This window comes from Macrotis lagotis, chromosome 3 (genome assembly GCF_037893015.1).
Source record: "Macrotis lagotis isolate mMagLag1 chromosome 3, bilby.v1.9.chrom.fasta, whole genome shotgun sequence".
Lineage (NCBI taxonomy): Eukaryota > Metazoa > Chordata > Mammalia > Peramelemorphia > Peramelidae > Macrotis > Macrotis lagotis.
The window spans coordinates 283,330,858-283,391,687 of NC_133660.1; the positions used below are offsets into that span (position 1 = coordinate 283,330,858).

General features: G+C 50.3%; 5 protein-coding genes across 19 annotated transcripts in view; 1 reads left to right on the top strand and 4 right to left on the bottom strand.

Annotated features, from left to right (window-relative positions):
* FRMD8 (FERM domain containing 8) overlaps positions 1–2,404 on the bottom strand; it is a 17,591-nt gene extending 15,187 nt beyond the window's left edge. The window contains exons 1-2 of one of the 2 annotated variants that reach the window (XM_074231082.1): positions 2,156–2,404; positions 1–319 (exon numbers count right to left, since the gene is read on the bottom strand). The exon at positions 1–319 is cut by the window's left edge and continues 103 nt beyond it. The gene's annotated coding sequence lies outside the window, so the exon portion shown is untranslated. The remainder of the gene's footprint in view (positions 320–2,155) is intronic. The other variant, XM_074231083.1, reaches the window with a different exon arrangement.
* Positions 2,405–4,479: 2,075 nt separating this feature from the next.
* SLC25A45 (solute carrier family 25 member 45) lies at positions 4,480–22,349 on the top strand. Of its 2 annotated transcripts, XM_074231085.1 has the most exons (7): positions 4,480–5,226; positions 5,680–5,784; positions 6,416–6,459; positions 6,760–6,831; positions 7,573–7,758; positions 19,895–20,153; positions 20,355–22,349. In XM_074231085.1, exons 3-7 carry the CDS (start codon positions 6,430–6,432, stop codon positions 20,621–20,623), a joined length of 816 nt encoding a protein of 271 aa, XP_074087186.1. In that variant the 5' UTR covers positions 4,480–5,226; positions 5,680–5,784; positions 6,416–6,429; the 3' UTR covers positions 20,624–22,349. The 2 variants fall into 2 exon arrangements, with proteins under 2 accessions (XP_074087186.1, XP_074087185.1); XM_074231084.1 differs by lacking the exon at positions 5,680–5,784 and having other exon boundaries at positions 20,355–22,347.
* Positions 21,462–25,449, bottom strand: TIGD3 (tigger transposable element derived 3). The gene has a single exon (XM_074231081.1). It carries the CDS (start codon positions 25,262–25,264, stop codon positions 23,846–23,848), a length of 1,419 nt encoding a protein of 472 aa, XP_074087182.1. The 5' UTR covers positions 25,265–25,449; the 3' UTR covers positions 21,462–23,845.
* Positions 25,450–27,727: 2,278 nt separating this feature from the next.
* Positions 27,728–36,997, bottom strand: DPF2 (double PHD fingers 2). Of its 12 annotated transcripts, none has more exons than XM_074231087.1 (13): positions 36,912–36,967; positions 34,858–35,992; positions 34,382–34,542; positions 33,989–34,096; positions 33,640–33,803; positions 33,197–33,289; positions 32,891–32,969; positions 32,460–32,501; positions 31,260–31,397; positions 30,942–31,070; positions 30,612–30,724; positions 30,381–30,462; positions 27,728–28,979 (listed from the first exon to the last, which is right to left on the bottom strand). In XM_074231087.1, exons 2-13 carry the CDS (start codon positions 34,944–34,946, stop codon positions 28,903–28,905), a joined length of 1,275 nt encoding a protein of 424 aa, XP_074087188.1. In that variant the 5' UTR covers positions 34,947–35,992; positions 36,912–36,967; the 3' UTR covers positions 27,728–28,902. The 12 variants fall into 12 exon arrangements, with proteins under 12 accessions (XP_074087188.1, XP_074087189.1, XP_074087192.1 ...); XM_074231088.1 differs by lacking the exon at positions 36,912–36,967 and adding an exon at positions 36,586–36,737; XM_074231091.1 differs by lacking the exon at positions 34,858–35,992 and having other exon boundaries at positions 33,640–33,873; positions 36,912–36,997.
* Positions 36,998–45,419: 8,422 nt separating this feature from the next.
* Positions 45,420–56,500, bottom strand: CDC42EP2 (CDC42 effector protein 2). Of its 2 annotated transcripts, none has more exons than XM_074231099.1 (2): positions 56,443–56,500; positions 45,420–53,680 (listed from the first exon to the last, which is right to left on the bottom strand). In XM_074231099.1, exon 2 carries the CDS (start codon positions 53,374–53,376, stop codon positions 52,720–52,722), a length of 657 nt encoding a protein of 218 aa, XP_074087200.1. In that variant the 5' UTR covers positions 53,377–53,680; positions 56,443–56,500; the 3' UTR covers positions 45,420–52,719. The 2 variants fall into 2 exon arrangements, with proteins under 2 accessions (XP_074087200.1, XP_074087199.1); XM_074231098.1 differs by lacking the exon at positions 56,443–56,500 and adding an exon at positions 55,265–55,702.
* Positions 56,501–60,830: the final 4,330 nt, after the last annotated feature.

Consider the following 60,830-nt stretch of genomic DNA (forward strand, 5'->3'; position numbering starts at 1 on the left):
CCAGAGCCGCCGCGCGTGCGCATCCCCGCGGCGCCTTCGGCTTGGGGCCCGCCCCTTCGCCCGCCCACGTGGTGCTGGCCGCGGGGCGCCGGCCTGGAGCCTGTGGAGCCCCCCGGGACACAGAGACCCCCGGGCGAGTGGCTGCCGCGCTAGTGGGCATGTTTCTTTTGTGCTTCGCCCTGGAAGAAGCCCGGGACAGCCGGGAGCGGAGGCCGGACGGGCCGGGAGCCAGGCGGCTGGGCTAAGGCCCCGGCCTCACCTCCTCCTCCGGGGCCTCCTGGGACCAGTGGCCAGATAGGCAGCAGGACTGCAGGTGACCCTGAATGTGGGAAGAATGGGGCAGAAGTGATTTGCCCAGGGTCACACAATGAGCAGGAATCAAGTGCCCGTCCTCCTGACTCCCAAGGCCACCGCGGCGCCAGCAGCTGCCCACCAGGCCCGTGGCTTGGGAAGGGCCTCATGGAACAACAGTTCTAGGCACCCAATGAATAGTTCTAGTCTGTCTCCTACTGTCCTGGAGCCTCTATTCCACCATGACCAGTTAAAGGAGTATGGCCCTAGGCAACCAAGGAAGCCAAATTGTGGAACCTCCCAGTGGGACCAAGGAGAGAACTGTTTTGTCCTTCCCTGCAGCAGAAGGCCCATTGACCTGATTATTCTAACAGAGGGAGAGGAAGACAGTGAGCCCCATGGGCAACCGTCAGATGTCCAGGCCTTGAGCCTGCTGGATGACTGAGGCATCACTCAGTGGGCAGCATGCTGGGTCTAGGCTGGTTAGAGGTACCTGGCCTGTCCCTGAATGACTCACTCCAAGTCCTGTAACACTACAGTCTCCAGGAACCAAGACTGAGGATCGCTGAGAAGGCAACAAAGAGGTACAGAGTGGGTAGGCTGCACCACATGACTATGAACTCCAAGGAAGAGCCAGAATTAAGGATGTCACTGAAAAAGCATATTATCTCAAAGGAAGATGAGTTGGTCATGTGGCAAGATGGGCCTCAGCGGAGCCCCAGCAATGTCAAGAGAAGACAAGCCCCCACCCTCCCAGCGACGTTGGGCGGATCCTTGTGTCAAACTCATTGAAGGACATGGATGAGTGTTAACCAAGACAAGCAGGCCAAGGCTACAGTCTGCATCAAGTTGAATGGAAAATCAGAGTATATTAGCTATAGTGAGTCAGTGTTTATATAGGTCTTTGACACATATCTCTTTGATTATCTGATTGACTTTGGGAGGCTTGGAAAGATACTGCCAATGAAGTCTAGACTTGAAGGAGAGGAAAGGACTAGTCTGGATCACATTTCAAACATTGTGCCTGTGACAGAAAAGCTCATTAATTTTTAACATGAAGATTCTGGGGATACAAATCACAGAACATCAGAATCTCCAGAATTATGGGTGAACCAAAATATGCATGATGAGAGAAATATGCAGGATGCAGCCCATAACCAGTCATATTGCCATATGACTTAGGCATAGGGAGTGGTATAAAGGCATACATTTTCTAGCTGATGATCAGAAAAGGAGTTACACTGATCACGAACGCATAAGGACAGACAGACAGTCTGGGTGCTACCTGGACAGTCACAAGCTAAAAGATCTAGAGGAAAACTTCCAATGTCTCGAGTAGGTCTTCTAAGAATTTCTGAGAGGATATGGACAAGAATCACATAGGATTAAAAATAAAAAAAAAGCAAGGATGAAAGCAAACAGATAAGTCAAAGGAGATGAGTGGTTTTCAAAAGAATTGCATACCATCAGCCACCAAATGAAAGGCCTCCAAGATAATAAAAATAAGAGATGTTTAAATTAAAACAACCTAAAGTTTCATTTCATACCTCTCAAGATAAGAAAAATGATCAAAGGTGTTAGTAGTCAATACTGAAGGACTATGGGAAGAGAGACTTGATTACGTTGCTTCAGTATCATCCTTATAGGAAATAATTTTTAATTGTGTGAGAAAACTCATTCCATTGTTAATGGAAAACACTTAATAAATGTTGATTGACTACTACTGAACTTTTGAGTTAAAAGATAGTCCCTCTATGCACCAAGAAATTCAGAGCAGCCCTTTTTTTGTGGTAGCAAAAACAAGAAAGAGTAGATGTCCACTGATTGAGGGATGGGGAACAGGATAGATATGCCTATGTCATACCTATTATTGTTCCTGTTTCCCCACATGTTCAGGAAGGAGTTCTGAATTGTTCCAGTATATTGATAGTCAAGAAACAGGAATCTTGGAAACCTGGGGCAAAAGACAGTCATTCTTGTCTGGAAGTTGCTGGCTGGACTAGATGAACTTCTCTCTTCCTTCCACAGGAAAAGTCATTCTCTCTCCTATCATCTTCCAGTGGATGGATGAATACTGAGGATATACCTAGAAGGGAGATCCTTGTCTCTGTTTTCAGCTCCCTAGCCCCATGAAAGCTCTCATTGTACACACTGAATTACCTCACCGAACAATCTATGAGGTAAATGGTATCTTCAGAGGTAGGATGAAGTCAATCAATCCTAATGGAAACCAAGCCTGGGAAAGTCTTGGATATTGGCCTTCAGTTAAGAGGAGACTGCAGGCTCAGGTTGTGGGAATAAAACTATGGAGGGAACCCTTGGGGTGAGGGATTAGGAGAAGACTTGGAGGTGAGCCCCATTCCTCTATTGATAAATAGAAGGAAGGTTGAGGTTGACTCATTGGCTTAAGGGGACATGGAGGAGGTTGGTGAGTAGGGAGAGACTGAGAGCAAGGCTGGACCACAGGATCTAAAATAGGAAAAGACCCCAGAGACCATCCAGTTGAGTTCCTTGTGTTATGGACTCCTCTGGAAGTTTGGTAAAGCCTGGGGTAAAACCTTTCTCAGAATCCTCCTATTAGATGCATAAAGTATACACTATAAGATTACCTATTTAAAATGTTCAAATTATTTTCAGGGCACAAGTTTATGGGTCTCAGGTTAAGAACCCATGATCAAGTCTAACTCTGACTTTATAGATGAGATAATGGGCCCAAAGTGAGAAAGCAATTTACCCAAAGTTCCAGGATTTGGACACAGTTCTTCTGACTTCCCAATCCAGCCAGTGCTCTGGTCCTCAGAGCCAGTTCAGACATTCAGCAGAGTTCTGATGGAGGGCTAACTTCCCTGCCTCCTCAGCATATGGCAGGGGAAGGAGCTACAACCTCCCTGGTACCTGTGAGGATGAGGAAGACAAGTGGCTCCAGGGACTAGGTAGGGCAATAATAAGATTCACAGCTCATCTTCACAAAGCATCTTGTTTTAGTTTCTCGACATTTTGGGGGTTGTATAGTATAGAGGGTGGTCCTTCTGCCCTTATTATGTCTTAGGAAATGAAGACTCAGAGATCACACAGTAAATGTCAGACAGATTGTGGTCCCAGGTCTTCCCAAATGCAAGTCTAGGACTCCATCCCATCACTGCCACCTTGCCACTTCACTCGTCCCAGCTGTTCTCAGGTCACTCTCCTATTCAAGTAACTTCAGTAGCTCCCACTTGCTTCTTCAAGTCTAACTCCTGTCTACCTCGCAGGAGGAGGGTACATCCTCATTCTCCATTCGGGGCAAATTGGTCTTTTTTCTATTCTCTCATCTTGGGCTGTCCTTCATATCTCCCTCCTAGCATCCTTAGCTTCTTTTGAAGTTCAGTTCAAGGACCACTGTAATCAATGGGGAAATAGCACTAAAGATGTCATCCAGAAACTGATCAGAAGAGAAGATGGGTTGAGGTGGTAAGGGTGAGGGATGGCAGGTGAGAGTTGGAGTTCAGTAGAAAAAGTCCTGTCATTTACTCCCTGTGTGACTTTAAGACAAGTCTCTTAGCTTTTCCAGCCTTCAGTTTCTCTGTCTGTTTAACCAGGGCTTGACTAAATGGCCCTTCAGGTCTTCTAGGTGAGGATCCTATAGTTATGATCCCATAGATGAGGAAACAGGCCCAGAAAGACTTGAGAAGGGTAGTCAAAGCTGCTTGTCAAACATAGTCAAGGCTCCTGGTTTGAGGCCCTGCTCCCAGTGATAATGAGGAAATCGCTGGAAGTCTGGTTAGTGTCTGGCAAGAAGACTTCAAGATTTAAGTCCAGGGAGAGAGGATCCAGGGTCCTCCACCTAGAGCAGGACAGGACATCTGGCCTGCAAAATCATTTGGTCCGGCACTGTCATGGCCACCACAGGTAGGACTCGAAATTCAATAAATCTAGGAGTTTTTTTAGGGGTGAATTAATTAAAAAATGACCAAATATAGCAGCAAATATTTTTTAAGTTGATAATTGTGTATGACCCACAAATGATGGTATAAATATCCAAATGGCTCTAGGCAGACAAAAGGTTCCTCCCCGCTGACCTAGAGTATACCACTTGGCAGGGCCTCCTTCCTTTGCTCTCCTGCATTCTTGGGCCCTCTCCCTTGTTTTGGGCTGTGGCTGTGCAAAGGTCATTTGGGAACCTCAGCCTCTACACCCAAGGCCCTTGCCCTTTCCAGGGACTCCATCCCTACACAAGGCCTGTGAGGCAGGCAGGCATAAGAATCATGGAAAGAGAGGTTGAGTCATTCAGATGTGGGGGGTGTAAACAGCCCATCCTCTACTCTGGTGGGTGATCCTCATGGATGTGGTGTCCTGCTTCCTACCTGCTCTGTGGCCTACAGTGAGTTTGCATTGCCATCTAGTGGTTCTTTGCCCTCTTGACTGCTCTGGTCAGGACCCTTGAGGTGAGCTTCCCCAAAGCACTGGTGGCTCGAGGGGAGAGCAAGACAGGGCAGCAGGACATCAGGAGGCAGAGGCCGGCTTCCATACTAGCTTGGTTTGGGCCAGGCATTGGCCTGACCTGGGAGTCAGGATCCTGGGTTCCCTCCTCAGACATCCAACATGCCTGTGAGGAGGGGGAGAGCCCTTTCTGTCTTGGTGCTGAGAACCCGGGGCTGAAACCTGGTCACCTCCTTGTCCCCGCCTCTGAGAACATTTCAGTTTGTTCCTCTTCTCTTCTTGCACTTTATCCGAGTTCCGTCCCTCCCTCCAAGGTCCTTGGGCCTGGGCACTGGGCCATTTTTCACTCCCCTGCCCCAAGGTTTAAACATTAGTGAGAAGTTATCAGCTCAGGCCTGGGGGAGGAGCTGAGCTACACTTGGGCCAACTTCTCCCCCTTCGCCAGAGCCCCTGGTTCCTGGCCCTGTGTGCCTTAGACGATGCCTGTAGAAGAGTTTGTGGCTGGCTGGATCTCTGGTGAGAAATTTTTCTTTCTAGTGTGTCAGAGTACCCTTCAATGGAGCATCACTGTGAGAAAAAGAGAGGAACAGACAGAGACAGGAAGGAAAAGAGATAGGAAAGTGAGCAAGAGAAAGAGAATGAGATAAAGGAGAGACAGAGACAGATAGAGAGACAGAGACAGACAGAGAGAGAGAGAGAGAGAGAGAGAGAGAGAGAGATCAATGAGGACTGCACCAAGACCAGACCTAGTGTGACAAGCCATGGTTAGGGCACTCCCTGTGTTCTGGTTGGACTCCCTATGTCTGGTCACATTCACAATTTAAACCACTTTTAGAGAAAGGGTTTCCCCTGTCTTGGGCCCCTGTCTCTCTTCCATCTCCCCACAGTGTCTGAAGATGATCCACGAAAGGTCTTCTGGACGGGTGCCCTTTGGTGTAGTCTGACCTCGGATCTGTTTATCTGGGTCAGGGTCATAGTTGTGACAGGAGGGAAAGGTGACTGCTTTTCCAATTCTGAATGACCCCCATCATGGTATAGATGGACACCCAGGCTGTCCTGATCCTTAGGGTCTTGGTGAGTGTGTGTAGACCCAGCCCTTGGTACTTCTCACTCCACTCTCCTACTCAGTCTCAATAGACTCTGGGAGCTGGGGAAGGTAGCTTGGACCTCAGACTTCTGGCAGACCTGCCTCTAGAACTGGGGTATCTTCATGGAGTGCTAAGGCTCTCCACCTACTTTCCCTTTAGGCCTTAGCACTCCAAATGTTAAAGGTAGTCTGCTCCCTTCATTCTCCCCAGGGACCCAAAAATTTCCTACATTTTAGGAGTTGTCACCCTTCAGAATCTCCCTGCCTAAGAGTATCCTCTGTTCCTAGTCAGAGGATTGTATGGGGAAAAAGTCAAGGTTGGAAAGCTGAGACTCCTTCCCCACTCTCTCTGAAGTTCCTTCCAGATCCAGAATTCCATAAAGAAGAAATTCTAGCTTGAGAGGGGGTCAGGAAAGTCCAAGGCTATCTGATCCAAGACACTAGAGCCAGAAGCAGCCAGGAGAGAGTCCCCAGGACTAGAGAAGAAAAAGATGCAATTCTTTCTTCTTGATTCCTGAGGAGGAAGGAGCAAGATAAGGGGAGGTCAGCTCCCTTCTCCCTTCTGTGGAGATGCTCTCTTTCTGGCCCTGTGACCTAGCTCTTTCTCCTCATCTACAGGAATTGTGGGCTTGATGCTGGGACACCCCATAGACACAGTGAAGGTGAGACTGAGAAAAGCTGTGGTCACCAACCATCTGGAAGAAGGGGCTGAACATCTGGACCACTTGAGGTCAGGGTGTGGATTCCCATGCCATCTGAGTAGCAAGAATCCTGGGCCCAAAGCAGCAGCTCTCGTAGCTGGGCTGGTTCCTGGGTAGTGGAATACAAACATCAATGAGGAGACCCACTGGCTTGTGGGGATGGCTGCAGGCCCCCCCCCCATCATATGCCCTTTCCTTGGCCCTTCATGCCCAAGTCCCTCCACCTCCTAATGGTGAGTCTGGTGTCTCCTCTGCCTCCAGGTTCGGCTGCAGACCCAGAACGCATACCGGGGAATTGTGGACTGTGTGATCAAAACATATCGTCGGGAGTCAGTAAGAAGTAGAGGGGGCATTTGGGCAGGAGTAGGTCTCTCCTCCCCCCTGCTCCCCCAAGCACCAGCTCTTTTCTACACTGATGCAGAGAGAAAATGAGGTTTGGGCTGCAGGGGAGAAAGGGGTCAAGGCCACGGGGTTGGCCTGAGAGGCAGGATGGGAAAGATCTTACTTGGAATCTGCAGAAACCTGGGTTCTTGTCCCAGCTTTGCCATTGTCTACCTTAGGATCAGACTCCTAGGCTCACCTGATCATCATTTCGAAGCTGGAAGGATCCTAGAAGTCATTTGATTCTCATTTTACAGATGAGGAGACAGGGTCCTAGAGCCCAAAGCATCATGAGGGCATCCAGGGAGTGAGTGGTGGAGGTGGGAGCCAAGCTCAGACTCTCCGAGTCTCTTCTCCCTCACTGGACCCCACTTTACTTAGTAAATTGAGGGAATTTGAACGAGGGTCAGGGTTCAGTGTTGACCTTCTGTGACTGACAGTAGGATTTCAAGATTTCTACCTATCTCTGGGTCCCTGTAGGCAAAGAGTAGGTAGGTTCTACTTCAAATAGATTATCATTCTCTGGAAGACAGGGCTTCTTGGTACCCAGCCCCTAGTACTATAAGCCCTTGATAAAATCTTGTGGGATAAATGGAACGAATGACTAGGAGAGCCTGACCCCCGTGAGCCCCATTGGAACATACCCAGCAAGGCCCATTTCCATCCCAGGCCTGACTCTGTCTCTGTCTACAGATCCTGGGCTTCTTTAAGGGAATGAGTTTCCCCATTGGCAGTGTGGCCGTGGTCAACTCTGTCCTCTTTGGAACCTACAGCAACTCCCTGCTTCTGCTAAGCTCCACCTCCCACCAGGACCGAAAGGCCCAACCCCCCAACTATGGCCACATCTTTGTGGCTGGCAGCATTGCAGGGTTTGTACAGGTAAGCATGACCCACCATTCTGGACACCAGGGACACTTCCTTCTGCTGAAGTGCCAGAGTACTGACATCCAGGTGACCACATCTTCTGGCCATCCCTTCCTTGGGCTAGGGTTAGGACCTGTGATGTAGCCATATTCCATGCTATCATTATCAAAGATGGTCAGAAAAGGCATGTTTCTCTTTAAGCCTTCTTTTCTGGCAGATAAGGCCAAATGTCTCTGTAAAGGGTAACCTGAAACTATCCCTCCCACCCCCACAACACCTTCTTACAGGAGACCCCAAAGTTTTACCTTGAGATCAATGAAGAATTGTTCCCAACTTTTAAAATTTTTTAAAAAATTTATTATTACTATTATTACAATAATTTTGTTATAAGAGTAAACATACCCCCCCCCGAAGATGAGAAACCTCAAGAATAGTGAGAGAGGGGCAGCTAGGTGGCTCAGTGGATAAAGCACTGGAGTCAGGAGTACCTGGGTTCAAATCCGGTCTCAGATACTTAATAATTACCTAGCCATGAGGCCTTGGGCAAGCCATTTAACCCCATTGCCTTGCAAAAACCTAAAAAAAAATCTTTGGAGATAAAAAAATAAAAAAAACAGAGAAAGAGAGAGAGAGAGAGAGAGAGAGAGAGAGAGAGAGAGAGAGAGAGAGAGAAATGTACTTCAGTCTGGGTTCAGATTCCAATGGCTCTGTCTCTGGGGTGAGTTGCTTTCTTTATCATAAGTCCACCAGAGAAGTTGCTTCAATATTTTCCCCACAGTTGCTATTACTAGCTGTACCTCCACTCTATTCTTCCCCATTCATTTATTCTATTCTCTCTCTCTTTTCATCCTGGCCCTGTCCAAAAGTGTGTTGAATCTGTGTACCCTCTCCCTCAATCTTCCCACTCTTCTATCACCTATGCCCCTCTTCCCTCCCCCCATTCCCTCTTATCCCATCCCTTTCTTCTCATTTTTCTCTGGGGGTAAGACAGATGTCTTCACCCTATTAAGTGTGTATGTTATTTCCTCTCTGAACCATTTCTTTTTGTTTTTTATTTTGCAAGGCACTGGGGTTAAGTGGCTTGCCCAAGGCCACACAGCTAGGTAATTATAAAGTGTCTGAGGCTGGATTGGAACTCAGGTACTCCTGACTCCAGGGCCGGTGCTCTATCCACTGTGCCACCTAGCCGCCCCTTCTGAGCCATTTCTGATGAGAATGAAGGCTCACTCATTTCCCCTTTTCTACTTCATTGAAAAAGCTTTTTCTTGACTCTTATGTGAAATTTCTTAGCTTCTTCATCTCCTTTCCCTTTCTCCCAGTACTTTCCTTTATCACCCATTGACTCCATCTTTTTACTATACCATTATATTCTGCTCCATCCTGTGCCCTGTCTATATATGCTCCTAATAGCTTTTATAAATGAGAAAGTTCATATGAGTTAGCATTATCTTCTTCCCGTGCAGGAATACAAAATGTTCAATATCATTAAATTCCTCATAGTTAGTCCTTCTCATCTACCCCCTCTATGGTTCACCTGAGTCCTGTACTTGGAGATCAAACTTTCTGTTCAGCTCAGGTTGTTTCAATAGGAAAGTTTGAAAGTCCCCTGTTTCATTGAAAATCCATCTTTTCCCCTGAAAGAGGATGTTCAGTTTTTCTGGGTAGTTGATTCTTGGTTGAAAACCAAGATCTTTTGCCTTCCAGAATATCATATTCCAATCCCTACAAGCCCTTAATGTAGATGCTGCCAGATTCTGTGTATTCCTGACTATGGAACCTCAGTAGTTCAATTGTCTGTTTCTGGCAGGTTTTAGAATTTTGTCTTTGATTTGGGAGTTTTGGAATTTGGCTATAATATTCCTGGAAGTTTTTCTTTTGGGATCTCTTTCAGGAGGTGACTGGTGAATTCCCCCAATTTCTATTTTACCCTCTGCTTCTAGGATCTCAGGGCAATTTTGCTGTATTTTCTTTAAAAATGAAGTCTAGGCTCTTCTCCTGGTCGTGGCTTTCAGATAGCCCAATAATTTTTAAATTGTTTCTTCTGGATCTGTTTTTGAGGTCAGTTGTTTTTTCCAATGAGATATTTCACATTTTCTTCTAATTTTTGACTTTTTTTTGGAAGAGTTTTATTTCTTCCTGATTTCTTGCAAAGTCATCAGCTTCCTTTAGTTTCATTCTGTATTTGAAGGAGTTAGTTTCTTTAGAGAGCTTTTTTATCTCCTTTTCTAGCTGGCCATTTCTGCTTTTAAAGGCGTTCTTCTCCTCATTTGCCTTTTGTTTTGCTTTTTCCATTAGGCCTAAACCAGTTTTTAACATATTATTTTCTTCAGTATTTTTTTGTATTTCTTTGTATTTCTTTCACCAAGCTGTTTTCATGATTTTTCTGCATTGCTCTCATTTCTCCTCCCTTAATTGCTTTTCAGCCTTTTTTTTTTAATTTTAAAATTTTTTTTAGGTTTTTTTTTCAAGGCAAATGGGGTTAAGTGGCTTGCTCAAGGCCACATAGCTAGGTAATTATTAAATATCTGAGGCCAAATTTGAACTCAGGCACTCCTGACTCCAGGGCTGGTGCTCTATCCACTGCACCACCTACCTGCCCCTTCAAAGTCTTTTTTGAGCTCATCCATAGTCTGAGCCCATTTTCTATTTCTCTTGGAGGTTTTGGTTGTGGATTTTGTCATTATCTAAGTTTTGATCTTCCATGGGACTAAAGTGATTCTCTATGGTCAGGTTATTCTTTTTCAATTGTTTACTCATTTCCTCAGCCCAAGACTAATTTACAGCACTTCCAAGGCTTTGGGTTTTTTTTTTGGGGGGGGACACCCCACTGGGACCCTCCAAGGTCTTATGCTCTCTTGCCCATGCTTTGATATGTAGATGACCACAGCATTTTCCTTTGCCCAGGAGCTGTAAGGAAGGGTCTTGCTTGGCTATTTTAGTATGGAAGCCCAAATTGCAACCTGGATCTGAGTGTGGGTAAACAGCAGAGTCCTACCCTAAGGGAGAGCAGAGAAATTTCTGAACTCTCTCCTGACCCCCTTATCATCTTTGGGCTATGCTCTGTAGGTACAGGCTGCTTTCTCCAGATTCTTGCTGCAGGTTCTGTGGCTGGTGCTCCCTTACTCCACATTCATTCTAGTGTAGAAGAATTCTCTTCCCACCACTTCAAGCTGTTCTGGGCTGTGCTGCCATTGGGGCTTTTTCCATCTCCTGGTCCTGGTGAAACACACTTTTCCCATGGAACCTCTAAATTATCTTGGACTGGGAAAATGTATCACTCAGTCTTTCTGTGGGTTCTGCCCCTCTAAATTTTGGCTAGTCATAATTTGTTGGCTTTTGGAATTTTGAGGGTAAGGAGTTCCTGGGAAATGCTGCCTTCACACTGCCATCTTGGCTCCGACCCCTGTTTCTAAATTCTACAGGCTGTAGGCCCACTTGGAATACTGGTCAAAATGATGGTCTATGTAGGCCTGGTGTCTGGACCCTCTAGAGGTGAAGGAGGGACAGAAGGAAGGGAGAGATGTTGAAAAGACCAGGTGACCAAGGAGGGAACTCTTGAACCCTAAGGCTACTACTATCCTGGTGAGACTCATGACCTCTGCAAGTGGTGGAAATTATGGAATATTTGGAAATATTGTGGGGTTCTGGAATCAGAGGAGCTGGGGTCATACCCCACTTCTAATATTTCCTTTCTGTGTGACTTTGGGCCAGTTGCCTGATCTCTTTGGTTTTCAGTTTCCTAATCTATAAAATGAAAGAGTTGAATGACATCACTTTTGGCTCTAGATCTATGTTCCAATGAGTAATGACCATTTATTTATCATCCCTTGGTACTACTCTCTCTTCATTTTTCTCCTACCTTCTAACCATGAGTGTCCTTCTTGCTTCACACTTCCTTCCTTCCTATCCTCCAATGGATTTAATCCTCTTCTCAACAAAGATGATTCCCACATCTCTAGATTTAGCACCATTCCATCATCACTGGCTGCCTGTTGGACATTCCCTATTGGATGGCCATTTGACATCGCAGATCCCAATGTGGCTCAAGCAACAAATTCTGGTCATCCAGGTTTGCAACCCTGGTGTAGTGTTCCACTCTTCCCTCTCCCTCCTTTGGGTGCCAAATCCCCCCTCACTCCACTCCTTGGTCCCTGCCCTTGATCCGTAGCAGCATCTGCAGCTGGTCTCCCCTACTCTTCCCCAGTTGCCAATATGCTCTTCCTAAGGCAAGATCTTCCCAAGCCCGGCTCCAGCTCTAGAGCCCTAAGTGGTTCCCTCTTGCTCAATCAATCCTTAAAATATTTATCAGGCACCTTCTGTGCCAGGCCCTGTCCTCCAGGAGCTAACTGTCTAATGCTTAGCTTTAAAAGCTCCTTCACCATCTGGCTCCAGCCAAATTAGTCGACTTGGGCATCCCATTGCTGCACTTTGCCGTAGGCGATCTCTAAGCCTAGTACATCCTCCACATCCCCCTCCCCCTTCGACTCTTTCTTTCAAGGCTCATCTTGGGTGCTCCTTCCTACAGTGTCCACCTTTCCTGATCCTCTCAGGAACACTAACTAGTGTGTTTGCTCTCCCCTCCAATTATCTTATTCCCACTTGTCTGTATGTAGGTGGTGTTCCCCAAGGGAATGGGGTCCCTGGCAGGTCAGGATCCATTTATTCATTTTTGTCCTTGTACCCTCAGCACTTAGCCCAGAGCCTAGCACATGTAAGTGCCAGATAAATGTATCTTGAAACTGAACTGCAACTGTAGCCTAATGCTCGGTTCTATTCTACAAGAGGGGCCCCTGGTAACGCTGACAGCCACATGGCCCAGCACGGGCTTCGAGGCCTCTGCAGGGTAACCCCTCCATCTTTTCCTCTCCTTACCCTCAGCCTAGCTCCCTCCTGGTCTGACCCAGCAGCCATGGCACCCCAACTCAGCTGCCAACCTGACCTGTTAATGAACACTCGCTCCCAGGGATCGAGGCTGTGCAGTATTAGTCATTAAGTAACTCAGATAGCTGTTTTAGTCTTTGTCCTTCATCTTCATTTCATGAGCCTTTGGGGGTGGGGTGGAAGGAAGCCAAGTCCTAGGAGGAAGCTATTTGGGAAGGAAAGGGTATCAGTAAATGTCTTTTGTGCAGCCAAGTGGTGCAGTGGTCAGAGTGCCTGGCCTGCAGGATGCAAGTCTGACCAGCCAGGTGACCCTGGGCAAGTCATTGTACCCTGGCTGCCTCAGTGTCCTCATTTGTAAAATGAATGGGAGAAGAAAAGAGCACAAACCTCTCCAGGATCTCTGTTGAGAAAACCCCAATGGGGTCCCGAACACCACCCGAGACATTTCTGCAACCACAGCATGTGCTCTAAGGACCATGAGTGTGCGGCTCTTCCCAGTGATAGAGCATGTTGGAGGTTTATGAAATGCTTTTCTCACATCAGGATAGTGAGTATTATTGCACCCATTTGACAGATTGGGAAATTGGGGCTCAAGGAGCTAGTAGGGATTTGAACTCATCTTCTGCCTTCCCCATTTGTGGCATCTTGTAGTTTAGTCCCCAGGGACCCTTCAGCATATCTCTGCTTAGTATCACATTTCTCATTCCTAATGAGGATCACAGTCCACAGTGATGACAAAGGGTTGGGTTGTTTACTGAAGTTAATGATTACTAGCCCCCCAAAAGGTTCAAGTTTCTCTTCATTCCCAGACTGCCTGGAGGCACATACCTTCATTCTCCCCAAAGTCTCCAGATTGGAGTCCTCCAAAACAAGACTGGGACCCTAGAATTGGGCCCTACTGTGGTCTTGGACCAGCACCTAATTCACTTTCCTAAGCCTACCTGTAGATGGCAGAGGTAGAGACCCCAGCATCCATTGCAATAAGCTAGGATGGGGGCCTGCACCAGGGTGGGAGCAGTGTCAGAGAGAAGATACTGCAAAGGAGAAAGCTCAGATATGGAGATGGGGTGGGGTGAGAGCCTAGGACCACCCTTGGTTTGTGAGCAGTAGGACTGGGAGGATGATGATGGTGCCCACAATAGGGATGGAAAGGATGAATAGAACACTGGGCTTGGAGTCAGGAAGACTCATCTTCCTGAATTCAAATCTGGCCTCAGATACTTCCTAGCTGTGAGACCCTGGGCAACTCACTTCACCTTGTTGCCTCAGTTTCCTCATCTGTAAAATAACAAACACTCCAATACTTATGCCAAGATAACTCCAAAGAGGGTCACAAAGAGTCAGACACGACTGAATGACAATAGGAAGGGTGGAGACTGGTACCACACAGTTTGGAGGGCCTGGGTGGGTTTAGGCTATGAGAAAAACTTGTGAAGCTAGAAGCCAGAACATGTAGTAGACTTGGAGACAGAAGATCTGGCATCTAATCCTGACCTGTAGATGACTTACCTTAGGCAAATTACTCCCTGAGCCTGTTTTCTTCACCCCTCAAATGAAGGGGTGTGACTTGGTGACCTCCGGGACCCCTTCGATTCTCAGGCATAGACATATTGTGACATAGACTAGCCTCCTTCCTGGAAGAAGAATCAAAGGGGTTCCAGACAAGGTTCAGCCCTTGCTCCCCCTATCCAGGTCCCAGAGGAATGAAGCCTTCCTTAAGAAAAAGAAAGGGCTTTGGTAGGAAAATCAAGATAGCTGAAGAGGCCACAAGGGATCTTGACCTATGCAAGGGAGGCTAGAGAGTGGAAGGATGGAGCAGAGGAAGAAAGGCAAGAAAGGCCATGGAACAGGGGCAGTTCAGGAACATCTGAGAGGTTCCTTTCTAAAGGGAGGGGTCTGGACCTCAGAGTAGGTAACTTCCTGTCTGTTGAGTTATTCAGTCATGTCCAACTCTTCATGACGCCATTTGGGGTTTTCTTGGTAGAGATCCTGGAGTGATTTGCCATTTCCTTCACCTGCTCCTTTTACAGATGAGAAAACTGGATTAGACAGGTGAAAGTGACTTACCCAGGGTTACACAGTCCATGTGTGCTTTGAGGCTGAGTTTAACTCAGGTCTTCCTGACTCCCCTGGCCCTGCTCTATTCACTGTGCCAAGGATGATAAGCTGTGGGTACTGGCAAGTGAGGCATCTGCCAGAGGGCCAGATGAAGAGGAGACCAGGAGGGTTAGTTGGCCTAACAACAACAGATGGGCCTGCTGTTTCCCTGACACAGTTGACAGCTGGTTAAGGAGAACTGAGGTTTTGAAAGTTTTGCAAAAATCAAGTCACCATCTCCATCCTAACCTTAGTCCCACATCTGAACCTTCAGCCCCACCCTTCTCTTGACCTCAGGATCAGCTCAGGTCCTCACTTCACTATTAATCTTGCTTTTCTTTAGTCTTTAGGCTTTTATTGTGGGCACCACCATCATCCTCCCAGTCCTCCTGATCACAAGCCAAGGGTCGTCCTGGCCTCGCACCCCACCCCATCTCCATATCTGAGCTTTCTCCTTTGCAATATATTCTCTCTGATGCTGCTCCCATCCTGGTGCAGGCCCCCATCCTAGTCTTGACAACCTGGGACAGCTCCGAGATTTCGGTAGAAAAGCCATAGAAAGGAGAGAGGAAGTCAAGGGTCCGGGCAGGAATTTTGTATGACAACGAATGAACCTTGGTTTCTTCATCTGCAACATGGGAATAGTCAGTCCTTGCAGGGAAGAGAGCCTACGTGAGAGCCATTCTTTTAGCCAAACTTCAAGTGTTCTATTGGTGGGTTTTATTATTCCTTAGGGAATGAGTACAGCCCTAGCCTGGTTGAGGCTTCAGGTCCTCATTTCTTTCTAGAACCTCAATTTTCCTCAGTAGGAGGACAGCTCAGTAACCAGCCAGTGCAACTGGTGGGAGGCTACTTAAGTAGCCTCTGCTTCCATGCCCCTAGGGAGGGGGAACCCTACGCATTCCATCCATTCTTCCTTCGTCCCCAAAGTTACTGACTCTGTTCCCTGGTCAATCAGAGCAAGTCTAATCTATTGGATGCCTGTCAGCCTGACAGCTCTTCAAGTATTTGTGTTATTCCTCACCTCTAGCCCTCACCCAGTCCTCTCTGATCCAGGCTAACCATGCCAAGTCCATCAGCCAATCCTCTTGCCATGAGCTCAAGCTCTTTCAACATCTTCGTATCATCATTCCTAACTTCTCACTACCTGCTCCCATCCAAAATGCTGATGAGGCCTGTCAAATACTTCTTTCCCCTCCAATCCATCTACCATTTCACCCAGCAAAGTGATTTTCATAAAACATGGATCTGACCATGTCCCCCCTCCTCAATAAACTTCAGTGACTCCCTGTTGCCTGCAGGTCCAATTGCAAAATGCTCTGCTTGGCATTCAAAGCTTGGCATACACCTGCCTCCCCTATCCTTCCTTATTCTTATACTTTACACTACAGAATCTATCCTTCTATCCAAGGATACCTGCCTCCTGACTGTTGCATGGGCAAGACCCTCCATTTTCTAGCTCTGGGTATTTTCTCTGGCCGCCTCTATGCCTGAAAGCCTTCCCTCCTTGTCTCTGCCTGCTGACTTCCCTTGCTTCCTAGAAGATCCAATTAAAATCTTACCTTCCTTAAGAAGGCTTTCCCAACACCTTTTAATTCCAATGTCTTCTCTCTGTTAATTATTTCCCATTCATCCTCAAAAAAGCTTGTATGGATGTATTTGGATTTGTCTCTACCATTAGATCATGAACTCCTTGTAAGCAGGACCCATCTCTTGACTCTTTTTTTGCTCTCAGTGCTTTTCACACTAGCCCATAGGAGGCACTTAGAAGTACTGGTTGCCCCACTTTGGACACTCCAGCTCTCAGTGTTCCAGATGAGGTCAAAGAAAGGCAGAGGACTGTGGAACTCTCCCTTCCCTTTTCTCTGTCCTTCCCCATGCAACCAAGGTCCCATTTGCTTTGTTGACTGACATATTGCAGTTGTTAAAGCCCCAAGATCTATTTCAGGCAAACTGCTGTCTAACCAGGAGGCTTACCCACTTCCTATATTTGTGTGGCTGGTTTTTTTTTTTTTGTACTTAAGAATAAGATATTTTGTGTCTGTTGAATTTCATTACAAGAGTCTAATATTTTAGCTTGTCAACCTCTTTTTGGATCCTGATGCTGTTATCAAAACTGTCACCTGCATGAACATGCCCTCTGTGACTTATATAGTTCACTGACAAAATGTTAAACATACCAAAGTCAAACACGGAGCCCTGGGGCATTCTCCTGGAGACCTTTGGCCAAGTTGACTTTGATCCATTAATAACTGTCCTTTGCTCATCAATTAATTCTTTATTTTTAGTTTTTGCAAGGCAAATGGGGTTAAGTGGCTTGCCCAAGGCCACACAGCTAGGTAATTATTAAGTGTCTGAGGCCAGATTTGAACCCAGGTACTCCTGACTCCAGGGCCGGTGCTTTATCCACTATACCACCTAGCCACCCCCATCAATTAATTCTTAATCCATCAAATTGTTATTGATAGCCTATGTCACTCTTTCCCCCAAGAATATTTTGATATACTTTTTCAAATTCTTTGCTTAGAATCGAGGTATTCTATCATAAAAAGGAAATGAGATCAGTTTGGCATGACCTGTCTTTGAGGAAGCTAGTTAACTGTTTCTCAATGTTTGCCATCCATTCCTTTAAAGATCTATCCTAGAGTTGTCACAGAAATCAAGTCAATCTCACTCATCTAAGGCTCCCTTTCTCCCCCACTTTTCTCTTTAACACTGGGACATTTGCCCCTCTTCCATCTTATGTTCTCTCTTCCGTTTTCCATTTTTATGTCTGCCCATTCTCTCAGGTCCTTAGGATGGAATGCACCTGTTTTCATCAAGGGTTGCCAGGTGAACTCTGACTGGTTTCTTACCTTTTATATCAATTCTCTTCCTTAACCATTTTTGTTCTGGCATTTTGACGAAAGTCATTCTCCTTGGCAGAGAAAAGAGAATCAGACTATCTCTCTTTTGTCAGTTTTGTCAGTTATCTCATTTCTGCTTTTATCTTCCCTGGCACAGATCTCACATTCTATCCTTTTTTTAGTGTCCTAAGCTTCCCTCTCCAGGCCCAACTACTTCTAAGAATCAGGGTTCTTGAAACTAATTTTATGGGACAGTTCTAGACTCGTGTTATTTATCTTCTAGGCAGCTAGGTAGCATAGTGAGTGAGAGTACTGCGCCCCCTAGCAGCAGTCATTGTTGGCCCTTCATTCTCCAAGAGGACCCTTACATCAGGAAGGTGATGCCATAACTTGCCGGTGAACTGGATTTAAGCGAGGGGGTGCTGTGCAAAGTCACCAGCCTCTTTTCTCTCTCTTCTCTTGGGCCATATTGGTTCAGTGGCCAGATAGAGATCAGGATGACTGGAGATGGTCCCAGATGCACTGGGAAGCCTTGACCAATTTGAGCTAAGTTCTTTCTCAAGTCTCAGTTTGTTTGAGGTAACAGCTATTCAGGGATTAAGGCTAGATAAGAAAGAAATGAGGCAGGAATGGCCTTTTTACCTAATCAAAAAAATTAAATCTATCTGAGAAGGAGAAAACCCTGAGGGTTTCTGGCAAAAATAGAAACAATTGCTATTACATTCACTTGGAGCCATCAGTTATCCAAACATTGACCAAGTGATGCTAGGGTTGGGACCCAATTTTGTTGGCCAATCAATGAGAGCCAGAGTGATTTGGATTTGAGACATGTTCCATAAAAAAAAATCTAGTCTCCAAACCCTAAGATATTTTGTTAGGTTTTAGCAACCAAAATTTATATTCCTTTAGGCAGATCATCCATAGGTAAGGGTATGATTCCCTATGTGGACAGAGGGAGAGGAGGGGAGGGAGGGAAGGAAAGAGCTGCATTACCCACCTGGAATGGGCCACTTGGACCCAGTGGGGCAGCTTGTTCTACTCAAAATTTGCTGCTTTTTTCTTGAAGAGGCTCATGACATTGAATTTAAGGGGTGTGTGTGTGTGTGTGTGTGTGTGTGTGCATGAAGTCACTAGCCTCACTCTCTCAGAAAAACAGGAGGAGTTCAAATCCAATTTCTTCATGATTCTGGGCAAGTCTTAGTTCAAGCCCAGTCTTCTTCATCTGTAAAATAGTACTTTACAGGATTTCTGGGAAGGTTAAGTGAGACCTGTACAGTGCTAGTTATTATGTATATGTTTTAAAAACCTAATTTGGCTAGGGAATCCTCTGGGCACCCACATTGATCTTTTCAAACTTCCATTTTTCTTCATTGGCATTGCTTTTGTTTGTGTCATTAGCTTTGCATTTCCTAGTCCTGGTCTGACTTCCACTGTAGATTGAGTCCATAAGATCCTCCCTTTTGTAGTGAGCAGTCCCAGTCCTGTTACATTAAGCTTCCTTTGAACCTTCTGAAATCTACTTTCCTCAAACCTCAGGTGTATGTCATATGGTTTCTGCATCTCCTTTCCTCTACCACACACAGTCTAGGAGGGAGCAGGCACTTCCCACTGAGGTTCTTGCCATTCCCACCCTATTGATCAGTTCTTCCCTGTTAGTGAGACTCAGGTTTGATATGTGTCTTCCCCTTGGCGACTCCTTCAACTCTTGGAATAAATGATCATGATGGCACATCAGGAAATTATTAGTTGGCTTGTTTTGGTCAGAATACTCCAGTTTTTGTCTGGCTAACAGAAGCCCCCATCACTCCTACATCACTTTGGTGCCAACCTGCTGAGATCCCCACATTCTAATCTCAATAATTCCAGTCTACAAGTTTCCCCAGTCTTCTCTCTAATTCAACCTCCTATTGAATATTTCTAGTATTGCTAAATGCCAAGACATTCCCTCATTTGCCACACTCAGAAGTATGAAGGTAGGACCAGGAGGTGTTGTGCAAGGGAGCCTGTTGAAGCTGCAGAGGTTACCAAGGGAGAAATGTTATGAAGGCATGTCACTGGGAACTTTTGGGATTGATACAACTGACTAGAACATCACCATGCTAAGTGAGATTAAGGGTCAGGGGTTCAATGCCTGTGGGGTCCAAAGAGGAAGCTTAGGGTCAGAAGACTCATCCCTGGTGAGTCTCCCTAAGGCATAGCTCATCCCTTTTCTGCTTTCTTTACTTGTGTCTCCTTTGCATGCTTCTCTGATGAGTGGAAATGGTTCTCTCATCAGGCTGTTGTTGGCCAGCCCTCCCTCCCAACTGATCTCCTTTGCTTCTCCATAGGCCTACTGCTTGGCTCCTTTTGACCTCATCAAAGTTCGCCTGCAGAACCAGACAGAGCCACGGGCTAGGCCGGGAGTAGCCCCACCCAAGTATAGAGGTCCCCTGCACTGTGCCAGGAGCATCCTCCGGGAGGAGGGGCCCCGGGGCTTATTTCGGGGAGCTTGGGCTCTGGTGCTGAGGGATACTCCTACTCTGGGCCTCTATTTCCTCACTTATGAAAAGCTCAGTCGGTGGCTTTCTAAAGACAGCAAGGAACCTGGTGAGTAAAAGCTCAGTAAGAAAAAGGAGAGGGGCTCAACATCTCATTTTTATATCATGGCTGGAGGATAGCAGGGAGCAGGGATGTGCAGGGGTGCCCAGAGATGGGATACTTTGTTGGCTGTATGCCCACATTCCAAGATGGTAGAGCACAGGGGAGGAAGCATTTGGGTTCTCAGATCTTTCTGCTTCTTAATTGCAGGCTCAGCTACAATGCTGGTGGCTGGGGGCTTTGCAGGGATAATGTCCTGGACCACAGCTACTCCAATGGATGTGATGAAGTCCCGGATGCAAATGGATGGGCTTAAGCAGCGAAAGTATCGGGGGTTACTGGATTGCATAGTGAGCAATGCCCGACAAGAAGGGCCAGGTGTCTTCTTCCGGGGATTGACCCTTAACAGTGCCCGGGCCTTTCCTGTCAATGCTGTGACCTTCTTCAGCTATGAGCATCTCCTCCGGTTCCTGAGTTAAGCCTTTTGTGTGATGTCTCCTACTTTCCCAGAAAGTTCTAACTCTGAAACTGAATCTCAATTTGGTATCCAAAATTTTGGTGTCATTCAATCTGCCTCCTTTACCCAAACTGGACAAAATGACTTGTTCTTTGGGTGCCAGGAATTGGGTTTCAATTGGCCTGGATAAATGCGATCCATCAGGACCGGGATGGAAGGGAACCATAGGCAAGCATAAAGGACAACAAACAACAGACTACTCTGGGTCTGTTTCCTTGTCTGTACAATGAGGATGGTGGTGGTGGGTGGCCTGTATAGCCATTGAGGGCCCTTCCAGATCTAGATGAGGATCCTGAAAAAAAAAAGGAGCTGATTGGGGAGGCATGCATGCTGACCACTTCCTCACATCCCAACCCTTCCCCGAGGGTTTAAGAGAATATCTCAGAAGTTGCCTCATGTGGCTAAAAAACTCTTCCTACTGCAGCTAGCCAGAGGACAGGCCTATCCCTGGGTTCACACCTAGCCTATCTAGCCTGGTAGGATTTGCTCCAGCTGATGTGCCACATTGCGGAAAAGCAAAGGCTCCCTCTACCCCACTAGAGGAGGACAACTTAGGTGGAAGTTGACACGAGTGGTGGGGGTGAGTCTTAAATCAAGCCTCGTTCCCTTCCCCTTTGCTTTCCATCCAGAGGTCTTAGTAAATTAGAAATTGAATGAGTCAAGATCTTTCCTGCTAACATATGAGCCTGAATAGCATTTCCTTATATTTTGGCCTTGGTCAAGCCTTGTGTCTAATTTGGGTTTCACATTTTAAAGTGGTAAGGAAATTAAAAGGTTGGATATATAAGCCCTGAAGGCCAAGCAATGACTTCATGGAAATCTCCAGAAATATAAGGAATTCTCCCAAGCCCAAGAACATTAACTAGTTCATCTGCAATGAGGACAAAAAAAGAGAGGTCAGGGTTAATGTTTTAGTAAGAGATTAAGATTAGATAAAAGGAAGAACCATATGCCTGTAAGAAAACTCAACACTGGAAAAGCTCACAGGAAGAAGTAGACTTTTTATTTTTAAAGACTTTTTAAAAAGAGAAATCAGTTCATCACTGACGTTCTTGAGGCAGGGGCCAGGTAAGATGATCTCTAGAGATTCCCTCTAGCTCTGTAATTCTAGGAGAAAGGTGGCTGTGATTCTACCAGAACACTAGACACAGGGACAGGAGACTAGGGTTCAAATTCTGCCTCAGCTAATTACTGGATCTGCTACTTCCTAGCTATGCAACCTTAGGCAAGCCACTGCTGAGCTTCCCTGCATCATTGGCAAAGGGACAGTTGACCCCAACCTTCCAGTTCTTAATCCTCTCATCCACTATGAGTTCAGAAGATGCTCATGGTTGTGATTTTCCTTTGGGTTTCTCCTCTCCCTGAGCCCTTTAATAAAGAGGGTCAGTGTTAGTGGCTGAGATGCCTACACTGCCTAACCTAAAGTCTGAAATGGAAAGTTCAAGGGATTTTGGAATTTTCTTTAACAATGGTTCAAAATCTTGGAGAGAAAAATGGAAGGATAAGGAAGAACACCATACCTGTGAAGCAGTTGGATCTCAAAAGACCCTGGAACAAGCGACTTTTTTCGTCAAATTGTAAATGAATATTCATAAGTGTGCTTACTGCTTTAAAAAAACTGATTGGAGATTACCATCTCCAAAGCCAAACCAAGTATGTAGAGTCAAGTAGATGCTGGTGCTAAGGGCAGGCTTTTCCCAGACTGGCTCATCATTTCAGGGGCTCAATACATAATTTGGGGGTGATGGATCAACTTGGGATCAAGATATACCCAGGAATCAGGGTCTCCAACCCTAAGACATGATTTCCTCCTATACTCTCAGTCATTCCCTTTGAGGATTTGGTAAGAAAAACAAAAACTCTGGGCTCTGGGCCCTCTGGATAAAGCACTAGTTCTGGAGTCAGGAGGACCTCAGTTCAAATCTGACCTCAGACACTTAATCATTTAGCTGTGTGGCCTTAGGCAAGTCACTTAACGCCATTGCCTTGCAAAAAAAGCAAAAAACAAACAAAACTTTGGGCTGTAAAACTGGTGCCTTCTTTTCAAACCCTTGGTTTGAGGCAACCTTAGAAATACAGACTATCACTTCCAAGGGTCTTGCTCTTGTCCAATCCACTCAGTGTGAGGTACAGAGAGTATTTGCCTAAAGTAGTTTGGCAGAGCTCTCCCAACACCAGACAGGCTTGGTGATTTTTATGCCTCAGCCTTTAGGGTAACAAAGGCTACCCTAGTATTTTCCCTAACCCATACTGACTTTGGAGATCCAGATCAAGTTATAAGGTCTCAGCTTCCCCAGTTACTTCTCCACTAGTCTAGAAATTCTGAGCTTTGAAAGAGTAACTGGACTGGCCAGATGTCACATCAGATGGTCAGCCTCCCTCCAATATCTACAAGGAGCCAAGAACAAAGACCAGAAAATTTCTTCAGGAAAATTAGGGCCCTGGCTTTGATATGACAAATGAGTACTCTTAGTTTTCTCTACAGGTCTCGAGTCCCGGGGGGGGGGGTGACATCTATCTTTTTGGCTATTCCCCAGGTATTTCTTGGATTTAATCTTTTTATACCAGGAATATATGCTCTAAAGGGGTTAATGCAGCTTGCCCTTCTCCTGAGGTGCTTTTTACTCGTCTTGCCTGGAAACCTGAGCTGTAGCACCAACCCCCCAGTGATCTAAGGGGGAAGAGGCAGTGATTTGTAGTCAACGCTGAAAGGCCTGGCCTGGGAATGAGGAAGGTGTTGGTGATCCACTGCCTTAGGCTCAAATTCCTATGGTTCTGTTTAAGTGACACACAGGATTCCTATTTCAACACTTGGTTGCCATCAGCAGAACTGATTTTTTACACAGAATTCATGGGAGCTCTCAGCTGGCTGTAAAGCCTAGATTCCTCATATCCAAGCTCCCAGTTTCCCTGTTGATAGTTTCTCGCTGAATATTCTAGAATTCCAAAAGGGTTAAAGTATTTCTAGACAATATATTCAGAATTATCTGCCCCATCAATGGTACCAGTTTTAAGCCTTTCTGTTCAAGGATGAAGAAACTTTCATAGCTTGACCTTGGGTGTCCCAGCTTCTCTTCTCAACAGGGAGTCTTATTTCCACTGGAAAGAAATCCCCAGCGTGCCTTCTGTTAGCGTTTCCATGGGAAACAAGAAGGTGGGGGACTCTGATGGACCTGGGGAGCCCTCACTGGTAGCACATGCGTTCTACTTCCTCTTCACAGTCGTAAAATTTCCCAAAAAGTTCAGGTGAAGCCCCATTACACTCAAACCATCGCCGCAATGTGCCCAGTGCCCGTAAGGCATCTGCTTTGGTTGGCAAAGGCATGAAGCTACCCTCCCCATTCTCTTCCTCACCCTCACTGATCACTTCTTCTTTGCATCCTCCTGTGCCTGTCTCCTCACCCTCCAGGTCCACAAAACGAGAAAATTCTTCAGGTCTCAGTCCAGTGGGCAAGGCGGGCATCTTGGGTACTTCTTTTGTAGATGGGGGAGTTCTGCTGGGCCACAGACCAGCAAGGGCAAAGCTGCTTCTGATGAAGGTGGCGGGTACTCTCTCCCAGGCAGCTGCCATCATGTGCAAGGCATCAAGCACCGTGATGCCTGCCCCGGCAGCAGCCAGAGACGTGCCCTGCGTCTCCCCTCGGAGAGCAGCCAGCTTACTCAGGAGACGGTGCCGGTAACGGCACTTGAAGTCTCGCACCACGGGAGTGGGTAAGCAAGGTATGGTTCCGTCAGCAGGCAGAAGCAACAGCCTTACGTGCCGGAGGTCAGGCAGGTCTGCGGCCCCCCTAGCAGGGTGGGCGGTCAGCAGCAATGCCACATGTCGGCCTTGCTGCCCCATGTCCTCGTCCAGCTGGGACAGCCAGTCTGCCCACGGGATCCCTGGGCCGGGGCGGTAGAGGACAGGCAGAGTTTCGCTGCTGACCCCAAAGAAACAGCGGGGGGAAGGCTGACGGCCCCCCACGACCACTAGCCGACGCTTCTCCGTCCCTCCGCTGTTGACACACAGTAATACCTGTACCCGATCGCCCAATGCCACCCCACCTGGGACTGCCCGATACAATAAGGGTACCTCGGTACAGCCAAAAATGTCCTCTGGGGAAAAGTCTTTCAGGGTAATGGGAGGATGGGGGTCAGCGCCCGAGGGAGGAGGCTCTGGGGAAGCCCGAGAAGGAGGAGGGAGGCCATGGCGGGCCCCCAAACCCACATTGTTGCGGCGCTTCCAGCGCACCAGCCAGCCGATGCTGGGCACGAAGTGCTGGCCCATGAGGTCGGCCAGCTCCTTGGCTTTGTGCAGCAGCATGGGGCCCGTGACGTCCCAAGCCTTGGCCCTGGCGATGTGGTACCAGCACAGCAGCGCCTCGTCGATGCCGCTGTACTTGGACTCCCGCTTGCGCTTCCGCTCCCGGTTGGCAGTGCCACTACACCAGTCCGCCAGCAGCTTCTCCTTGTTCTTGCAGATTCGGGAGATCTGGGGCTGAGAGACCTGGAACCTCCGGGCCACCTCCGACTGGGACATCTTGGACTCGTCGAGGAGCTCGAGCACCTGGATCTTCTCCGCCAGGGACAGCGCGTGGAGCTTCTTCTTGCCCCCGAGTTCCATGGCTCGGCGGGAGCACCTGCAAGCGGGAGCCGCATAAGATGGGTGGCAGAGCCGAGAGAAAGGAAGAGGCAGGTGGGCACGGGCAGGAGGGCCGAGGTGGGGAAGTGACAGGGCGAGAGGGGCAGGCGGGAGAGATGAGGAGCGGAGCGGATGGGCACCTGCCAGGAGGGGAGGGAGGACCACCCAGCTGGGAGGGATCTCGGAGGGGAACAGCGGGGCAAGCCCGCAGGCAGTGCCCACTACCCTGGTTGCTGTGCCCACCGGGCCAGGGCTCTTAGGAAGGCTCTCTTCTTCTTGGCACTGCCCGGCAGTCCTGGTAGAGCCTCACAGAGGAGAGCCCACCCCAAAGTCCCCTGGACACTCAGTGGCAAAGCAAGGCAGGGGCTGGACAGAGGAAGGAGGAGAGGTGAGGAGAGGGGGTGAGGAGGGGGCTGCACGGCTGCTGGGGGAGGGGGAGGGGGAGGCCCAAGGCCGGTGGGGACACAAAGGCAGGGGGAGGGGGAGGCCGGGGGGGAGGGGAGTCTGGAGGGTCAAGGAGGGGGGTGCGGGCCGAACGGAGGGGTCAAGAAGGGGGAGGGGAGGGGTCAAAAGTCAGAGGGGAGAGGGAGGCCCAGGGCGGCGGAGGGCGGCGGGGGAGACACAAAAGTGGGGGAGGGGAAGGGGCGCGGGGGACCCCCGGCAGCCCCCAACAGCCCCCTCCACGCACCTCCCGGGCGCGCTCCCGCCTCCCGCCCCGGGCCCGGCGCCGCGCGAGGGGCCGACCCCGGCCCGACCCAAAGCCGCTGGGCTCGGCCCGGCCCGGCCCGGCCTGGCTCGGTCTGCTCCCCGCTCCGGGTTTTCCCGGGCTCCGGGGCGAGGGAGGGCCAAGCGCTCCGGTACCCAGAAGCCACAGGGCCCTTCCCTCCAGAGCGAGCTGATTGGCTCCCAGAGCGGCCCAGTCCCGCCTCCGACCGGGCCCCATTGGCTGCCGCCGAAGGGCCGCCGCGCGGCCTCCTCGGTACAAAAACGGAGCTGGTCCCGCCCCCGGGGGAGGGGCGAGGAGAGGGCAGGTGTGGGGGCGGGGCCTGCCGGGGGGGGGAGGTGACCCCGCGGGGCGGGCCTGAGGGGCGTGGCTCCGGCAGGGGGCGGGGCCGCTGCAGAGGCGGAGCCGGCCTCAGACTCCGCCCCCAGCCGGGACACCCTGGCCCAGTCGCTTCCCCCGCCTTTGCCTCAGGGAGCTGGAGAAGAAAAGGCGCGCGGCGGGCCCAGCCCATGGCTGCACCCAGAGGACCAGAAGCCCCGGGTCTGGCTCCAGGTCCTGGCCATGGTCCGGGCAAGGCTCGGCCCTGGGTTCCAGTTCCGGCAGGACCAGGCTTCTGGGGGCCCAGCAGCGGGGAGCTCTCTGCGGGGCGCTCCCGGGGCTTCAGTGAACACCCTACTTCGGGCGGGATCTCTGGCTGCCAAAGCTCGGCCCAGTCCCGGGGCCCAGCCCAGGCCCAGCCCAAGTAGTCCTGGCCGGCCCGGCCCGCGGCTCCCTCTAGGACCGGAGCCGCGCTTCCTGGGCCCGGGACACCCTTCCCGAGCTGGGTTCCGGAGCCCCTCCCAGGCCCGGCCCGGCTTACTCCCCTCACCCACCTGTGGGATGCGCTGCGTCCCCACCGGCCCAGGCCTCGGGCCCCCTTTGGCCCACCTCTGCTTCCCCCCAAATAGCGCATCCGGCCTTGACTTGTGACATTGCTGATGTCTGGGCTGTGGAAGTGCCCCCGGATCTGCAGGGCCTGGCAGACGGAGGCACACTGCGTGGTGACTGGTCCTCGGGAGGCCGACTACCGGACCCAGGAGACCCCTGGGCCACAGGTCGCTTCTGCAGGACGGGCAGCGCCCTGGCCTCTGCAGCCGGGCTCCAGCCCTGCAGATCGATCTCCCCAGCCCTGAGGCCCGGCCAGTCCTTCCGAGGCCCCCCGTCCCGCTCAGGACCATCTGCTGCTCCCGCTGCTCTCACGTGGCGCGCCCTCACGGCCATTGCCTGGGCCGGCTGCCCGCGAACCCCACCCAGGTCAAGGTGATTGCAGCTCGGGTGCCAAGAGGTTAAAGCTGCCAAGGCAAAGGGCCACCGCACAAGGCCGGCCGGTTCTACCTAGATGACTTTTAACAGGTAGGTGGGCAGGTGGAGACGCAATGCTGGGGCCAACATTTGAGGCCAAGAGCCCCACCCTCCGACGTTCTGCAAAGGGGTTCACCATTTTTAATGGCGGTCCCCAACGAAATCCAAAACAACACAGCCATCTCCTTCTTCCGAAGACACCCTTGTAATAGAGAAAACTGCGTCCCCCAAAACCACCCACCCAGCCCCTCCACCCTCCACTTAGAAGGGCAATGTCCCAGAACACGTGAGGGGTGGCAAAGGCCCCAGTGTGCGCTGACACATTCCCAGCATCCACCCAATGTGACTTCCCCTCCAGGGACCAACAAAGCAGCAGAGGCTCCATGTAAAAATGTTTATTGTACTAATGTCTGGAATACAGGAACTTAAAAAAGTGGCACCTCAACTCCAAAGTAACAGTGAGAGAGGCCCAGCGGAAAGGGCTCCCAGGGGCTGGGCCCCTCCCACACCACCACTAGCCTTGCCCGGCAGAAGCCTAAGGAACCAGGGGCATCAAGGCCTTACCAGCTGCTAGCAAGCGTGCGAGGAGAGGGGATGTCTGAGGGGCTCCCCCGTGCCGCAGGAGCTCGGGTGCATGGGCTGGGGGCCTGGTGGCTCAATGAGATTGAGGGCAGAAGGCTGAAGGCCCAGGGAGGAAGGAGGAAGAACAGAAAGGGGATTCTGGAGGTAGGCTTGAAGTAGAGTTAAAAAACAGGCACATTATCCAACATCTCCCTCTGGCCCCCAGACAGCTTGGACGGCCCCCTGATGCTTCCCTTCTCCCCACGAAACAAAACGACAACAAGGAGAAGGGGAACTGAGGAAAGAGAGTGGACACACAAGGTAGAGAATTACTTTTGCCACTAAACAGGGCCATGGAGGATGAGCCAGGAGGGAGCAGCCAGGCTGCGGCGGTGGCGGCACCAAGGGGCCAGAGTGCCCGAGGGTGGCAGGCCATGCCCCGGGGGCCCTTCGACAGCAGGCCCGGAGCCATGGAGAGCCTCCTTGCAGAGGCAGGAGGGGAAGAAGGTGGGAAAGTGGAGAGATGGGGGAGCCAGAGAGGCCCCCAGGTTTGCCCAGCTCCTGCAGGCCCTTGTGGATACCCTCAGAAAGGAAGGTAAACCCTAGAGGCAGAGTGGGTAGAGCTGGGAAAGAGAGCTGCCCTCCTGCTCCAGCATGGAGGGCACAGCTGAACCCTGTGAGAACCAGGGCCTGGGCCCAAGGCAGGCAGAGTGAATGCACTTTATGGAGAGCAAAGGAGCAAGAAGAAGCCAGGGCCCATTTCTTCCTAGGGGCCACCTGTCTCCTCCATCTTCAGGAGGGGCTGGGGCCAGATGGAGGGATATTCACAGTGTCAGGGTTTAGCCTGCCTGCTGCCCCAGACAACCTGGCACTGCTCTCCCTGGGCCTGCCAAAGGGGAGGATGGGAGAGGAGAAACTGGAAAAGAAGGGAGAGGTTCATAAGACAGAGCCCCAACTGTAGGAGGGGACTGGGGTGCCCAGGTTCCCGGCCACATCAAGAAGAGTGCTGGTTCTGGTAGATGGAAGCCTTCTCCTTCAGCAGGTCCAGACACAAATGGCAACTCCAGCTCCCTGCGGAGAAGAATAGGGTGATCTCCACTGGCAGCCGCAGCAGAGGCTAGGACTCCGGGGAGGTCTGCTGTTCAGACTCTGTGGAACCCCATTTGGAGTTTTCTTGGTAAAAACACTGGAGTGGCTCGCCAGTTCCCTCTCCAGCTCATTTGACAGCTGAGGAACCTGAGGCACGGGGTGACACATAGCCAGGAAGTGTCTGAGGCTGAATTTGAACCCAATGCTCCTGACTACAAATCTGGTGCTCTGATGCCACCTAGTGGCCTTCTTTTAGGGACAGGTGATGAAAATGAGGCCCTCTGGGGGACTCCCTCCAGGCTGGTCTACCCTCCATCCCTCTGGAGCAGAGGCTCCTCACCTTCCAAGGACCTTGTCTCAGAAAGTACAAGATGTCAAAAGAAAGCAATTCTATTGCAAAATTGCTCTGAAAACATTCAAGAACGGCCCCGGACCCCAGGACCTGTCAGTGTCTGAGCCCCCTAAGCTGAGAGCAGTGCAGGCCCTTCTTCCTCAGTTCCCCACTGACTGAGGGCTGAAGGGTTACTGGAGGCATCATTCAATCTCCTCAACTTCTATTTGAGGAAACTCCCAGAGCTAATGACTGGACCAAGGTGCGAAGCCAGAACCTTGGCCGGGCAGACTCGTGTGAGATGGCTCAGAGATCCATCTAGGTGGGCCTGGCATCCGGTGGGCCCAGCAGCCTGCTGCCTCACCCTGCCTGCCCCACTCCCAGGGGCTGGGCAAGAAACAAAAACTCCCTTCAGGACTTCCCTCTATAAAGGCAAGGCCTGGCAGTTGAGTTCCCCCAGTGCATAGAACCTCTCTGATCTCTCCCTCTGTACTAGGGTCTCTCCCATTTTGCCCCCCAACCCTGCCCCATGGCTTTTCCTTTGGAGGTGCCAGCCTCCTCCTCCAGGGGCAGCACTGGGGTCTCATTAGTCCCTAGAGCTCCTCAGTGTCAGGCGGGGCTCCCTGACCTTTACTACACAGCTGTGGGGTCGCCCGCATACCATCACACTACACTGGTATGCTTATCCCTGCCTTTTCCAGCCTGGCCTCACAAAGCTCCCCACCTCCCTAACTCCCTCTTGCCCAGGGGATGAACACTCTCTGCTGAAGTCCTTTCTGACCTTGTCAGGACCCCCTCCATGGCTCCCCTTCTTGCCCTGGCCACCTCCCTGCCCCCTCCACTTGGGAGCTGCTGGCTGCCATGAAGCCTTTCCCACCCTGCTGCCTCCCCCAGCTGCTGGGGGTTCCTGCCCCTAATCACCTCCAATTTATTGTGTCTGCACTGCCCCAAAAGAACAGGTCCTGGGGGGGAATATGGGGGGGGGGGGGACTATTTCTTTTTTGGTGTCTCGTCTCCATCAGTGAACATGGGCTTCAATTGGGGATGCTCACCTTCGGGTGGCTCCGACATCGAGGGCGTGAGACAGTACATGTGGTAGCCACGATCACAGTCGTCACAGAAGAGCAGCTGGTCCTGATCAGGAGAGATGGAAGAGAACGGGGGCAGGGGGATTGGAGGGGATGATCAAGTGGAGAGACAAGAGGCAGGGGAACCCTGCCCAGTGGACAAAAGGGAGCCTCAGGCCCATCCCCAGGGAGGCCTCACAGCCAGAGCGTACTCACGTCGTTCTCAGAGGTGCCACAGATGTTGCAGCATTTACACTCGATACACTGCCAGCGGTAGGTCTTCACAGCAGCCATCATGACAGGGGTGAACTGCAGACAGGAGGGGTGCCCTGGGGGTGGTGGTGAACAGGGACCCTCAGGAGAGCAGCCACACAGAGTTAGCTGGGTCTCTGGAGGCCTTTCCTCCTTGGTAGGACACAACCAGAACAGGTGGGGTCTGGAGGAGATTCTTGAGGGTCCCCATGCCATGAGCAGGGAAGACTGCAGAGGAGACTCCCGTTAGGAAGGTTGAGCCCAGTCCATCCACCCAGCTGCCCACAGAGATACCTGAGCGGCCACAGTCGGAGCAGGACACCAGCTCCTCAGGCTGCCCTGTTTTCTTGTTGATCTTAGAGTCTCCCAGGCAGAAGTCACAGTAGTTGTTGGGCAGCGCCAGTCCATCAGGACCCTTCTTGGCTTTAGAAAAAAAAACAAAACCAAAGTGGTAGGGTGGCCTCCTCCAGCCAGGTCACCCTACTCTGGAGGGAAGGGCGAGGCATGAGAGCAGCCAAGTCTGGGAAGGAAGTGTGAGGAGCAGAAAAGGCTGGGCCCAGTGCAGGAGAAGCCCACTTCTCCCCTCCCATCCCACCCCAACCATCTCCTTACATTTCTGCTCCTCAGACCTCTGGGATACGGGGGTGGGAGGCTGAGAGTCCTCCTTGTCTTCGCCTTCCTCCTCCGCCAGATGAGAGTGAGCATAGTGGTAACTGAGGCCTGGACGGTTCTTGTAACGCTTCCCACAAACTGGGGAGAGGATGGCAGAGAAAGGCATGAGGACCCAAGCACCCCTTCCCTGCTCCCTGCAAAGTCTGGGGCTCTGTCAGAGGGCAAGGAGGAACCCCCTCCTCCCTTCCCAGCACAGACCATCAGCTCAATTTGGGGATAGAGCTTTAGTGGATCTTTTGATGATGGAAGAGGGTGGGCCAGGCACGCCTGTTCACCTCTCTCCTTCCTCATCCCCCCCTCAACAGCGGGCTTCATTTATGCCCACCTGGCCGCTCTGAGGCCTGGGTCTCTTGCCTCATCCCTGCCAGCCAAGAGATGCTTCAGGGAAAGGGAACTAGGGAACCTCTCTAGCCAGGCTGTCAGAAGGGTGGAGGGGCAGGAGGCAAGAGACTGTTTCCCAGGCACGTCCTCGCACACAGGGCCTTCCGAGAGCTCACTAAACTATCAGGGAACCTGCCAAACTCCCCACCTAAAGTGAGTGGACCCAACCGGTCCCAGGCAACACCACTGGGGGAAGCTGTGGGCAATGGAGAAGAATCAAGGGAAGTTCAAGGGTGGGTGGGAAGGCCAGCAAGGGTAGCTCATCGAGGACAGTGCTCAAGTGGGGAGTCAGGAAAGTCTGACCCATGAAGGGCACTGCCTGCCAGTCAGCCAGGATGCGTGGGAATGCCCAGACAGGAGAGGAAGAATAGGCCGGTGGGAGATCAGGAGATCCCTGTCTTTTCCCTTGTCTGGTTTCTCCCTTGCTATTCTCTCCCCCAGTACCCCGGCCCCAAGTGTTACTTGAGGCGGGGTAGGAGGCCCCCTTCTGCCCAATGTCACCCCCACCATGACTGGCCATCCAGGGCCAGGGCCCGAGTGCTAGGGGCAAGTCTGTGCAGGACACACGTGGGGGCAGAGGCGGGTGGCAAGGTCCGAGGGAGCAGCAGAGCCAAGCCTCCCTCCCTGTCCCCCCCAGCCCCTGCCATTCCAGGGTTTCAGACTAGCGCCGCAGGAGAAGACAGAGGCAGGAGGAGCGTCGGAGGAAGGAGGCAAGGGAAAGGGAAACACAAAGGCAGAGCGCCGAGAGAGGACGGCTACCTCTCTGGGGTGCTTTCGAGGTATGCTTTTGTTTGAAACTATCTGAAAGACAGAAAGAAAAGTCGTGAGAAGAAGGCACGCACACACACACACACACACACACACACACACACACACACACACGAGCACACATTCACACATGTGAACACACACACCCATGAACATGAACACACACACACACACACACACACACACACACACACACACACACGACAGGAGCAGCAGCTGTAGCATAAGAGCCCCACAAGGAGAGATGTCTGAATGAGGGGTGCTTGGAGGGACAGAAGGGAGGCAGGAGAAAGAGAGAAAACAGAAAGGAAAAGAGAAACATTGCATCAGAACTCATTGGGGTTCCCAGAGGTGCCAGGACCATGAGATGCTTCCCTCCCTTCCCCCCTCTCCACCCCCACCCCCGGCCTGGGGGGACTCACTGTCACACGCGTAGGGTTTGTCCCGATCCTCCAGGATGGATGCGTCTAGCTTCTTACGGGCATTGCTCACCCCTTTGCCCTGCCAATGGGAATGGGGAAGCTCCTTTACCCAGAATCTCAGGCCCTGGGTAGCTGAGTTTGCTGGGGGTGGGGGCTAAAAATCACTCCACACCCAATCTGGGCTCTCCTTCCCTAGGCTGACAAACATTTATGGAATGAATCTCCCTCGTCTTGGTTTTTTCTTTGTCAGGAGAAGACACAGTCGGGAGACTGCGGCTGCTGCCGGGGGCCCTTCTCCCACCTCACCTTGGCTTTGCCTTTGCCCCGGCGCTTGGGGGTATCTTCCTCATAGTCCTCATCATCCAGGTCATCCAGGAAGTCTTCAGGCTCCAAGATCCGCTGAGGGAGGGAGAAGATCAGGAAGGGTGGGGAGAGGAGCCGGGCTGCTGGGCACGGCCCCGTCCACTTGCCCTCTCAGCTAGTACCCTGCCAAAGGGCAACAAACATAACCTGGAAGTTTCTAGCTCCTTTCCCAGAGCTCCCCCTGAACGAAGGGGAAAGCCTGAGGAAGGAAGGAATGAGCAAGGGGCGGCCGAGGCTGCCTATTTTGCCTAGAACTATCCAGGGAACGACTGGAGTTGGCCAATCCCCTCTCCTGCCAAAAGTCTATCCATTGCTTTAACCCAGGCTGCCCCAGCTTCCTCCCAGTGATGGGCCACTTGCCTCCAAGGTGGGAGAGAAGCTGATACCTTTCTTGCCCGGCTGTTAGTAACTGGGAACTCTCCTAGGCTATCGTCATCTGCTTGGGGATTGGGGGCCCCCCGCTTCTCCAAGGGATCAGTGCGCAGCAGAGCCTCCAAACTGCTTCCATCCTGGGAGATCAGACCTTCCTTCTTCAGGGTCTGGTCTGTGTCTGAAAGGAGAGCCAGGCTACCCTGAGGTATGGATGGGCCCAGAGTAGACAGGTCTGAAGTTGTGCCACACTGGAAGTAAAGGGCCCTTGTTCACCTCTGCCCTATGACTTCCCAGGTCCCAAGAGCCCCCAGCTTTTCTACACATTCTCAGTCCTCAGTCAGGACCAGCAGATACTGCCCCTACCTGGTTTGATGGATGGAAAGGTGAGTCGGGGGTCTTCAGGAGGGTGGGCTCGGCGCTTTTTCCGCCAACGCCGGGCAGGATAAGAGTACAGCTGCCCTGAGGCCAATCCTGTAGGAGATGATTTGGGTCAGTGACTTGAGAATGACAACCTGTAGCCTTCCCTGCTGGCTGAGGCCTGGATCAGTGGGGTGGGAGGAAGAGAGTCCAGACAGCACGTAGGACTGTTGGGAACTGGGTGCGGAAGGAGAGAGGAAGTGAAGCATCAGGTGTTGTTAGGGAACAAAGGAGGTCAGCCTGGAGGGGTCCTGTGGGCCAGAGGTCTCTTCCAGGAAGAGAGAAAGGTCAGAAGGCCTCTCAGTCCATCCCCCAAGCCAGAGGCTGGGCATGCCTCACCTGGCCCCCTGTGTCGCTTTTCCATCCAGATGTAACAGTTGCTCTGGGCCACTCCGGTCTGGGAGTCCAGGAAGGGCAGGCGCACGCTTCGTTCAGCACACAAACGAGCATTGTAATTGTGGCATTGCTCCATGGCGTCTCTGTAGTACTGCTCCCCCAGGCTGCAGAGGGAAGGTGGGGAGGAACCAGGGGTCACAAGCTGCCTGGGACCCTCCAACCCGATGACTCTCTTCTGCCTTAGAGGGCACCAACTGATTTGGGTGGAAACATAACCCAGCCCCAACCAGCCTCTCCTGTGTCCTGGTGTGTAGGCCCAGAACCCTGATCCCCCTGAACCCCACACAGCCTGGCCTGGGATCTCGGTGGCTCTGGTGTTTTGAGCAACTGGAGAAAATCCCCACCCCCAAACCAAAACAAATAAAAAGGCAGCAGCAGAAAAGCCGCCAGCTCGGCTTAATTCAATGAGCTGTAATTACTGTAATTTGAGGTAGGCCTCTTCTGTGAGGAGGAGGCAATGGGTCCCCATCAGCTGGCTTTCAGAAGCCGGCCTCCACAGCCTCCCCATCTGAGAGGGAAATTAGATAAACAAGGCTGAGGAGCCCGGCTCCTTTGTTTCCACTGATGGGAATTGAGAGTGACATTCAGAAGGAAATGGAAGGAGAGCAGGGAGATCCCGGGCAAACACCAGGAGATGGGGGTCACACAGCAGCTTATTGAAAGAACACTATATTGGGAAAGGGCTGAGAATATGCCTCTGAATGTGATTGGGGGGGCAGGCAGAGGAAGGAGGGGGTGGAGAGAGAGATGAGAGAGACAACACAGATATATACACACACACATTTATATATATGTATGTATCTCTATATCTATATCTATATCTATATCTATATATAAAGAGAGAGAGAGAGAGAGCGAGCGAGCTGGAGAGAAAAGACAAAGAACTCTGCCAGAGCTCCCAGTACCTGACGGCTCATGCAAACCCAGATGCCTAACCCTGTTCAGCAGGGACAGAGCTGCATCTTTGGGGGTGCTAGGTGCAGCTGGGCAGCCCTCAGAGATTCCCTTTCCATATATTATGTGTCCTGTTTCTCAAACTAAGACTAAGCTGTCAGACAGTCAAATACTCCTTCCCACTCCCCGCCCCACAAAAACAGAAACCAAAAAACCATCCTGGTGACAACTGGGAAGACTAAGGGGACAGCAACGGCAACTGCTTCCCCATGTGGGGATGAAAAATTAGAAAAAAATTTTTCTTGGAAGAAAACCCCGGTCTTCCCTGTCATCAGCTGCCCCCAGGAGATGGGAGTAGCTGGCTCCCCATCGTGGGGGTACAGGAGTCCCAAACCCTATCCCCAGGATAAACTCAGACCCCCTCGAGTGGTAGAGGTGAGATGGAGAGACCAAGGCCTGCCCCAGGAAGATGCCGGGGGGCAGGAGGGATCCTGCCCAGCCCATGCCCACTGGCCTGCTGCCTCCCAGCCCAGGACTTCCCCAAGGTTTTCTTTTCCAACTTTCTCTCCCAACTTCTTTCCACATTAGATCCATGGGATCTAGAAAAGTCGGCTCTTCTGCGAACGGCAGGATTTGGAGTCAGTGAGCAATCCGTGACACCTGGGGGGCGGCATCCCAAGGAAGAGGCAGGAAAAGGGGAGAAAAGGGGAGAAATGGGGAGAGGGAACCTCTGGGTCAGGCCGGACCAAGGGGGAGCTGGGCAGCATCACCTCTGACCTGAGGGACCCGGCAGCCGGCAGGGGGGAAGCCCCCTGCCCCCCAAGCCAAGTCGCTAAAGGGCAGTGGGCAGAGGGCAGGGCGGCGGCAGGCAAGGCCTCGGCCTACCGCAAGGCAAGGGCAGAGCTCTGAGGAAGGGTCACCCTGGAACAAGCCCCTCCTGGGGCTCCCCGATCTCCACCGCGCAAGTCGGGGCGACCCTCTCCTGGGGGGATTCAAGGCCCACACGGCGCTAAGCGGCCAAGGCCACTGTCCAGCACCCCCGCGCTCCCGGGGCACCCCAACTGGCGGAGGACTCGGGGTGCCGCCACGGCGCTGGGCTCGGACCAACCCAGGGTCCCGAGAAAGGTCTGGGGGCTGTCACTGGGGCAGGGGCCCCGGGTTCGAATCCGAGCCCAGCTTCAGAGCGCGGGGGGGGGCTCTACTCCGGAGAGCCTCAGTTTCCCCGCATGTCACACCGCGGGTGGGGCCGTGACCTCGCCTCAGTTTCCCTCCGGCGTCGGTCCGGGGGGCCGGGCGGGCGGCTCCCCCCCCTCCAGGGCCCTGCCCGGGGGCCGGAGCTCGGGCCTCAGTTTCCCCTCGGGGGCGCGCCTGGCTGGGGCGGGGCCGCGCGCGCGCACTCCCGCCGGAAGCGCTCGCGCCCGCGGCTGCCACGCGCTCCGTCCCGGCGCTCAACGGCCCCCGCGGCCTCGGCCCGGCCCGCCGCCCCGCCGCCCGCCCCGGCGCCCCCGCCCGCGGCCCCGAGCGCGGCCCGCCCCCGCGCCCGCCCCGGCTCGGGGCAGCCCCGGCGCCCGCCACTCACAGCTTCACGACATTCTCCACCACGGCCGCCATCTTGCCTCCTCTCCCTCGGCCCGGGAGCCCCCGGGGCCGCCGTGCGCAGGCGCCCAGCCCGGCCCGCGCGCCCCCGCGCCCGCGCGCTCCCCGCCCCGCCCCCGCCGCCGCCCCAGCGCGCAGGCGTGCGAGCGCCGGGCTCGGAGAGCGCGCCCGCTGCCCCGCCCACGCCGCGGGCCGAGCGCGCAGGCGCGAAGCCAAAAGCCTCCCTCCCCCCCCCCCCAGGCTCCGCACCGGCGCTCGCTCTCCCTCTCCCCCCGCCTTTACATCGGAGCCGCCGCGCGGGTCTGGGCCTCCACGCGCAGGCGCCGGGGAGGTCGGCCACCTCGCCCATGGCCCCTCCCCCTACGCCCCTCCCGCCCCCGCTCCACCACGCAAGCGCAGCCAGGCAGGCTTGGCCCCCTCCTAGGGGCCAGCCAGGAGCCGGGACGGTGCGCATGCGCCCCATCCGGGCCCGTTGCAGCCTCGACGCAGGCGCGCCGACTCCCCGAGGCCTCCGCAAGGCCCCCGAGTCCTTTCCCTCGCACGGGGCTGGCCGCGGATCCGAGAGCGGGGGGAATAGCGGCAAAACAGTAACTCCAACCCGAGCTCTTCCCTCTGCGGTGGGCGGGAATCCCCGGTAGCCGGCATGGATTAAACGCCTACTGTTTACGGGGCTTCGTGCTAAACTGAGGTCCCCCCAACGCCCCCCTCTGGAATTGGCGGGAACCGCAGTCTCTAATCTCTGCTTGCACCACTTGAAAGAGTTACATTGTTTCCCTTTCCCTTTGTCTCCGGGCCCCGCCCGTTACTCTGTAGCCACTTGCGGGCGGGGCTTTTCTCGCGTTTGCTCACCCACCCCGGGGCAACCCTGGGAATGTCTAAGGCCGGATTGTCCGGGGGAGAAGAGTTTGACACCCTTAAATTAAATCCGCTTACTTATACTTTGAAGATCCAATCCAGGGAACAAGTAAATCGGACTCCGGATCGGCCGCAGACCGCTGTCTGAGCTCACCCTCCTCACTTTTCCTCCATCACCCAGCTCTGGTGAACGGAGCAAAAGGGGAAAACAGGGCCAAAGGGAGAGAGAGAGGAAAAAAGGAAGCTAAGGGATCAGCCGAGCGAAGCATGCATCAGCTGTGTCCGGACCCCCAAGTCCCCCCCGCTTCTGTGGAGAAGGGAGTGAAGTGTATTTTGTCATTTCTTCTCTGGGTTAAGTTTGGGTGTTTTTTGTTCTTTCTGCTTACCTTATTGTAGTTGTATTTATTTTTCGACTTCTGATGAATTCTACAGATGTTCATTAAAAGCCTTCTCCCCCAATTGATCCAAGGACATGCAAAGGCAATTTACAGCTGAGGAGATCAAAGTGATCCACAGTCATATGGAAAATTGCTCTAAATCATTAATTATTAGAGAAATGCAAATTAAAGCTTCGCTGAGGTACCACCTCACACCTCTCAGACTGGCCAGTATGACCAGGAAGGACAATAATCACTGTTGGAAGGGTTGTGGGAAATCTGGGACACTACTACACTGTTGGTGGAGCTGTGAACTCATCCAACCCTTCTGGAGAGCTGTTTGGAACTATGCCCAAAGGGCAACAAAAATGTGCATCCCCTTTGACCCAGCAATACCACTACTGGGTCTATACCCTGAAGAGATGAGGAAAAAGGATAAAAACATGACTTGTACAAAAATATTTATAGCAGCCCTGTTTGTAGTGGCAAAGAATTGGAAATCCAGTAAATGTCCTTCCATTGGGGAATGGCTTCGCAAACTGTGGTGTATGTATGTCATGGAACACTATTGTTCTATTAGAAACCAGGAGGGACGGGAATTCAGGGAAGCCTGGAGGGATTTGCATGAACTGATGCTGAGTGAGATGAGCAGAACCAGAAAAGCACTGTCCACCCTAACAGCAACATGGGGGTGATGATTGATCTTGATGGACTTGCTCATTCCATCAATGCAACAACCAGGGACAATTTGGGGCTGTCCGCAATGGAGAATCCCATCTGTATCCAGAGAAAGAACTGTGGAGTTTGAACAAAGACCAAGGACTATTACATTTAATTTGGAAAAAAAAACCCAGATATCTTATTGTCTGATCTTGTTACCCCTTGGACTTCTTGTCTCTTCTTTAAGGATATGATTTCTCTCTCATCACATTCAGTTTGGATCAATGTAGACCATGGAAACAATGGAAAGACTGGCAGATTGCCTTCTGTGGGGGATGGGGGAGGGAAGTAAGGTTAGGGGAAAAATTGTAAAACTCAAAATCTTTAAAAGGAAAAAACCAAAAAGTCTTCTCCCTCCCTTGAATTCTTTGGGTAGCTAGGTGGTGCAGGACTTGAGTTCACAGTTGATCTCAGGCATTTGACACTGGCTCAGTGATTTGGGCAAGTCACTTCACCCTGATTGCGTCGTAGCCAGGGCCATCTCCAGTTGGCCCGATTTATATCTAGCCACTTGACCCAGATACCTCTGGAGGAGAAACTGAGGCTGATAACTTAGCACAACACTCCTCACTTATCCAATTTACTTGCTTGTCATGACATCACTCTCCTGAGAAGGAAGGACAAACATTATTACTATGATGAATTCTTTGCTCTCTTTTCAAAGCTATCTTTTCTTCCAACAAATATTATTGTTAATTCAAACCCTCTGATTCATAGTTTTTAATTTAAAGGAAAAAAAATCCTAAAGTGAAAAAAAAAGTCTGATGGATGTTCAGTGAAGAGACCACTCATTCCTCCTCTTCATCACCATGCCCAGAGTTGAAATCCTCAACATAATTGACCACTTTGGTAAACCTGGGTAAGTCACTTAATGGTCACTTTTCTGGACCTCAATTTCCTCACCTGTAAAATGAGGATTTGGGGCCAGACATCCTCTTCTAAGGTCCCTTTCAGGCCTAGATCTAAAATCTTATGAACTTTTGCTGAATCTGACCCACTTTCAAGCTCAAGGATATTGGACTCAATGCCCTCTGGGCCATCTTCCTGCTACTGAACTGGGCCTCCCCACCCTCATGGTCAGAGGACTTACCTTGGTTGGGTTTTGGCTAGGTAGAACCCTATAGGGAGGCCCCTGAACACGGAGGACAGACTCTGGCCAAGTTTCTGTCACCGGCATCTTCCCCAGTCTATGATGTTCTTCTTAAATTCCACTGTCTGCCTGAAGGCTTTTGGATCTTCCTTTAATACCAAGGATTTTTTTTTTCCTGTTGCTTCTCTCCAATTTCTCTTGTACATAATTTATTTGTTCATAATTGTTTGTACCTTGACTCCCCCCAGGAAGTCCCTTAAACAGCAGGGAATGATTGTTAGCATCGTCTGCACCACACAGTATCTGGTTTTATGTGTATGTGTTTAATAAATGTGTTAAATAAATGTATTTAATAAGTGTTTATTAATTGATAGTGCTAGGAACAATAATCAACCCATAATCTACTTACTGTTCCTCGAAAGGGTGAGTTCCTTGATTGTTTGTACAGAAGACTTGACTTGCCATCCGGAAACTTTCCAGACCCAAATGACCTTCCCTGGGCCACCATTTCCCTATGAGTGGTATTTTCTCATATTACAATGGGGGAACTGCGATTGCAGAGCAGTTAGAATTCCCACGTGCCCTGACACCCACATCCCTCAAGCAGATCTAGAAAATGTGCCAGATCTAATCTAGGTGAAGAAATACATAAAAAAAAGTCTCAGCGATTTGTTTTGCAAGACCAGTCTCCTCTAGGGAGACAGACAGAGAAGGCTCTGGCTGGAAGTACTTACTAGACCCTTCCCAGAGTGCAGGAGAGGAATAGGGGTCAGCTATAGCTTGTTCTCCTACTACCCAGTTCTAGGTCACAGATTGAAATGAATAGAGGAGGGGACTGTGCTCAGGGATGGCATTCTGGGATAAGGAGAAGTTGAGGACCCAAGTTGATGTACTTAGAAGCAAGTTCAGAAGCCAGAGCAGTAACAGTTTGGCTCAGATTTCTGGAGCAGAGCAAAGTCTTGCAGAAGAATAGGCAGGGCAGGGATCAAGAGGAACGTATAATTCTGTTGCTTTGAACTCATAGAGCTTTCCAGTTGGCTGTTAAAGGCTGGTAGGTGGTACAGTGGGTAGAGCACTGGCCTTGGATTCAGAAGGACAGGAGTTGGAATCGGACCTCAGACACTTGACTCTTACTGTGTGACCTTGGGCAAGTCACTTAACCCTGATTGCCTTACATCCAGGGCCATCTCCAGTCATGCTGATTCATATCTGGCCACTGGACCCAGATGGCTCTGGAGGAGAAAGTAAGGCTGGTGACTTTAGTACAGCACCCCCTTCACTCAAATTCAGTTCATGTACTCGTCATGGCATCATCTCTCTAATGTCATGGTGGTGAAAATGAAGAACAGGGGGGCAGAGCCAAGATGGCGACAGGAGAAGAGCCTCTCTTAGGTGCTCTCTCTCAAAACTTATAAAATAAGGACTCTAACTAAATTTTCAAGAGACAGAATCCACAGAGGGATCCAGTGAGGCAATTCTCCAGCCCAAGGTAACCTGGAAAATAGCAGAAAGGTTCTGCTCCCTGGGGTTAGAGGGGCAACCTGCCAGAGTGAAGGAACTTTAGCCTCCCAGAGGCAGCCTCAGGGCACCTGGCAGCCATGGCTTATAGCAGTGGGGGCAGTTTCCTGACCTACACACTGGGGAGCACTGCCAGCCCCCTCAGGGCACTCAGCGAGCAGTGGTGGCAGCTCAGATCCAGGAACCTGAAGCAGGTGGAGCTGGGAAGCAGGAGCCCCCAGACAACTGAACCTTGAGTGCTCAGCTTACCAAAGGCAGGGGAGTGGAAAGAGACTTCCAAGATTTGTTTTCTGTACCTGGAACAGGACTCTGGGACTCTGACCACATTCAGATCCTGATCACAGTCTAGGCCCCCCCCCCAATAGAACAGCAGGGTCCACCCCACCTCAGCCCTGTGGCAGAGGGGGGTGCTTGTGCTCATTCACAGACCAGGAGGGAAGATAGAGCTTCACACATGGAGATCCCTGTGGGGGGGGTATCCCAATAATACTCAAAAGCTCAGGAAGCACCCCAAGACCAGGCACAGGCTGGGGAAATGAGTAAATAGAGAAAAAAGAGGAACACCATTGAGAAATACATTGTCCTGAGAAGGATCAAAATACTCAATCTGAAGATGAGGAAGTACAAGCTTCTGCATCTAAAGACTGCAAGAAAAACGAAAGTTGGGTTCAAACTATGACAGAACTCAAAAAAGACTTTGAAAATCAAGTGAGGGAGATAGAAGAAAAATTGGGAAAAGAAATGAGAGATGCAGGAAAAACATGAAAAATAAGTCAGCAATTTAGTCAAGGAGATCCAAAAGAATGCTGAAGAAAATAACATGTTAAAAACCAGCTTAGGTCAAATGGATAAAAAAGTTCAAAAAGTTGTTGAGGAGAAGAATGCTTTAAAAAGCAGAATTGGCCAGATGGAAAAAGAGATAAGAAAGCTCTCTGAGGAAAACAAATCCTTCAGGCAAAGAATAGAACTCAGGGAGATTGATGAATTTACAAGAAATCAGGACTCAATACTTTAAAACCAAAAGAATAAAAAATTAGAAGAAAATGTGAAACATCTCATTGAAAAAACAACTGATATGGAAAACAGATTTAGGAAAGATAATTTAAAAATTATTGGAATACCTGAAAGTCATGGCCAGGTAAAGAGCCTTGACATCATTTTTAAAGAATTCCTACAGGAAAATTGCCCATATATCCTAGAAGCAGAGGGCAAAATAGAAATGGAGAGAATCCACTGATCTCCCCTGGAAAGAGATCCCCCCCCCCGCAAAAAAACAATGCCCAGGAATATTGTAGCCAAGTTCCAGCCAAGTCAAAGAGAAAATATTACAAGCAGCCAGGACACAATTCAAATATCATGGAGCTGCAGTCAGGATCACACAGGACTTAGCAGCAACTACATTAAAGGCTTATAGGGCTTGGCATGTGATATTCTGGAAGACAAAAGAGCTCGGAATGCAACCGAGAATCAACTACCCAGCAAAACTGAACATCCTCTTCCAATGGACTTCCAATGGACTTTCAGTGAACCAGGGGAATTTCAAATGTTCCTGTTAAAATGGCCAGAGCTGAACAGAAGGTTTGATCTTCAAATACAGGACTCAGGTGAAGTATAGAGAGTGGAGGAGAGGGGGAAAATATGAGGGACTTAATGATGATGAACTGCATGTATTCCTGCATAGAAAAATGACACTGATAATACTTATAAGAAACTTCTTATTTAATAGAGCAGGTAGAAGGAGCTTTTGTAGATGAAGCACAGGAGAGAGAGCTGAATTTGAAGTTGTAATATATTGTCAAAATGGAGTTAATGGCTAAAAGGGAAATGTAATGGGAGTAAGAGAAAGGAGAGGGGGAATAGGTTAAGATATTTCATATAATAAGATTTTTTTATTACAATGAGCTATTGCAATGATATGGAAGGGGGAAGGCAAGGGGGAATGAGGGAACCTTCGTTCTCATCAGAGGTGGCTCGAAGAGGAAACAGCATATATACTCAATGGGGTATAGACATCTGGAATAAGAAGGAGAGAAGGGGGACAGGGGGAAAGGGGGGATGTGAGTGATGGAGGAGAGGATGGACCATGGGGGGAGAGTGGTCAGATATAATACATTTTCTTTTTTACTTCTTGCAAGGGGTTGGGATTGGATGGCCTGTCTGGGACCACAGGGCTGAATGGTTGCTGGGCCTTAGGGCTGGTATGTGGGCTCGGGGCCTCTTGGCCCCAGGGCTGATGATCAGTCTGCTGTGCCACTCAGCTAACACACAGCACATTTAAGAAGAGGAAGAGAGTGAAAGGAGAGAGAAAATATAGTGTATGGTAGTGGGGAAGTACGAATGGAGGGAGTTGTGATCAGCAATGACAACAGTGGAAAAATATGGAAGTAGCTTCTGTGATGGACTTATCATAAAGAATGTGATCCAACTGTGACAGAGCTGGAGGTGTTGAACACAGACTGAAGCACATTTATTATTATTATTATAATTATTTGGGGGATTGCGGGACAGATGGGGTTGGGTGGCTTACCTGGGGCTGCACGGCTGGGTGATTGTTGCGTGTCTGAGGCTGGTTTTGGACCTGCGTGCTCCTGACTCCAGGGCTGGTGCTCCATTCACTAAGCCACCTAGCTGCCCCTGTTATTATTTTTTTAATTTTAATTTTAATTTTTTTCTCTTTATTGCTCATGAGGGTCTATATTTTTTTGGGGGGAGGCGGTATTATGTTTACTCAAACAAGAATATTTTAGTAATGTATAAAAAATTATTTGTACAAAAATAAAATAAATATAATAAAAATTAAAAAAAATAATGAATAAATGGTCAGAGGGGAAAAAAAAGAAAATGAAGGGCAAAAAAACCCAATCCATAAACAAAAACACTGTTGCTCAGTACTAAACCCTTGATAGGAACTTACAGAGCAGAACCTGAGGAGGATAACAATTAAATTTTGCTATGGATTAGATCATTTGGGGAGCACCGAAAGCTTTTGGGTATCTAGCTTGAAGTATTCCTGAGATCCTGGAATAATGTAATATTCAGTACCCTAAAAAAGAAGAAACAGGACTGGTCTAGATGTTCCTTCCAGAAGCTCATAGAGTCTGACCCTTACACAACCCTGAAGTCAGGAAAGACTAGAAAAGTAAGTAAAAAAAATGGATCCCACCATAAAAAGTCATTATGGTGACAGAGATGCTGTGACAAAAAAGAACAGAATGACCTCAAAATATTTCCAAGCAAAGTCTGAAAGAAAAATATAACCTGGCTACAAATTCAACAAGAGTTTCTGGAAAAGATGAACCAAGAGATTTATGGAAGAATTCAAACAAGTTGGCACAAGAAGCACCAAATCTACTCAACAAACTTTCTGAAAATTAGAATGAAGCAAATTGATTTAATTAAATTAAAATATGTATATATAGTTTAGGCACACACATACACACACACGTATACATTTATGTGTGTATGTAGAAACTGTCCAGATGGAAAGAGCACTTTCAGTTGGCTGGATTGGGCAAAGTTTGAGATGTGCATAGACATCTTCCTTCCTCCTTGGATGGAGTAGAAAGAGTTGGGAGAACCTGGCTTAGAAGACCAGCTCTGCCACCTTTCTCCCTGGACCCAAGTTTCCTCATCTGTAAAATGAAGGGTTTGTATCCAATAATTTTGAAGCCCTCTTTTAACTCCAAATATTACGGGAGAAAAGTGAAGTGAGACTGGAGGTATCTTTATTAGCATTTAGTAAATGAGGAAACTGAGTCCCAGGAAGTTAAGGTGGATAGCATGTAGCATGGATAGAGTGCTAGGTCTAGAGTCAGGAACACCTGAGTTCAAATCTGGCCATACATGATTGTAACCATGAGCAAGTCACTTTTGTCATTTGCCTCAGTTTCCTCATTTATAAAATGAGGCTAATAGCATTTACTCCTGGCAGGGTTGTTGTGAGGATTAGATGAAGTCATTTTAAAGTTAGAGCAGTGTGGACTACATAGAAATATTACCTAAAATTTAGGTTCTTATAAATGGCAGGATCTGAATCTAAATCTGCCTCAGGAACTTCTAGGGCCCTTTTAAGCTCTGAATCTACTCTAGGAGGTCAGAACTCAGTTGTTTCAGGTGCAAGAATATTTTTGGAATTGGAAGGGACCCTCGGGGGCCATCAAGTCTAATCCTTATACAATCAAGAATCTCAATCTATAAACAGTCGAACAGCTTTTACTGGAAGACCTCAGTGATAGGAAACTCACTACCTCTTAAGGTGGCCCATACCACCAGTGAACTGAATCTTGAACTGAACTTTCAGGAAATCTTTTCTTATTTCAAACAGAATTTGGTTCTTTAACTCTTCCCTCTTGTTGTTCCTGGTTCTGCCCTCTAGAGGGCATTCAGTCATGTCCGATTCTTCACGACCTCATTGAGGGTTTGGCAAGGATGCTGGCGTGGTTGGCCATTTCCTTCCCCAGATCATTTTACAGATGAGGAAACTGAGGCAGATAGGATTAAGTGACTTGCCCAGCTAATGTGTCTGAAGTCAAGATTTGAACTCTGGAAAATAAGTTTTTCTTAATCCAGGCCCAGTAAACCATCCAGAGTCAAATGGAACAAGACTGATCCCTCTTCCACAGCTCCTCAAATCCCCCCTTCTCCAGGAAGACATTCCCAGTTTCTTCAACAGGTCTTCCTTTTTATGTATTGACCTGTCCAAGGTCCCATGTTAGGTAATTATTAAGTGTCTGAGGCCGGATTTGAACTCAGGTCCTTCTGACTCCAGGACTGGTGCTCCTAAAGCCCTTCCCCATGCTGGTCAACTTCCCTATGGATGCTCACCAGTTGATTAACATCCTTCTTAAACTCTAGCACCCAGAACTTAACACATCGCTTCAGCTGGGGTCTGACTAGGGACTCTTACTTTCCTTGTTCTTGGCAGTACGACTCTTTTGGAGGCTTTAAATGGCTTTTTGGTGGACATTTTCTATTTTTAGATCACTTATTTTTCTCACTGTTATCTACCCCCCCAACACATACATCTCTCCCAGAAAACCAAAGAATAAAAAAAGAGGAAGAAAATAAAATCCAGTGAAATTAATCAAAGAAAGAATAGAGTCATAGATATAGAAATATTTTGAACAGCATTTTTTGTTGTAGCCAAAAAATGACCCCCAATATTGGTACTTACAGATCAACCACACTGAAGTCTCAGAAAGGAAAAAAACAAACTAATTTTGTGCAATAAGAAATGATGAATATGGGGGCGGCTAGGTGGTGCAGTGGATAGAGCATCAGCCCTGGAGTCAGGAGTACCTGAGTTCAAATCTGGCCTCAGACACTTAATAATTACCTAGCTGTGTGGCCTTGGGCAAGCCACTTAACCCCATTACCTTGCCAAAAACTTAAAACAAAAGCAAAAGCAAAAGAAATGATGAATATGAAGAATTTGGAGAAATTCAGAAATACAGTTAGCAGTCCCAAGAGAAGTAAAACAGAATGGCCACAATAATGTAAAGGAAAACATCGATAAACTCTGACCAAAGCAGTATTTACTCAGGTCTTCAGAGGGCTGGAGTTGAGTATTATTGCCACCTGTCAGGTTAGAAGTAGTGGACTGGTGGAGGGGGGATGCCTTCTGGGGGCATTCTGAGGGGGGGTCAACTTCCCTCTGAGTTTGACCCATTCAGCCCAGTTCCTTTTGCAGCTAAGGGGGAATGAATATCTCACAAAAGTGGTGGGGCTGACCCCAGTGGCCTTGGTAATTGCAATGTGGAGAAAGTAAAGAGCCCTTCATGTGAGGACAGAGGTGTGAGGAGGCCCTTCCTCAGAGAGGATCTATGTGTTGGTATAATTTATTTGTGTTCTTCCCATTGCATCGAAAGGTATTTGTGAAGTAAATTAAGGCTCGAAATGGGTAGGTATAGCTAATCCCCTGAATGGCACATGGAGAGGACAATGGATGTCCCGCATTCTAGAGCCCCGGGGAGATTATAACTAGAATGACTCAAGTATGTGACTCAGTTGGAGTTGAGTATTTTCAGTCAGACACTAGGGGGCACTGAGGCTCTAGCTGGTCTGGTTAGATTCACTTATTGAACTGAAAGGAAGCTTTGATCCAATCAGCTGACTTTTTAGGTGGTGGTGGTGAGAATGGGGTCCAGAAGTGTTGTGACAAATACAAAGGCCCAGCTGATTGAGGAAGGGAACCCTGGATGACTCCCAACTCTTCACGACATGGCTATGGGACCCAGTTCCAGATGGATGTTGTATTTGTAGCCTCCAAAAACTTTAGACTCCAACTAAATTACATGGTTAAACTCACCAGTAGCACATGGGGGCTGTTCATCACTCTCACTGCATGATTGAACTCTCATCCTTTCTCAGGGGAACCCTCTCTGTTAGCATCTTTAGCACCTTGTTTCCTTGCATACCACCCACACCCATTCGATCTCATTGGTGTCATTCATCACACTTCTGCCTTTATTATTTATGTTTTGGGCAAACTGAGGTAACCCTTTCGCCCATCCCCATGCTCCAAGGCACTCAACTTGGGAGACTCCAGAACTCTACCACCATCAGAGTAGACTGGACCTAGAATTTCTTTCACAGGAATCCAGTACCTTTTAATTCTAATGCCTCCTCTCTGACGATTATCTCAAATTTATAGTCTAAAAGTATGTTTAGACATATTTGTTTGCATGTTGTTTGTTTTTGTTTTGCAAGGCAATGGAGTTAAGTAACTTGCCCAAAGTCTTGCATATTGTTTGGCACAAATCAGGCGCTTAATAAATATCCACCGACTCACTGAGAAGTTAAATGACTTGCCCGGAGTCACATATCTATTAAGTACCTGAGACTGGATTTGAACAGTCTTTCTGACTCTTGGCCCAGAGCTCTGTTTTCCCACTGTGCCACAGAAGCCATCATGTGTCAGAGGCATCTTTCTGGCACCCAGGTCAGCTCCCTGGCTGCTTGACCCAACCCCCAACAGAGCTCAGCATTGTTCCAAGGCCGCAGAACTGCTCCATCTGGCTATGTGCCATGGATAGACGGAGAGACCCCACTGTACTTAGACAGTGAGCTAGGATAGAGGATTGGAAGAATATGGCACATCAGCTTGGACCGTGACTGAGAGATTGATTATGGGGTCCTTGGCAGGTCAGAGCCTTCCTCTGAGAGGGTGACCCTGGATAGTCAACTTTCCTCTGAGTCTGACCCATTCAGCCCTGTTTCTTCTGCAGCTAAGGAGGAATGAGCATCTCACAAAGGTGGTGGGGCTGACTCCAGTGGCTTTGGCATTTGCAATGTGGAGAAAGTAAAGAGTCTTGCATGTGAGGACAGAGGTGTGAGGAGGCCCTACACTAAGTTGATTGCCCTCCTTTGAGCCCTCTATCAACTTCCTTGCCAAAATATGGCCCCCTGGAACTGAACTCTCTATGTGGTCTGACCACCATAGCGCAGTGAGATGATCCCTGTAATCTTGGACACAGACATCTCCCCTAACAGGGCCTGTGGTCTTTGGTCAGTTGTTTTCAGTCATGTCTAACTCTTCATGAGCTCATTTGGGGCATACTGGAGTGATTCCAGTTGCTTCTCCAGCTCATTTGACATGTGAGGAAACTGAGGCAAACAAGGGCAAATGACTTGCCCAGGGTCACACAGCTAGCAAGTTTCAGAGGCTGGTTTTGAACTTAGGAAGCTGAGTCTTCCTGACTCCAGGCTAGGTTTTTCTATCCACTGCACAACCTAGCTACCCATTGAGCTTGTGGTCCACTTAAACTTTCATCTCTTTCTCAAACTACTGTCCAACCCTCGCCCTCTTGTAACTTGTGAAGTTGATTTCTGAGTCCAAGCTAAGACTGTTCTATCTATCCTTATTAAATATCATCTTAGATTAGCCCCAGCAGCTGAACTGTCCAGGATCTGTCTGGACCCTGTTATGCAGGGTGATCTCTCCCTGCTGGGTTTGTGTCCTCTGCAACGCTGAGAAACCTGCCATCTTGTCCTCTATCTAAGCCATTGTTAGAAATGACATTCCATCCCCTGATGCTGCTCCTTCTGTGGTGACAAGAAGTACATTCAAAGAGATTGTCTCAAAGGGAAAGTGAAGTCCAAATGTGGACAAATAAGACCCAAGTAAAAATTAGGAGCAAGTAGGGGGTGCCACAGTGTAGAGTCCCAGACCTGGTCAAAAGTCTCATCTTGGGGAGGCTCAGTGGCGCAGTGGATAAAGCACCGGCCCTGGAGTCAGGAGGACCTGGGTTCAAATCCGGTCTTAGACACTTAATAATTACCTAGCTGTGTGGCCTTGGGCAAGCCACTTAACCCTGTTTGCCTTGCAAAAACCTAAAAAAAAAAGACTCTTCTTTCTGAATTCAAATCTACTTGCCAGCTCTATGATCCTATGATCCCGGGCAAGTCACTTAACCTTGTTTGCCTCAGTTTCCTCATCTGTCAAATGGGTTGGAGAGGGAAATAGTAAATCACTACAATGTCTTTGCCAAGCAAACTCCAAATGGGTTTATGAAGAGTCAGAAAAAAATCAAGCAATCAAAAAAAAATCACAACTCACCCTCCAGGCCTCCCTTCTAAGAGCTGAGCAGCCCTGATACAGTCCTGACTAAAGAAAAGGGAGGGAGGGCTGACATGGACCATGCGGAAATGATGCTGTCCATGCTCAGGCAAAGGAGGGTGTCAGGTATTCTAAGCTGAAGGAGGCAGAGAGTAGGAGAAGGGGTGGGGCACGGAGAGGACATGGTTGATAACGGTGAGGCGGTAAGGAGGATCTAAGTCCTTGATGGTGAGGCAGTGAAAAGTGCAAAGGAACTTTCATTCCTCCTCTTCCCATTTCAGGAATCCAATCCCATTTTCAGGCTTTAAATTGAACTGGAAGGGTCCCATGAAAGGGACCTGGGAACAGAAAACCTGCCATGTCAGGTCTGGGAGAGTTCTGCCTAGTTTAACTCTCTGGTCCAAGGGCCTTTAATCATTCAGAGGCTCAGAGTGGCCACCCCAATGAAACAACCCATCTGCTGCTAGGGGACCCCGGGGGGCACTTTCCCTGTCAGTACCTGCACTGAGAAAACATTTAAGCACAGTAGCCTTGACTGAGCAGTTGGTGAAGGAGCTGGGCCAGGTCCCAGGCAGCCAGGCCTGATCTCTTATCCTCCAAGACAGGGAGCTACCACTCAAGGATGGTTTAGGTTGGTGCAAAGTGTTTGGAACTAGATCTGGATTCGAATTGCAGTTTTGTTGCTCACTAGTCATGACCCTGGGGGAGCAGTCCTCTCCCTTCTTTGGGCCGTTTCCCTTGTCTGTAAAAGGAGAGGCCTGGACGAGATGGCCGCTCAGCCACCCTCAGGTCTAGGGCTTGGGCACTTGAATGAGACAGGCCTTGGATACTAGGAACATGCATTCTGATAGAATTACTTGCTTCTTAAAGGCCTCTTGGCCTTACTTTCCAGTCCTTTGTAAACTCTGGCAAGTGAAGAATCACCCAGATTCATGTTTTGTCCCACAAAAAATGCTGGAATTGACGAATTGCTTACAAGATGTGGTGAGAGCTGTATGACCAAGGAGGTGCTGGTCAAGGCATGGGAAGCAATGCCTGGGTCCTCACAAGATGCTTTGGTGGGTGGGACCTCCACAGGAGATCTATGGGAAGCTAGGCAAGGTTAAGTCTATCTCAGCCTCTCAAGAATTCCTGCTATTGGGTCAGCATGTGATTAAATTATGCCTAAGACTCACTTCATTGGCATTCGTTTCTCAGGCCAGTGTGCCCCCCATCCAAGCTAGTCTCCCCTCACCCTGCATCCTTTCTTCTCTAGGCCTGCCCTTATCAGCAAGGCCTGATGCTCCTGGGGAAAGGCAGAATCCAGTTGTCCTGGCAACCCCCATCCACCCAAGGATTATGAGGCACAGAGGGGATGGCGGCTGTTATCAGGGGTTCAGCAGGATGCCACAGAGGAACCAGCAGCCCAACTAGGGTGGGGGACAGGCCCTCTGTCTGACGAGGGGACAGGAAATGGAGGGAAGCAGACACAGTGGAGGAAACCACCCAGAGAGCATTTGGGGAAACTAGCCTGGTTGAAATCATGAGACATATAATACAGGATGGACCCTGAGAGGACTGGCTACTGACTTGCCCAAGTCTCTCAAATCCAGGTGTCCTGACTTCAAATCTATGGTATCCCATCTCCCAGTCTGCATCCCGCAATCTGACCTATCTCTTGTTACTCATTCCATTTATTCTGCAGGCATTTATTACATATCTGCTGTATTCAAGGCCCTAAGAATTCCAAAGAAAGCATTAAAGAGAAGATAGGCATGATCCCTGCCCTCATGGAGCTTAGCCCCATTCTAATATGCTCACTGAGTCTCCCCAGAGAGCTGAGAGGCAGCCAGAGTTGGGGATTTAAGCAAAAATGCTGTTTGTCACCAGAAAAGCTGTCTGCAAGTCCCTGTTCTGTAGGTTAGACAACTTCTAAACCCTATGATTAGAGATGACTTAGAGGCAGGAGTTATGCCATCTGCCTATCTGGCCATCCCTCGGGATCTGGCCTTTTGTTGTCAGTTCTCAAATACAAGTTGGTTGAGCTCAAAGCAAATCTGAGATGGGGAGACAGGGAAGGAGATTGAGGCAGAAGAGGCTGTTACTGATCCAGCATGGTTTATTGCAATCACAGCTCACTGTAAGTCAGGAGGGGGCTAGGAAAGGGGGAGGCCTTGACCATAGCCATGTTGCCTGTAAGTCTGGGGTGGGGGGGAGTAACCAGAGTCTAGAGTGTATGGAGGGGAGGGGCTACCAGAATCTAGAGGCTGGGTATCCCCCACCCCCATCCACGGCTAGATGGATTCCTGCAGGCCTTTTCTGAGCTTTCTCCTGGTTATCTCCTGGCCATGGCTGAGGGAAGGAAGAACTGGGTCACCCTCCCATCTATGAAACGTCTGGCAGCTGGGATATCTGAGAACCCGACTTAGGCAGTCTCAGTGAGAATGGGCTGCTTTCCTGGCACCTGTTTGTCCTAAGGAGTGCAAAGGGCTTTTCTGCTGGTCTCTCTCAAACAATGTGGGGGGAAACTGGGGCACAAGTGAGAAATGATCTGCCCTACAATCACAGAAGTGAAGGCTTGAGTAGCTAATAAACACAGGCATACTTGACTGTCTCTCTCCACCCCCCCCAACCACGCGCTCACCACAAGCCTAACACCACCAGCCTGTCCTGCCCTGTTCCCAGAGGCATTTGTTTATGTGGGCATCTCCACTCTGTCTAGGTCTTGGGACTGGTCCATGATCTGTAGGACATCATCCAGTATGGAAGGACCCAGGTCCACATGGAGAGAAAGGAGGGAGCTGGCTTGGGACAGGAACGGTTCCTCAGTTGCTTGCTCAGACATGAAGCCATTTTGGTTCAGGGGAGAGTCAGTCTCCTGAGTCCTCCAGACCTCCAAGCCCTCATTCTCTTGGGAGGTTGGCAGTGAAGTCTCCAGGTGCAGCCGGGGTGGCTTAGGTGGGGCTTGGGCTGAGGGCAGGGTGAGAGCCTGGGGCCCACCAATGACTGGGAGGGAGATGGCATTCTTGAGTAGAGGGGAATGCCCATCAGAGAGCCCCGGGGGCTTCTGCCCACAGACTGTGGTGGTCCGGGCAAACTGGAAAGGGAGGTTGAAGGTGCCATCTTCCTCCTCAGGACCCTCACCCACTGTGCCAGGCAGCAAATGGAACTTTCCCTGTAGGAAGGAGATGTCGCCAAACATGTCACCCTCCCCACCACTGCCAATGTGGATGGTGTGACGGAAGTCACCCAGTGGTGGACTAATCATGTCTGATGATAGCAGGTCCCGCAGCTTCTCCTTCTTTCCTTTGCGACTGCCCCGCTTCAAGTAGATGGGCACCTTGGTAGACATATCAGCATACCATCCACAGCAGGGAGCTCAGGGGAGCAAGGACCGGTGTCCCCAATAGGGTAGATTTCTACCTTCAAGCCTCCTCCCCCCTTGTAGATAGACCAATGGAAACTGGACCAAAGAGGCCAACAGCTAATGAGCCAAAGTTGATCAAGAAGTCAGCAAGTGGAGGACACGGCTGATGGGCAGTGCAGCAGCCAGTGGTACGTCTCAGCTGGTAGCAGGAGGTAGCTCTCCTGCCTGGCTTCCTCAATGGGCAAATGATAATTTCGCCTGGATCCACAGGGCTGGAAGTTGCCACCCTCTGAAAGAGAAGAGAACCAAGTGAATGTTGGCCACTCTGTGGGGATCTGTTCATGTTTCTTGTCCTGGATCCCAACAGAAGCCACCCTTTGACACATTCCTACAAGAGTAAGGGGACTTCTGGTTTCCCAGCTAGGGAGAAGAACCTCAGATCCTAGAAGTAGGAGGAAGACAATCTAGAAGACCTTAGAACACTTTAGGGAGTGTAGAGACTGTCAGAGGTGAGCCTTTTGGATTGAGCATCACCCCCCCCCCATTTTATTTATTTAAAGGAATATATATTTTTTAATTTTAATTTTTTTAAAATTTTTGCAAGGTAATGGGGTTAAAGTGACTTGCCCAAGGTCACACAGCTAGGTAATTATTATGTCTGAGATGAGATTTAAACTCAGGTCCTCCTGACTCCAGGGCCAGTACTCTATCCACTGTGCCACCTGACTGCCCTTACCCCCTTCATCTTAAAGGAGGAATGAGAATCAAAGAGAAGGGACTTGTGCTTGAGATAACATAGCAAGACTGTGGCAAAGCTGGACTGGAACCCAGGCCTCTTAACTTCCAGCTCCTAATAATCCAGGCCAAGTGCCTTCCACCACAAGTTACCTCCCTTGCCCTGATGTCCATATGCCATCCACAACAGTAGTTCTGTGTGGCCTGGAGTTTAGCCTGATCACCTGGATTAGCTGCTTCCAAAGGCTCAGTCAACCCCATTGGGGGAGGAGGGGAGACCACTTGCAGCCTCCTCCTAGTACCTCATTTGTATGGGAGCCCAGAAAAGAGGAGATATGCTCGTTGACAAGATGCACATGGCTGACCCGATTTTCCATTGAGGGCTAAGTGTGGAACAGTGGAAAATATAGGGGAGTCAGAACCAGATGGGCCAGGCCCTACCCCCACAGCTGGCAGGCCAGGAAACCTCCAGAATACTTGAAATCCTGTCCCCAAGCAAGGGACCACTTTTCCTTCTAGCAAGGATGAGTCAACAGCAGGTCACCCCAAACCTGCAGTATCCCCCCCCTTTAACTCTAGAGTTCAGGTCTTAGATCCATCTCTATCCTTACTCCATGCCCACCCCAAAAGCAGGTGGCAGCCTCCTGTCTCTCTCAGCTGAGAGACTATTAAACTGTTCCCAGAGATGAAGCGTTTCCACAACAAACTAAGCCCATGGGTGGGCAGAACTGTTTGCCAGACAGCTGCCTCATTCTGGGCCAGATGTGTCCACCCATTTCCAGATGTGAGGTTGAACAGGGAAAGAGTGGAATGGGGAGGTGCTCTGCTCGGTTCCTCCCAGTTGGCCTGTGAGTATCAAGCCCCAAGCAGGTCTCTGTCATCTGGCTCACATCTGATGAGGGAGCGAGGCTTGTGGAAGGCAGGCCACCAGGGATGGTGAGGAAGGAGGCCCTGAGTTTGGGACTGGAGGAGTCCCTTTTCCTTTTGGGACCTTCCTAGGGCTTTCCTCCAGCCCCAAGTTGGACTTGTTTCCACCCCATCCTTGCCTGTTACCCCAAAACTTTATGAATGAATGAATGTTAGTATCCACCTGCCCTCCTCACAATGGAACATTTTCTGTTGGGGAAAGTGTGCTGACCTGCAGCTCTGAGGATGACTGAGAGGCCTGGTGGCAGCCACTAGCAAGCTCCTAGCCCCAGCTTCTGCTCTCTAGCACTGGATTCCGTGGCTTCATGGGTCCTTTGCAACTTTGCTCTATGAAGGGGGCATCGCGGAATGGTTGGATGGAACCTCAGAGGTCACCAAACCCAACCTCCTTATTTTGCAGAGGAGGAAACTAAGGCTTAGGACCCCAAGCCAACGACCGTCAGTCGGGGTTCCTCTGCAAGTTTCCTTCCCTGAATTGTGATCCACACCCACAGGTAACACGTCACTGTCTTTACCCCAACTCCCCAGAGGCCTGGGATTCTTTTGGATGAGAATTTCCTCTTAGCGACCCCGGTTTTCCTTAGGGTCCCGAGCCAAGCCGCGAACTTAAGGGGACCACTAGATGGCGACGCGCACCCCCACCGCGTACGGAGAGCCCCGGGGACGGGGTGAGAACTCCGGGGGCCTGGTCCTTTCGGGGTTCCAGCGGTGGGCGGGGTGGGGGGGAGGCAGCCTGGTGCTGGGCTGCGAGTTCGAGCCTGCAGTCCCGTTGCCCGTGGGGTTTTCCCTTTGAATGGGGGGGGAGGGTCGGTATGAGACCCCCACCGCAGAGAGGAAGGGGGGGCAGCCTGGGCCGTCGCCAGCTTCGCCTGGGGGGGGAGCCCCAGCTGGGGGCTTCCTCTCCTCCTGGGACCCTCTCTGGTCCCCGGGTGGGCGCTGCCAGCCCTGCCCTGCCCTGCCCTGCCCTGCCCGGCCCGGATCCGCTCCAGGGCACGGCTAAAGATAGGCACACACCTCAGCCGTTTCTAAAAATACGGGGTGCTCCCCCCCCCCGAGAGCAGGGAGAGGGCGGGGAGTCGGGTTCCGGAGGGTGACTGAAGGCGGAGGGGGCTGTCCCAGGCTGGGGAGGGGCTGGGAGAGCCCCAAAGGGGGAAGGGGCGAGATTGGCCGGGGCGGGGGGGGGGGGGGGCGGGAGGGGGAGTGGAGCACCGGGCGACTCCGGGAAGAGGGGGCCCTCAAGTGCAAGGGGCGGGACTGGAGGGGGCGGGACGATCGGGGGGCCCAACGCCCCCCCCACGCCGTGCTTTGGGCTGGGTCGGACCCCCCCCCCCCCCAAGCCAGGGAAATTCCGTAGCTTGGCCCGCGGTCCGCTCGGACCCTGAGGCTTACCGGGGGTGCTCGCGGCCGAGCCGGGCGGTGCCGGTCCGGGTCCGGGTCCGGGTCCGGGTCCGGGTCCTGGTCCGCTCGGCTCTGGATCCGCTCCGGACGAGCAGCGGCGGCGGGACGGAGACTCGGCAGCTGGGACCCAACTGTTCCCAGGCCGGGGGCCAGCGGCTCCGCCCCCGCGGGCCCCGCCCGGGGCCCCCACCAGCCAATGGGCGCCCTAGCTCTGGCGGCCCGGCCCGCCCCGCCAGCTGCCCAGCCCTCCCGCCGGGCCCTCGGGGTGGGGGGAGAGGGGCAGGAGGGAGTGGGGGGCCCGGCGGGAGGGCCCCGGGGACCCCAGCAGCGCTGTCCGGAGAGCTCCGACCCCCCAAGGCATCGCCCCTTCTCCATCAGTGGAGATCCAGCCTGCCCCAGCCCAGGCGGGGCCCGCGGGGTGCCAGGCGGGGGCGCGGGGGCACACGCAGTCCTGGCCCGCAAGGACTCGCTCTTCCGACGGGGCGGGCAGGAAGCCCCCGGGGAGGACTCGATCCGGCCCCCCCCCAGGCCCCTCGGAGCCTTGGGTCACTCCTGGCCTTGGGGGTCGGCTTGTGAGGGGGGGCCGAGAAGCTGCTGAAGCCTGCGCGTCCTCCCCCGCGGCGCCTCAGCTCTCGTTTCCTTACATCCTCCTACGTCCCCTTTGTACCCATTATTCCGGACTGACCACCAGAGGTCCGACTGGCAGGGGAGGCGAAGGGCTTACCCAGAGTCACACAGCGGAGCCAGGCAGCACTGGAACCCACGTCTTCCCGGGCTTGCCCAGCCAGGCTCTCGGGCTACTCTGCCTGGAGCATGGTCATATATAAATGGCCATATTGCCTAGCCATAGCTAGGTACAAGATGCACCAGCATTGTTTGGGGGAAGAGACCGGGGCCCCGACTCGGACCATCCCACCTCTCGGACCATCCCACCTCTCAGACCACCCCATTACTCAGGCCATCCCACCTCTCAGGCCATCCCACCTCTCGGACCATCCCACCTCTCGGACCATCCCACCTCTCGGACCAGCCCAGTACTCAGGCCATCCCACCTCTCAGGCCATCCCACCACTCTGACCGCCCCACTCCTGCCCTATGTCTGCCAACCCGAGGCTCCTGTCCCTGGGGAAGTTAGCCCACACTCTCTGCAGCTTCAGCCCAAGAGCTGGCTGGTGAAGGACGATCTACCAACTAGTTAGTTTAACCCACTCGTGGCTGGTCCCAGCTTGCGGCCCACCCCAGAATTGCCGACCCGTCCAGCCAGCAGGGAAAGCCATCTCTTCCTCTTCCTCTTGCCCCGTCCCCTTCCCTAAAGGAGCTATTTGTAGCCCTTAACACCACACCTGCGGTTTGGGGGGTGACTGAACAAGCATCCTCCCTCCCCAGTGAGCTGCCTTATCTTTCCTTGATGGAATGTAAGCTCCCTAAGGAGCCCTGTTTCTTCTTTAAGCTTTGCCTGGCCAGGGCGGCCCGGAAAACACTGGACAAAGGATTCTTCCAGTCCATCATGTCGAAGGCGACACTGGATCCGAGCTTTACAAGAAACTAAAGGTTCATTTACTACCGTCGAACTTTGTACCTATTGTTCCTTTCCCCTACAGCAGTCGTGAAATGGAGTAAGATCATTATCTCCATTTTACAGATAAAACTGAAGGCTATTACAGCATATCAGTGTTTGGATAGGGGAGCGGGGAGGCCGGATTAGAAAGCAGAGGAGAATTTGGGGACCCTTGGGTCTGGCTTAAGGGGAAATCGGATCCTTGAGTCCAAGCCCCTACTTTAGAGTGATTGCTATTAATTATCCTTTGTACATGTGACTTTTTGAAATTCGGCGAGTCTGAGCACTGGATGTATCCTTTCTGGGGGTGTCAGGAGAGACCTGTTTTAAATAGGCGACAGTGCATATGGACACCACGAGTGAATTAGGGCAGCTAATGGTGGCCCCGGATTCTGGCACCGGGATCTGGAGTCCAAATTTGATCTCAGTGAATCGCTAGTTGTATGACTCCTCCCCAAAACCAAGTATAAATGAGAAGCTAATTCTTCATTTCAAGCAAGTAAGGGGAAGGGCAAAACTATTTCCTTTTTCCTCCTTAGGGAGTTTATTTTAGGTGGAAAGCTTTGAGTTCAATCACAGTTGCTCTGAGGCTTCAGTGAGGAAAATTCCCAACCTATAGCCGATCCAGTCATACCTTTATTTCTCTTTCCTTTGTGGTTGAGGCAAAATTCAATTTGTTGGAAACATTTTGGTAACCGGACAGTGGACAATAGAGTACATTATATTTGTGGCTAGAGAGGAACTTGGAGCTTCTCTCAGATCCTCCTCTCCCAAGATGCCAGTAGAAGCAATGACATTCCTTCATATCTCCCCCTTGCCAGAACTCAGTCCTCCCATTGCTCCCAGACTGTTCTAGGATTCAGACACTCACAATCTCATTCCACCCCTCCCCCTCCACATTAACACACAGAGTTAAACTGAGATAACTCTCCCTTTTACCCAGTTGCTTGGGTGGGATCCAGCCTCTGGTGGAAAAGTTTTGATTGGTTCAAGGAGACGTGTAGATCTGGTTCTGATTTTCAGATATACTCAATAAGTGTCCTTCTCTATTCTAAGAACCAGACCCTGCATCTGAATGGTTTTCCTTCATATCCTTATAAAACTTTGGGTTTTTTTTTGGGGGGGGGTGTGCCTGGGAAGGAGGAGGTGGAAGGGCAAGGAAATCTAGAGAAGAAAACAGGCCAGAAGGAATCATAGACAGACAGGATAGCTTTGAAAATTACAGGTTGAATTTATTATATACTTTTAAAAGAAAAGCAGGCTCTACATAGCTTACAGTATTCTATGCAACCCACTCTCTGTTCTGCATTGTATATGGGAACATTTATTTTTACTTGGTGTTTCCTAGGTCAGAATCTTTTAAAAAGTGAATTAAAGGCACAGTTAGATGGTCCAGTGAATAGAGTACTGTCCCTGGAATCAAGAGGAGCTCAGTTCAAATCCAGCCTCAGACACATATTTATTAGCTGTGTGACTTTGGGCAAGTCACTTTAACTCAGTTGCCCACAAAAAAAAATAAAGTTAATCTTTCCCCATTACTTCAAAGTTTTCCATTTGCCATATTTCTGTAAATAAAATCAGATCAAATAACATGTATTAGATGCCTTTGTAAAATATGCAAAAAGAGTCACTGCCTTTAGGAAGCTCAAAGTCTAATGGAGGAGACAGTATGCAAATCTGTATAGAATAATAAATGTGTCTCTTTACATACATGTTGCTTCCTCCATTGCTTCAACTGTAAACTCCTTGAGGCCAGGGACTGATCATCTCCATGTTCCCGTTGCATCCCTCCTCTAGAGAATAGGGCTTGGTGACATATTTTAGTCAGCCTAAAGAAATACTGATGGATGACAGGATGGATTTTGTCCACTGGGAGAACTCAAGTGGTGGAAACTTCTACTCGGTAGATTGTTTCAGAACCCCTTTGTAATACAGTCTTAGAGAGTTACCTAAGGACACCGAATAGTAAAGTCACACAGCAGAATTTGAACTCAGATCTCCCCAACTCTAAGGTTCAAATCTGCCTCAGACTTACTAGTTGTGTGACTGTGGCCAAGACACAAATCTCTGCCTCAGCTTTTTTGCCTATAAAATGGGGATAATAATGGCCTCAATATCCCAGGATTGTTATGAGGCTAAGATGAAATGATATTAGTAAAGGTGTGGTTTGCTTTGTATAAATGCCACTAATTATTGCTATTATCATCATTATCTACAATGGGATGCTGTTTTTTTCTCTAACTTGTGTAATCCATTTTCTTTTGTTCCCCTTCCCCCTTGGAACACTTTAAATCTGTTTACTCTTTCATCTCTTTTATTTATTCTATTTATTCATTCATTCATTTATTTAATTTATTTTTTAGGTTTTTGCAAGGCAAATGGGGTTAAGTGAGTTGCCCAAGGCCACAAAGCTAGGTAATTATTAAGTGTCTGAGACTGGATTTGAACCAGGTCCTCCTGACTCCAGGGCCGGTGCAGGGCTGGTGCTCTATCCACTGCACCACCTAGACACTCCTCATCTCTTCTGTTTTTAACATCACCTGTTTACCTCCCCCCCCCCCCAAATTTCTCCGCATTCCCTGCCCAGGGAACTGTCCCTTTTAATTAAAAAAAATACAAAAGAGAAACCAAGAATCAGTTCAGCATTTTAAAAAAGTGATATTTTATTTCAATGATATTGAAAGTTTCCTGACAATCCTCCATTTGCAGATTTATGTTACACATTTTTCTACCCCCTCCCTTTCCTCCCCATCCCCTTGGCTGCAATTGGCTGCAAAGGTGTTTAGCATACTTCCCTTTAGCATTTTTCCATATTAGTCAT

Excerpts from the sequence above, each read along its gene's own strand:
- SLC25A45 (XM_074231084.1), top strand. The coding sequence starts at position 5,190 with ATGCCTGTAGAAGAGTTTGTGGCTGGCTGGATCTCTG. Across the intron at positions 5,227-6,415 it reads TGTGGCTGGCTGGATCTCTG|GAATTGTGGGCTTGATGCTG; the intron begins GTGAGAAATTTT and ends CCTCATCTACAG. Across the intron at positions 7,759-19,894 it reads GCATTGCAGGGTTTGTACAG|GCCTACTGCTTGGCTCCTTT; the intron begins GTAAGCATGACC and ends GCTTCTCCATAG.
- CDC42EP2 (XM_074231099.1), bottom strand. The coding sequence starts at position 53,376 with ATGTCTACCAAGGTGCCCATCTACTTGAAGCGGGGCAGTCGCAAAGGA.
- TIGD3 (XM_074231081.1), bottom strand. The coding sequence starts at position 25,264 with ATGGAACTCGGGGGCAAGAAGAAGCTCCACGCGCTGTCCCTGGCGGAG.
- DPF2 (XM_074231087.1), bottom strand. The coding sequence starts at position 34,946 with ATGGGGAGGCTGTGGAGGCCGGCTTCTGAAAGCCAGCTGATGGGGACC. Across the intron at positions 33,290-33,639 it reads CTAACAGCCGGGCAAGAAAG|CGGATCTTGGAGCCTGAAGA; the intron begins GTATCAGCTTCT and ends TCCCTCCCTCAG. Across the intron at positions 30,725-30,941 it reads CTCCGACTGTGGCCGCTCAG|GGCACCCCTCCTGTCTGCAG; the intron begins GTATCTCTGTGG and ends CACCACCCCCAG.